At 46.0% G+C, this 72,089-nt stretch overlaps 1 protein-coding gene across 1 annotated transcript; it reads left to right on the top strand.

The window, feature by feature from the left end:
* Positions 1-15,275: 15,275 nt before the first annotated feature.
* On the top strand, positions 15,276-41,255 carry TRIB2 (tribbles pseudokinase 2). The gene is made up of 3 exons (XM_030844509.2): positions 15,276-16,850; positions 21,710-22,002; positions 38,825-41,255. The coding sequence occupies exons 1-3, from the start codon at positions 16,581-16,583 to the stop codon at positions 39,291-39,293; spliced, it is 1,032 nt and encodes a 343-aa protein (XP_030700369.1). The 5' UTR covers positions 15,276-16,580; the 3' UTR covers positions 39,294-41,255.
* Positions 41,256-72,089: the final 30,834 nt, after the last annotated feature.

The raw sequence follows: 72,089 nt of genomic DNA, 5'->3' as shown, positions 1-72,089 counted from the left end.
CCCAGGAAGATTTTCTCAAGGTCATGATGCTGGAGCAAGGTTCCTAAGGCCAACAGAAGTCAACCACTGGAATAAAGAATAGGTACAGATCGAATAAGTACATACTGAATTGACTGAATAAATAATGAATGATTGATTGAATGGATCAATAAGTAAGGGGATGGAAGAATCAAAAATGTGTAACGTGATTCTGACCTCTAGGCTTTTAATTAGCCACTGGAGAAAAGAGATGGGAACACAGGGACTCAGTTATTTTCCCAGAACAAATCTAAAGAGAGCTACTCTGTTCGAATGCTTTCGGCTGCATGTAAGAGAGTACATGACAAAACAAGGCATAAACAGTGTTTTGTACAAATGCTTGTAAGAGAATCTCTAAGGATGCAAATGCTTAAGACAGGAATTTGGTTATTTCACAGCTCAATTTCACAGGCCTCTGGGCAATGTCTCCAGTTCTCTTGTATAAAAACAACATTCCAGGTGTATGTTTCCTTCACTCTCACACTACTCCACTACAACACTACTCACTTCCAATGTGTGGTTTGGAAAACCCACACATCAAACAATTCTGTGACACCTGGATGTCATATTATTTAACTTAATTCTGACACTTTCTACCTGGAGATACTGGAGATAGTGTCAGACCCCACAGGTTAAGGGCTCCATCCCACAAGACTACACCCCTCACACACACACACACACACACACACTTCAGACGCCAATTGCAAGTCCAGGTTGTTACCTGTGCTTCTGACCAATAGTCTATAAACTAGAGGCTCCCACCACCCCCTCTTAGGGTTTGATTAATTTGTTAGTGACTCACAGAACTCAGGAAACCAGTCTACTTACTAGATTACCATTTTATTACAAATGATACTGAAGGATACTAATAAACAAATAAACAGCCAGGTGAAGAGATACGTAGGGTGGGGTCCAAAAAGGTCCTGAGCACATGAGCTTCTGTCCTCGTAAAGTTCAGGGTACTTCAATTTCCAGGTACACGGGTGCCTCCTGGTTCAACCTGGAAGCTCTCTGAAACCGTCCTTTTGGGGTTTTATGGTGGCTTCATTACATAGACATGACTGATGCAATCACTGGCCATTGGTGATTGAAATCAATCTCCAGCCCCTCTCCCCTCCCTGGAGGTTAGGGGGTGAGGCTGGAATTTCCAATCCTCTAATCAAGGTTGGTTCCCTTGGCAACCAGCCCCCATCCTTAGGGACTTTCCAAAAGTCACCTCATGATCATAAACTCAGGTGTAATTGAAAGAGGCTGGTTACACCACACAAAAGACATCCATTTCACATGTATTACTCAGTTTCAGGAACTGAGGACCAAAAGAAATATTCTAACAAAAAACGCCCTTCGTTCCATTTGTCATGATTTTATCACATGACCCTGCTTAGATACAAAGAAGGCTTAAGAGAAAAAGCATCTTCCATTTCAGGCTCTTTAAAAGGAATTGGATTTGACCATCATAGAAGTGCGGGAGAGCAGTATCAACACACGAGCTAGGTGAATACTAAAGAGAAGACCTGCCAACACGTACCTGGGATGACCCTCTATATCCTAAGATGACACATGTGAACACCAGTTCCTAAATACGAACAGTAAGGGATCGTCATTTAGATGTGTTCTGTAACTTGTAATATGTCTTATGCTTCTCTTATGCATAGGACTGTCCCCATAATAAAAGAAGTGACTTTCTGTTAAAGATGATTTAGATAGCAATGCAGAAAACATCTCTTCTCATTGCTGGTCTTACACCTTATGTCAACTCTAAGGAAATCAATGCCTCCACTAGAAAGATGGAGCTGAGAGCAAGGGAACATCGATTCCATGCCCGGCTTTCTACCAGGAACTTGACACCCATCCTCTCATTCAGTTTTTACACTGATCCTAAGAGGCAGCGTTAAACCGGAACTGAGGTTCGCTGGGTCAAGTTTTTGTCTCAAGTCAGAGAGCTGAGTAATGGTAGAGCTGGGTGTCCATCCATGGCTCGTTAAAGAGCATCCCTCTGTTAGAACATGTACATGTCAGGAGGTGATGCCACGTGTATTGAAATACGATAAACATTCTACTTTTGTAGATTCTCCTGCTGGGAATCTTAGCACTGAGGAAAGCAGGAGATGTCTCTTTGAAGCCCCTCTTGCTTATTCATTTAATATATCATTGGGTCTCACAACGTAGGGTCCATTTTCCTAGTCCAGGACGTTTATACAGCTTGTGCAATGAGAACCATCAATCACATTCGAAACAGCTACGGGAATGCCAGTGGTTTGGACTCTTTGCTTTCACTTCTGAGGGCCAGAGTTCAATCCCTGGTCGGGGAACTAAGATCGCACAAGCCACACAGCGTGGCCGGAAAAAAAAAAAGGAAACAACTACAAGAACAAAAATACCAAGGGTTTGCCTGAGCTCTGCAGAACCTATTATCCGAAAGATTATGTAATTTGTTTTGAACCCACACATTCATTATTCATTCAACAGATATTAACAGACCATCATGCCTTGGACACCTGTAGATGCTTATAAACGTGGATTTGCGGTCAGCCTTTAATTCACCAAATATTTCCTGATTATCTCCTCGGTGCCAGGCATTGTGATAGATCCTGATGGGTTAAAGAAATCAGCAAAACCTGGTCCCTGCCCTCAGGGACTCTGTTCCTTGAGAATTATTCTTCAATCTCTCCAGAAAAAAAAAAAAGATGTGTTCTGCCCTTTTCCCTAATGTAGGCGCATAATCACATGTATAAAGTCGTAGATTATGTGCCGGCTTTTGTGTTCTCGCCCACTCTAGATGCATTCTCTAGCCTTCTCCACACTGTTCCAGTCCCTGTGGCCTGCTTCACCTGGCTTCCCTTGCTTCATGACATCCAGTTGGGTTTGCCAATGAGAGGCACCAGTGGGAAACTGGAGGGGGGAGGGGATAAGATGCAGTTTATTTCTTTTCTGCTCCCTCTTTGTGTCATCATGGTGTGTGTGGGAGGGACTATGTCCCCCCGGGGACTCTGGCTCCCACTGGGTGCCCTCCTCCAGAGTCCTGGGTGGGTTTCTCCAGAGTTCCAACTCTCACTGGGCTTCAATAACACTGTTTTCCTTTCATTCTTTTGGCCGTGGGAGTGACAATGGCTTGTTGCCTTTACTGGTCTCTGGGTGCCTTACTCTCTCTTATTTGTTCTCTTAACCTGGCACAGACATCTATAAAAAGTCCCTGTGTTAAAATCTCCTCATTTGAACCATCTGGGGCAAATGCTGTTTCTTAACTGGGACTCTAGCTAATCAGAATATCGAAGTTGACAACATTGGAAAAAATCATCAGATCTCTCCTTTTCGTTTTACAGGGACAGAAATCAGGTCCAGAGAGCACGGCACTTGAATGAGGTTGCTTCATCCACGGGAAGAAGAAATACCAGCTCGCCTGCTTCTCCAGCCCCTGCTCCTGGGACACGCACCCCAGACCACCTCCCAGCCTGAGACATGTTTCCTTTGTGGGGTCTGATCTTCCAAGCTTTGGACAATGTCCGCTTCTGCCAGCGTTTAAGCCTGCAAGCTAAGGACATGAATGAACTGAGTCATCCCCACAGAGCTTCATTAATTTCAAGGCAATTTAAGATTTCTGAGTCATAGGTTTCAGCCACTTAGACTTTCCCAGCTGGTACTGCACTTGCCCACACACATTTTTCTTTCAAGATTGCATCTGGGTCTAGCTGCGTGGCTTGCCCACTCTTCATCAGTTTGGGAAGAGAAATTGACCTCCTAGAGTGATCCGTGCCGGGCTATGCTTTTTCCATTTGCTGTGTGCATTGGAGTCTTTGCATGAGGACTTAATGGAATTAGCTGTCTGCAGCTCGATCCAGACTCAAACCACAGGAGACACGCACATTTCCACATTCTATATCCAACACGATATTTCACCCAGTCTCCCAAGGAAACTCAGTTATACCATATGGTGACTCCACTCTCTGAATAATATTTAGCAACTTGATGAACAAAGACTGAATCACATCTTAACTATCTTGGCCAAATATTGTTTTATATAGCCACCGTATTAGTAATATATATGTTTTATTTTTTACAGTAGTACTTCCTGCGAAGCCCACTGGAAATGAAGAGCTAGACCTCACTGGAAGGAGCCTGCACGGTCAAGGCATTCTTGCTTATTAGCGATCTTCTATTCAATATTGCATTGTATGCATGATACATTCAGAACCTCTGCTTTTTCTTTTCCTCCAGAACAGCTGCTGGATTGAGCAACAGTCTCCCTGAGTAACACAGCAGGGAATCCTGGGGCATTTCCCAGACGCAGAAAACAAAAGATGTGTATCCATGGGGAGGATAGGGCTGGAGCTGTCGCCCTCCCACCAGGGAGAAGTCCTATAGTCTCAGGATGTGGGGAGGAATCTTAGCAAGCCTCTGTGGTGGGTCCCTGTGGTTAGGTGATCTTAAGGAAGTCACTTTCCTTTCTTAGCCACAATTATACAAGGATAATAATGAACACCTTTGATAAACTGGTAGACAGTAGGCAAGGCCTACGTCAGTCACTTATAATGTGCAGGCACTGTTGAAGCCTTCTATGTGCTAAAATAGATAACCAACAGGGACCTACTGTATAGCACAGAGAACTATATTCAATATTTTGTAATAACCTATAAGGGAAAAGAATAAGAAAAAGAATATATATATGTATATATATGTGTGTGTGTGTGTGTGTGTGTATATATATATATATATATATAACTGAATCACTTTGCTGTACACCTGAAACTAACACAACATTGTAAATCAACTATACTCCAATAAAAACATGTAATCAGAAAGAGCAGCAAAAAGAATGTCTTATATGTACAACCACAGGTAAGATGCAATCTATACTTTCAATGAACTAACCAGTTGAAAATAGGAATATGCAGGGATCATTTCAGTGAAATATGGCTTGGCTAAGATAGAGCTTTGCACAGTGGAGACTCTTAGCTCAACCTGAGAATTCCTGAAAAAGCTGGTGCTCAATGTGGATCTTGTCAAAATTTATGGAAGTGAGAAAGGTATTCCAGACAGTCAAGAGCCTGAATCGCAATTACTGGAGAATATGATGCATTGCACAGAGTGGTGGGAATAAGGCCACATTCATAGTTATTAAGAAATATTTTTTATAATTATTAGAGCATTGGTGGTTTTTGAAAATCAAGAAAGGGATTTCCGGGGGAGTCCTCAAGGTATGATAATACTCTCCCCATATCCATGGCAACTCTTGGGCCCATCTTCATGGGAAATTGTTTGCTCTAAAGTGCTGACCTTCTGAGAATTAGGAGACAGGAAGCAGCCTAATCCATTGCTTTCTGAATGGAATCGCATTTTCTCAGCATGCATATGTACCCAGCACTGTGACAAGTACAGAACAGAGGAGAAGGGAGAAGATGTGGCCCTTTCCCTCGGGGAGCTCCCGATCTATTGAGACAGCCATGTTCACGTCATATAATTATAGCAGATTAATCAGAATTCAGTATATAGTCATTGCCCAATGATGCCATGCCCATCAGGAAAGAGGATATTCTCTAAACCAGACGCATCAGAAGAAGGAGGGCTTGGGAGTCATTCAACCTGTGTTTATTAAGTATCATCTTACAATAGGAATTCTTTTTGTTCCTCTGGGTAAGACTTCATAGAGGAACTGCCTAGCAGACCCAGAAGGATGACTATACTACCTTGTTCCAGTTTTCTATTACTGAGTGAAAAACTGACCTGATACTTAATGGTGGCAAACAACCACCATGGTATTATACAGTGATTTGGGGCAGCAGGTATTTGGGCAGCTGGCAACTCGGTGGTGTTCTGTTGGGGGCTGGTCTGGTCTGGGAGGATCGAGATGGCTTTCATTCTCCTGCCTGGAGCTTTGTCAAGGTTTGGCCAGAAGGCTTGGCTCCCCTGGGCCCCTCTCCCTCTCCATGTCATCTTTTGGGCCTTTCTGTGAGGTTTCTCCAGGAGGGTAGTTGATTGGATTTATTTGGAGTCTCAGGCCTCCAAGAGACTAAGGAAGAAGCTTCCAGTCTTCTCGAAGGCAAGACCTAGAACTGGCCATGCATCATATCCACCATTTTTTATTGGTCCAAACAATCTCACACGAGTTTATATTCAAGGTCAGGGCATGGGACTCCGCCTCTTAATGGGAGGAGTGTCAAAACTCTGTGGCCATCTTTAACCTGGTACATTTATCCCTCGACTTTGGTCACTTCACGCGTGTAAGACAATCTTGGGGAGTTATGGCTCAAGAAAAAATGTGATAGGAAAAGGGAAAAAAAAAGAAAAAAATCTCAGATGAGGAAATAGGGTAGTGCACGAGAGGCGTCTTTCATGATACGGTGAGTTCCCATACGGTCCACTGTGCTCTGTCCAGAACCTAGCATGGGGCTTGACACACAGAAAGTGATCCGTCCACAGAACTGAGCTGACAGGCATTTATTACTATATTTCTAGTTGTGTGAGTGAATTTCTCACACTAAATCTCCCAGGAAATGTGCCAGGGGAATCTTATTGCAAAACTAGCAGTTTATTGGGTTGACAAAGAGAACATTCAATTAAGGAGATTTTCAGAACACAATGGAATCGTTTCAGTTGTGAAATGTGGACTTAAAAAGTAATCATTTAGAAACCTCCAAGAAGCATTTGAAGACTGGATGAAAAGATGCAGCCCCTTTTCATTCAAGCACAGACTGAGGGTCCTGGGTGGGCACGGAAGGGCAGAGGCCCAGGCAGATGTGGGTCAATCCCAGGTCTCTCTGCTGCACTCCCACATCCAGGCTCATTCTACAACACCAGGCTTCTAAGAAATTGATTTACCCAGAAAACAGTGATAACAACCACCATGAATCCATCACCGTCCTAGCACTGTGGGTACAGAGGGAAATGAAAACATGGCGCTAGGTCTCCAGGGCCTCCAAGTCTCTAGATTGGGGCATTCTCTGCCCATTCCTAGATTCCAGGGAAATGCTTGGGCATCTCAAGGTGGCAGGGGGTTGGGCTTCCCTGGTGGCGCAGCGGTTGAGAGTCCGCCTGCCGATGCAGGGGACGCGGGTTCGAGCCCCGGTCCGGGAAGATCCCACATGCCGCGGAGCGGCTGGGCCCGTGAGCCATGGCCACTGAGCCTGTGCGTCCGGAGCCTGTGCTCCGCAACAGAAGAGGCCACAGCAGTGAGAGGCCCGTGTACCGCAAAAAAAAAAAAAAAAAAAAAAAGATGGCAGGGGGTAGAGAGGCTGAGATAGCCCATTGCCCAGCCACAGAGCCACCATGCCAGAGGGAAGAATTCTTGAAGAATATCAGAAGTGTACAAATTCCCTCAGTGTAGGCCGGCAGCTGTTAGCTTCCACCCCTTCCTGTTAAACATAATCATCTTCACCCCAAGATTCTGACATACCACCCGAGAGAATGCCGAGGCAGGCAACTTCCGAAAAGGCTCCTCATGGCCCCTGGTATTCACACCTTGTGTGATCCTCTCCTGTTGTGTGTGCAATGGCCTTGGTGGCTTGCTTCTGACAAGCAGACTATGGCAAAATGATGTAGGATGTCACTTCTGGGATTAGGCTATAAAAGACTTTGACTTCTCTCTGGCTCTTCTGGGGTATTTGCTCTAATCAAGCAAGATACCATGCTGTCAGCTGACATTTGGAGAGGCTCATGTGACTCACAACTGAGGGTGGTTTCCAGCCAACAGCCAGGGAGGAAATGAGACCCTCAGTCCAACAACGTTCAAGGACTTGAAACCTGCCAATACCTAAATGAGTGACCTTGGAAGCTGAAGCTTTGGGGGGCAATTTGTTATGCAGCAACAGATAACTAATACAAGCACATAAAAGACGAAGAAAATTTAACTAACTCAGCTCTTGGTCTAGTGCCTCTTTCTACTACACCATGTGATTTCTGGCTAATAAGGATCTTTCATCTGGAGGACAGGGAACATCTGGTCAGTGGCTTGAAGTCCTAGTATTTTAACTCAGCAGTCATATTCCCCCATGGTCTGACAGTGACCTTGTCTCCCAGTTGTCCTCAGTATCCATAGGAGATTGGTTCCAGGACCCCTCCCCCACTCCCCCTCAGAAACCAAAATCCACAGATGCTCGTGTCCCTTATATAAATTTTTAAAATTTGCATATAACCTATGCACATCTTCCTGTATACTCTAAATCGTCTCTTGATTACTTATAATACCTAACACAACGTAAATGCTATGGAAATAGTTGCTGATGCAGGCAAATTCAAGTTTTGCTTATTGGAACTTTCTGGAATTATTTTTCTCAAACATTTTTGATCCGCAGTTGACTGAATCCATGGATGTGGAACCCGCAGTTAAGGAGGGCTGACTGTACTTTGTACAGGAGCCCTGTAGTCAGGGCTAACCCACACTACTTCCAGGCCCTAAACAGAGCTTCACCCACCTGTCCACAGTCCTCATGACACCCTGCAAGGTCTGTGCTATGATGGTGCCATTTTAAAGAAGCAGAAACTAAGGTTTAGGGATATTCTGTAATTGACATAAGGTCAGAGAGCTACTGAACTTCAGAACAAGTGCTCAGTAACAGCTTCCTGATCTCTTGAATGACAATTGGTTGACTTTTGTATCTAACTCTTTTCTAGATGCGTTGCAGAGTCTGTCAGGGGTCAAGCGCTGTGGTCACTGAGCAACTGTGTGATTTAGAAAGAGAATTACTTCCCTGTAGCAAAATACCTTAAAAGTCAGAGTTGTTAGCAAGCTCTCTTATTGGGCAAATGAAGATAATGAAGCCTGAGGCTTGAGGCACACCCCATATTTAGAACAAAGGACACTATTTCTTCAACCTTCCTCCAGCTTACACCCCCAGGATCATACACCATCCCCCAGGTCCACACATACAGGACACATTTTCTAAAGTGCTGGCTTCATTGCTAGGAGCTATCCATCCAGGGAAGGACAAGCCTCAACCTTTCTGAGTTCTGGGACACAAATTGAATAATATAAAATTTCATGTTGTCCCAAGGGATAGCAATTATACCTAGATATATTTTTTAATTGCCTAAATGGGGAACAATACTATGAAATTAGTTGTTTGCTTACAGTTTTATGTTTTATTAACCCCCAAAGTACTCACGCATATTTGGATGTGAATCGCACAGATATGGGTGAGACATACCATTCATTCCTTCTATGGTCTACTGAGTAGATTGCCCGCTATAGCGCTGAGTCTCCGTGCTGCACACGCTCTACTCTAAGCCCACCTGGGGATCCAGGGCTCACAAGGTGGAAACCACTATTCTATAGATATTGCCTTTTTGTTTAGATACGCTTTCCTGATTTGCAACTATCCAATGAAACCATCAAATGATATTCTATGCAAGGAGCCCCAGTGTAGGACCTCAAAATTGTTTTAAATTTAAAACAAAATTTTGACACAGAAGGAAAGAGAAGAGAGAGAGGAGAAAGAGGAGGCAAGGACAAGGCAGAGGGAGAAGGCAGTGGCAGGAAGGAGAGCTGTGCCGTAAAATGAACGCAGGATTTGCTCTCAGAAGTGCTGGGTTTGTGCTCACAAGCTAGTGACTTAAATTCCTTGAGACACAGTTTCTCCTACCAAGGCCAGTAATGAACCTCCTTTACGGAGCTATCGTGAAGATTAAATGGCACAAAATTCATAAGAGTGCTTTGTAAACTGTCGAGGCTGTGGCACGTATTAATTCTTAATAGACCTTAATCTGAGCAGTCAGGGCCATCCAAGGCCATGTTGCTAATTGGCCAAGTTGGGGCCCAGATCAACTCAATGTGTCCTTGTTCAGACACTGGTCTACTGGTGACCAGCTTGTTTTTCCCGAACTGAAGGTTGGCTTTTAAAAGCTGAAGAGGGACGTAAATGATCATTTGATTCAGCCTCTTCCCTTGGTAAGGAAATTATCGTTACCGCCACTCCACGATGGGCAGGGGATTGAAGTGCCACTCAGAGCCCCAAAGCTCCTGAAACAGAGGTGGGCGCGCATCTCCCTCGAGGTCTGTCTGTGTGCCAGGTGTGGAAACACGTAACTAGATTTTCCAGAACACCCTTCAGACTGAATCTCTTTTTACAGTAACCTAACACTCTAGATAAATGTAAATTTGCAACACTTCCTGGACTAGCTGGCTGTTTTCACTTTTGTTTATTAGCTGCTCAGCAATACATAACAGGATGGTAGACAATTTGCGATATCCAGAAAATTCCCATATGCTGGGTTTCCCGGCATCCTCTAATTTAAAAGCAACAACAACAACAAAAATTTCTCCTAGGGCCTGGGGAAAAAAACGGTTCCAAAATGGCAATTCCTTCTGTATTTATACACTGGACTTTTCCTCGTGGACCATTTATCCAAAGAGAAAAACAGACCCCTTACCTAGCCATGGTAAAACAAACCATCACAAAGTCACCTTTTAATAGGTACGGCTAGGATTCACCTTGGACATAAGCAGCTATTTTTCAAACACAAGCTGTTTGGAAAAAATTGAGAAAAGAAATCCCTATTATGGAAGGATTATAAGTGGGCCATTTAAGCCAAAGGTTTAGACATCTAAAAAAGCATGACGACAGGCAACGTGATGTAGTAAACCTTATTCATTCCCCTGCCCCTTTCTTCCCCAGCACACACACACATACACACACACACACACACACACACATGTGACCAGCATAGCCACTGAGTAACGGGCAACCATGGAAAAAGTTAAAGAGTTTCTCTGGGTCCTGCTTTCTTCATCTGTAAAGTGGGGGTAATAATATCTATTCTGATGGGTTGTATAAGAACCAGAGAGAAGGTGGCTAGTCTAGCACTCAAAAGGCATAATTAAAGTATAATTATTATTAAAGTTAGTAATAGAGAAGACTCTCACAGTAATGGGGCAATTTATGTCATGAAGCTTGGGAGCATGCCACAGGCCTCATCACCACTGGAAATTATCTCTCCATCATGACTGTATCCAAACCCCAGGGTCATAGTGAACTTGGCCAAATGCATCTCTGACAGCTGCAGCAGGGAGGCCGTGCACCCTCTTCCCTGGATCTCTCCCTTCCTCCTTACACAAAGGAATGACAGAAACTCTTCCTAGAGTTAACATGGAGGAATAATTAGGGGCACTTATCTTCTTGGCGACTTTTACTGATTCTGATACTAAGAGATCTGTAGATTCTATCATCAGGAATATCTAGATTGCAACTCATGCATTAACACCACCAACCTCCTCGTTATTGACCAAGCACACCCACGCCTCCCTGATCCTGAACATACCATTTAAAACCTGAGGCAGCCATACAGCCAAATAAGAGAACTAGGGAACATGATCAGAGCAACGTAGAGGGAACACCTTGGAAAGGAGTAATTCCAGGGAAACACAGAGGCACCAACCATCAAGTAGGGTATGACTCAAGTCATAGGCATAGAGGTGGGAAACTGGAGTCCACAAAATGGTGCGAGTGGCCAGTGGGCATGTAGCCAAGAGGAGTGGGAGATGAAGTTGTTGGGAAGTTCTTGAGCGCCAGCCCCGTGTCTATACCCAAGTTTCCAGGTATGGTCAAGAAGATTGTGTTTTGCACAACCCCAGGGGTGCCATTCACAAAGACTTCAGTGGGGAATGGAATGTTCTGGACTTCCAGTGTAACGAATGGAATGTTCAGTCCACAGCCTGCACGTCAGCACATGGTAGCATTCTCTACAGTTCGTCGGGGAAGTTTGTCACAGATTTTTGAGCCTAGGTACGGCCTGCTGTGAGAGTTGTTTAAGAAACATGAATGTCATCACCCGTGGTATACGTCAGCCTTCAAGTGACGTAGTAGTCTTAGGAGTTGTTCTCAGAAACCATTTGATCAACGAACACAGTACTTAGGGCTTCATACTTAGCAGGAAACTACTGTACGTTTGCTAAATAAATGAACTAATGAGTGATGAAGTGAATTAAGGAGCGGTTAAGTACATTTCAAGACAGAGAATGTCTGGAAAGCATGCAGAACAGATGAGTGACCTAGGGCAACTGGATCTGACTGGTCTACAGAGTGGACTGCTTAATATTTCCCTGTAATTATATGATCCTTATTTTAATTGGCACATCACCTTTTATCATAGCTACATAATTGTATTTAACCACACCTACAACTGTATATTTAACAACTCCTATACACTTTATCAATATTTTAAGCATTTTGTCTATTATTATTAAAAGTTGGATTGCTTTCTGTGGACATAGTTCAATAATAATAATATTTATTTATGTTACGTACATTATGTTATGTTACATGCAAGACCTTGTGCTAGTTGCCTTATATACATCTTCCATAATTTTCACGTTAGGTAAAATTCAGATCATAGTTCTATTTTATAATTAATTCATCTAATTAATTAATTATAATTAATTCATCTAATTAATTAATTATAATTAATTCATCTAAATTCATCTAAGGTCATATAGCTAAAAAGTGAATGAATGAAGAGTCCCACACAGATCTTCCTACTACATGTTTTTTTTTTTTCCAATCTGAGAAGAATTACTATCAATCCAGGTAAAAAGGTTTAAGGCACTTGCTATAAATTATGTAATTTATCCTGCACTACAGTCGTTTCCAAAGGTCATGAATTTGGCCTTCAAGAACGGGCAGGACTGTGGCCACTGTATAATTTCATCAGAAGTAATGAATGTATCAATACTAACAATCGTTTACAGCATCGGTTACCCATCACTATCAGTTATTTTCTGTCTCCCCAGGTGACAGTGCTTTCTCTTTCCTTGCAAGTGCACTGATATTTACTCCATGTGACCTCCAGCGTGATCTTTCTAGAACCCCAGTCAACCATGCTACTCGCCCCATTTAATGGTAGCCTGGACTCTGCATCTCTTCTATTCTGGCTGTTCTATCAGCCCCTCCCCATTCTAATCCCAACTCACTTTGCCCGCCACATGCCTGGCCACTGCCACCAAGCTGCCAATACCAGAGCCATGGGGAGTTACTAGAAATTTCAGAACATCCCACTCCTTTGCTTCGGCACATTCTTTCTCTCTGCCTGAAATGCCAATGACAATCTCTTATTTATGTTATTGCATGACTCATAGAACCTTTTCAAGATCCATGAGCACAGGAAAGTACAATTTTTAAATCCTTGTATCTCTTTTCTCAGTGTCTGGTGCACAGTAGGTTTCAATAAATACTTGCTCTGGATTAATTCAAGGTGAAAAAAATCACATTGTCTGGAAAATTCCCTGAAGCCCGGGAAAAGTGGTTCCTTCCTCTACACTTCTTGGATGCCTTGATATCTAATTGCCACATTGTTACACAATGAAATGATGTATTTCCATATGTCTGTCTGAAGCCGGACTAGGAGCTCCTGGGCGTCAGAGACCAAATCTTACTCATACTTGGATTCTTAACACCCAGTGCAGGCCCAGCTTATGGTAAACCTTCATAGATTTCCTGGAACTGAAAAACATCATTCTACAGCAATCACATGAGCTGAGCAGGGTGGGTGTTAGGCTTCTCATTTTACAGTTGAAAAAAGGGGACCCAGGGAGGAAAAACAAAAATGTCTTGACTCAATTTTCATTCAAAAATCAGAGGCCCAGACAGGGCTGGAACAGGGTCTCCTAAACCCCTAGTTATAAAGCGCTGCTGGCGGCCACCGAACAGAGGAGGCTGGCGCCTTTCTTTCTGACCCCTCAGCAGAGAAACAGAGGTCTGTTCCTGAGACAGGGACCAGCCCAGGTGTCTTCATGGGACCAGACTGGGTGAAAGGATACTGCTCACCACTCATGGTGATGGCCTGGGGGAACAGATGAGTCCCCCTAGGGTCAGGGACTGGGTCCTGGTTTGTGAGGAGTAGGTTGGGGAGACCTGCCAGGAGGCATGGGACCACTCCGTGACCTTTTCAAACCCTGAGGCCCTGTGGTGGCCTGTCGTACAGTCTATGTCCTCTCTGGCCAAGCTCCCAGGAACTGCTTATCACCAGAGTAACTTGTTTGTGCATAATTATAAATTATAAATATGCTCCAGGGGGCATAATTATACAGAGCTCCCTTTTTTGCTCAAGTGTCCTACTGTGGGCAATACATGATATAGTCCCCTTTTCCTCCCCCACTAGAAAATGTGCACACATGCACGGAAAAGCTCCAAGAGTCTTGTAAACGCCCCTTTCCCAGCCCCTTGGCTTTTATTGATTTATATATATATTTAAGTTTGTTCCCCCGACCAGATTGCTTGATTTACCAGGACACGTTAGGTTAAGGCCTGGAGGTCCCAGTCTCTGCCTGAGTTCAAGCCCCTTTCCTGACGTGTGTCTGCCTAAGTCAGAGGACTGGCACCTCCTGCAGAAGTTGAGAATAACTGGAGTGAAAAGGCAGCCCTCACCTGATTCTCAGTGTTGAACGCCTTTTTGGTCCACGTGTGCGTCGGGGTAGGGGGCGCCACTCTGGCTAGCGGCCTGGAGCCTCGCAGGAGGTGTGCGTAGGGCATTGAGGGCATTGTTTCACTGGGCCAAGGCCCTCTGGGCACTGTCTTGGGAGAGGAAGAATTAGTGATTACCTTTGGTATGAGTTAAAAGGTGTCTTCAAGCTGGTCTTCTGCAGAAAATACTCAGAGCCTTGGTGGGGGGCGGGGTTTGGAGGGTGACACCAACTAAAAGTAAGCAATCGATTTCTTTTTAAATGGGGAGAAGAGTGTTGGAAAAAGATAACGAAACTAATTTTTGAAACTCCGTGCGGCACCACTGATGCAAGCACATTCTCCACGGAGAAAAGCTACACGTGAGCAGCGGTGTCCTGATGCTCGGAGGATGCCTGGCTTTCTGGGGAAGACGCACGGGTTAGAAAGTCCACTAGCCACAGCTGGAGCTGCTTGGGTACTTGTGACCGGGCGACTCCTGCCCAGCCGCGCGCGCAGTCAGCCTGTGGAGGCGCCGGGACCCTCCCTCCCCGGTCCGGTGCTCTACCTCCCCAGCCCCGGGCCGCGGTTGGATAAACACTTTGTTTACCTCGCCCGGGCCGAGTCATCCAACTGGGAGGCAAGCGCCCGCGCCCGGGGCCGGGAGCTGCAATGGCAGTGGCAGCCGGCCGCGGGCGCGGGAAGCCGCCCCGGGACTGGCAGAGGCGAGGCTGATTGATGGGCACCCGGCTCAATGAGGGCGGCCCGGGCGGGGAAGGGGCGGGGCCTGCTCTGGGCTGAGCCAGTCGCCGGTGCCGCTGGGGGGGGCGGAGGCGCCGTAGAAATGTGTCGGTGACATTGAATGGGGAGACTGAGCGCGAGCGAGGCGCGCGCGCGCACACACGCGCACACACGGCCCCGCTCGCTCCGAGATCCCCGGCCACGTAAGTAACTATTAATACCGCCTCGCAGAGAGATGCGGGCGTGCTGAGCTCGGGGATTGGCCTCGGGCACCGTCGGCCGTCCCCTTCAATTTTAAGTACACATTCCTCTTACCTCCGGTTGGGGGAAGAACAAAATAAAAGAAGAAGAAAAGCCGTCAATTTTCTCCAAAACAAACCCCGCCAGGCAATTTGGGTTGAGGGTAAGGGGAGACGGAGTGGTTGCAAATTATTCCAAGGCGAGATCCAGTTACCGAACGAGAAAGGAACAGCGCGGGTTGACTGGGCTGGGGGTGCATCCCCTTCCAGGGCCGGGAGGACCCCCGGAAGCTCGGAGACCATTGATCTACCCTTGTCCCTGCCCGCACTTCTCGCTTTATTCGGAGGACGATCTGGAGCGCGAGGGAGCGGCGACAGCATGAGCCGGTGCTGACCTCTGCCCGGCGGGCCAAGCCCTGGGCTTTGCCGTGGTACCTGTGCCCGGACCACAACTCTGTGCCCAGCTTTTGCAATCTTTTGTTGGCAGCGCTGACCGCTCTAAGTTAAATGCTCCCTTGCTATTTTTTTGTCTGTTTGTTTAAATTCTGGAGAGCTCTTGCGGTCTTGGAAAAGCCTCAGACGCCATCTACAGTTAAAACGTAGGTAACTACCCTCTCCGGCACCCCCCCTTCCACGCCCCCCACCCTTTCCACCAAAAAAGGGGGTGCAGCGCGGATTCTGTCTGCGGTGCGGCGCGAGCCGGTACCCGTGCTTATTTCCTTTTTCTTTTTGTTTGGTTTCTAACGCGCTGAGACCAAGCAGCGGCCGTGCGCTCCCCGAAGATTGCACAAACTACAGCCGGGCTCCTCCGCCCCGTCTGCGGTTCGGAAGCCTGCGTGGGGATCGCTTCGGGAGACCCGGCGCTGCAGCTCCCCACCTTAGCAACCTGGTTACTCGTCTAGATCCACGCTGGAAGAAGAGAAAGAGAGAGAGAAACTAAAAGTGCGAAGATTCTGCAAATCGCTGGCGGCTTTGGGGTAACAAAAGGACCCGAGTTGCTGCCGACCGAGGACCCCCGCGAGCCGGGCTCGGAGCAGACAAGGTGCCCGGCGGCGCCCATTTGGGGGCTTCTAACTCTTTCTCCACGTAGCCCCCTTCCCGTCCCCTCCCCTCTCGTTCCCTTTTAAAATCCGTGGCACCGAGGCGCCTGCAGACGCACTCGCCAGCGACTCGTCTCTCCAGCGGGTTTTTTTGTTTGTCGAGTGCGATCCCCACACTCATGAACATACACAGGTCTACCCCCATCACAATAGCAAGATATGGGAGATCGCGGAACAAAACCCAGGATTTCGAAGAGTTGTCGTCTATAAGGTCCGCCGAACCCAGCCAGAGTTTCAGCCCGAACCTTGGCTCCCCGAGCCCGCCTGAGACTCCGAACTTGTCGCATTGCGTTTCTTGCATCGGGAAATACTTATTGTTGGAACCTCTGGAGGGAGACCACGTTTTTCGTGCCGTGCATCTGCACAGTGGAGAGGAGCTGGTGTGCAAGGTAAAGAGCCCGGGGTTTGCTTTTGCTTTTTTTTTGTCTTTTAAGAAGATCCCCCCGGCCTTTTGGAGGGGGCCGGAGGGGGCAGAAGGTTGCCGAGCCCTGCAGTCCGGGGGGGGGGGGGAGGGAGATTCGCGGGATAATTACCCGTGGTCTCGTTAAATGGGGTTATGTATTTATTTGTTCCTGTTCGACTAGTTGCGAAGTTTTTAGAGCGTTGCGGGCAATGCGGCGGGCTGCGGCGGGGGCGTTTTGGGGAGAGCCCGCGGCGGGGAGGGCGGCGGGACTGCGCGGGGGCCACGGCCACGCGTGCTCCCAAGGGCTCGTGGAGCTCCTCCGCGCGACGCCGGGTCCCGCTGCCCGGGGATTGCTCCCTGGGTCCAGCCACCTCCCCTTTCCAACACCGAGGAGGGAATCCCCCACTAATTTTAAGGCGCTGATGACTTGGTTCCTTTCGCAGCCATTGTTCTCAGCAGCGTGCAGGTGTTGAACCTTTGTTCCATAGGTGCCCCTTCAAAGAGACACACAAAGGTGTCCCCTCTGGCTGAGCCCAGGGGCCCAGCGCGGGGAAGGAGTTCACAAAGAGCTTGCTTCTGCCAGGAGCCTTGAAAGGAGGGTTGGGGGTGGAAATCAAAGCCGCCAGCGCACCTTTGGGTGCAGGAAATTGTGAATCCTTTGGGTCTTTTCCTCTTGTCTCCGTTCCTTCTCGTCTCCAGCTCTCCGAGCCGGAGCCCCCTCGACCCTGCTACTCCACCCCTCAGCACACACCGTTGCCTGTATGGTTTAGAGGCCAGCATTTGGAGCCTCGGGGATTCACAGTGCTAATGCAGAGATGGGCACTTTCCTTTCCTTTTCGTCTTTGACCCTGAACTGGTTGGCGTCTGTGTTGAGTGTGTCTGCGTGTCTTTGTGTGCGCCCACAGGGCTCCAGACAAGGGGATGAGCAGGAGACTAGTTGCAAAAAAAACAAACAAAAAATGAAGACGGTAGAGCAGGCTACCCAGGAATTGGACATAGATCAAGAATTCACTGTTGCTTAATTTTAGATTTGCTCACTGTTGTTTTTTGGGGGGAGGGAGGTAGTAAGGAGTGGGGACCCCTGATGTCTTTGAAATGGGCACTCGGCACAGCTGTGCTGCAAATAATGCATCACACTTTTACCATCAACCACAGGCTGCTTTGTGGACTTGCTTTCTTTCATAGGGGACTGGAGTATTTCATTGTGAAACATGGGTTTTGTGAAGGGTCTCCAGTCTGTTTTGCAATTGCTCAGTTCAGACCGCTGGGGAAAATCAGAGACTCTTTAAATATTTCTCTCTGCTTGTACTGAGCATTTGGTATTTTGCACCTTCTCCAAGCTATTGAGACTCAGAGCAGCTATTCCCAGTTAACCAAAATTCAGTAGGCTATTCAGAGCTGGATTGAATTCTCAGAAGACCTACAACGTTGTACAATGGGGTAGTCATCCTTTGAAATGAATGAATTCCACAGAGCTGCCACTCTCATATGAAATATGCACAATCACCCAGCAGTGAGTGTTTTCACTCCTTTTGCTAAACTTCGGTAGAGCATTTTAATATTTTTCAAAGGCTGGAGACGCGTTTAAGTCAAGGGACTCTGCCGCCAAATTCTGCAGAAGCATCTTGCCCGCTATTTCTTTGTTTAAAGGCAGAGGTGACTCTGGCTCCTGCTGTTTCTTTCTCCCTTCAGATTTTTCAAGACATATTTCACTTTGGGCTGACCTTATAGTGTCATTCGTAGACTTGCTCTCTGGCCTGAAACTGTACTTAATCGGCTGGTTCAGTTCTTGCAAAGATTGAATCAGCCCCTCACCAATTACCATGCGGCTGCAAGTGGATTTAAGTGCAGTATCATTGTTCTGCTTGACAGAGGTCATCCCTTTAAGACACAGCAGCTTCTGTTTGCCTGCCTTTTTACCAGAGGTGATGTGGGTGACTTCTTATGCAAGCACAGTTGTACATAACCTAGGAAGCTCCAAGTGGTTTTATAAGGCTGCTTCTATGAACTACCCTCACGTAGGCACCGTGGACTTACTGCAAGGCTCAGTGAAATCTACACACTGAATTCCAGTTCCTTTTGACATCTTAGAATATAGAGTTCGTGTCTCCTAGCTCTGTGTTGACCCAAGAGAAAAAGTCTTTGCAAAAACAGATCCAATGTAAAATGCCACTTACAGAGAACTCTGTAGAATTCTGTAGGACATAATTTGGGAGAGAGAGACTGGAGGGTCATTTAACCAAAATAATCATGCCTGTTTATTGTCTCCCTGTGCCTACTTTAAGCTAGGCAGATGAAGGAAGGGGACTTTAGGGGGTTCTTAGCTTACTGTTTTCATGGAAATGCTTGTAGCTACTGTGCAGACTGACATAATTACTATCTTGACAAAATGGGCACTTATTTTTTTTGCAAAGGCTGTGAATGATGGCCTAATCTCTGCCTTATCTGAACTGTCACATTATATAACGAAGGCTCCAAATTAAACATTTAAAAGAAGCTGGCAACCAGGCTTATGGCTTGATTTTACACTTGAAGGTGATGGTTTAAATACCAATCCAAGCCCATAAATGCCTGTTATAGCTACTAATAAAAGTTTGGTTCCTACCCATTTGGGAAAACATAAGTACTTGCTTTATTTTTCATACTCTGTCCACCATCTTGGAATTTAATTTAGTCTCTTCTACAAAGGGTATGGCTGCATTTTGAAGCTGCCATGAATTGTTTGATTTTTTTTTTTTTAATTTTAATGTCCCTCCAGTTTTTCAGCAGCAGGACAGGATAATAGACTAAAGGTACTGAGCAAAAAAAAAAAAAAAAAAAAACTCCTTTTATTTTTTAAAAATGCAGCTCGAAGCAGGAAGTATGTTATAAATAATCATAACTCCACGAGTACTGGCGACACAGCCTGAAGCCTGGCTCTTCAGATCCCAGCATCCTCCTTGTATAACACAGTGTTTACATTAGCCACTGCAAAGCCTTTATTGCTCTCTGGGAGATTTTTGAGGCTTTCCTGGGTTTCTGCTGCCTGCAGTCTGGGTGTTAAAGTTGACTCAAGCATTTCAGATTCCTAATTGAACGGACCTCTGAGGTCACCGCTCGCAGGTCATCATTTGACAGTATCAGGGTGTGATTTGTGGTCTCTGGGGACACTGAAGTATTCATTCTTAAATTCTAGGTTATAGTGGCAGCAGCTGTGCCACTTTCCTGAGATGCCTTATTATGGTTCATTCACAACGTTACTTTGCTTCCTCGCCGGGGTTCGCACCAGCCCTCCCGAGGTTCTTAGGAGGCCGGTTTGACTCACAGATTTTTGGGGTTTGTTTTTTGCAGCTAAGAGAGACTTAACTCATGGATTCTTAAGGAGCAGCCTGTGTCCCTGGCTGGGTTTTGGAAAGCCCGTGAATCCCCTTAAGACAAATCCAGTATTATACATGCTTTTGAGTGGTCATTGTCAGCTAAGAGGGGACAGAGCTTTTATCAGATTCTCAGGTGGGATCTGGACCCAAAAAAGGTCAACCATGTTCTAAATCAATGTCTTCAGTTTCTGAAGAGGAGGGAGGCCCAGTGATTCTGAGGGCTTTATCCCCTCGTGCGGGTTATTGGTGGCCAAGCCAGGATTAGATTCTCAGATTTGATTATTCTAGGCCAGCGTTTCCCACACACACTGCAAAGTGATGATCAAGGAGAGTATGTTCTAACTAATGAAAAAGAAATTTAAGAAGCTAAGCGATGGTGAACCGATAACATTCAGTGTATTGTAAGAGCAATCCTGGCCTCCCATGCTTCCCAGCAAGGAACCGTCGAGCCTGCACCTCACTTCTGCTGCACCAGATAGACTCATCATACTCACATTCCCAGGCGGGTAGGAAAGCCACATTCCAAACCCAGAGATTTGTATCCCTGATTTAGTGGAGCTCTTGAAATGAATGAAGGCGTTTTCTTGTAACCTCAGAAAAATCTCGGTGGTGTTAATTCCTCTTAGATCTGTCTCCAAAAGGTACTGAGGATGGATTTTCTTTCTAAATAACCCCACAATGAGGTGGCATTTCACAGGCTTATTCTGATTCATAGAAAATCATTGCATAACTGATTCATTGAGCTAGATATCTGTGGAGGGAAGAGAGAAAGGAGCGTGTCTGCTTTCTTAATAAGAAGGACTGTGTCCTTTCCTGGCTCTGCCACTGGGGGCTTGATTTGACTTGTTATCTGAGCCTCAGTTTCCACATCTGCGAAATGAAGGTATTGAATTAGGTAACCTTCAGTTTACGCATTTAACCTATTAATTGCTGTTATGTTGTATACTGCTATACAACCCAATTATGCAGCACAAAACATGTTGTCTACAGTTGCTGTAGCTGTGTAGTGTTGGTGTACTTTTTTTTTTTAAGGTAAATAAGGTGTTATCTGTGCAGCTTGGGATGGGTCACTTTCAGATTTTGCCTTAATTTTTCTATAAACACAGGGGATTAGGATAGAGAGAAAAAAATCATAAACTTATTTGTGATTCGTTTTGTGTCATTGTATATACAGTTTGTGTAATACCATACACAACTTGTGATACGCAACTTGTGTATTGTATTACATCTGGCTGAGCATTCTGACCTTCGTTTTCTCCTATAATCCTCCTGACACGGTGAGTCAATCACTTGCCCTTTTGCACACGAGGACTCAGAGGCTCAGGGAGGTCAAGCGAGCTATTCAATGCCACACAGCTGGTAAGAGGCAAGGCCAGTGTGGTCTGGGTCCAAGTTTGGCCCACGTTTCTGGGAGGCATCCACATTCTGTGACTCGGTTGTACAGGATTTGGTTGTACTCTGACTCTTGGTCTTGTTCATCCTGCCCTAGGTGTTTGATATCAGCTGCTACCAGGAGTCCCTGGCCCCCTGCTTTTGCCTGTCTGCCCACAGCAACATCAACCAAATCACCGAAATCATCCTGGGGGAGACGAAAGCTTATGTGTTCTTTGAGCGCAGCTATGGGGACATGCATTCCTTCGTTCGCACCTGCAAGAAGCTGAAGGAGGAGGAAGCGGCCAGGCTGTTCTACCAGATCGCCTCAGCGGTGGCCCACTGCCACGATGGCGGGCTGGTGCTGCGGGACCTCAAGCTGCGGAAATTTATCTTTAAGGACGAAGAAAGGTGAGTCTCGTTCCTGTCCAGGCCCGTGTACTATAGCAGGCTGCTTAGAGAGGTTGGAGTGGACGTTGTGTTTTGCTGTTGTGTTTTGCTGCCTGCCGTCCAGGAGAGGAGGAGGGAGCGTGGAAAGACAAAGGGAGGTGGGTGTCGCAGTGTTTGAAGTGCCCTTAGAAAGCAAATAGCCGCTCCTCTAAGAGATGTTATCAGATGCTCACAAGTGCCAGATTATTCCGTGACCCAGTAGTTATTTTTGTCTTGGTGTCTTGAACTCTGAAGGTGGCTGCCAGCCTGTGTGGCATTTTCAGTGTGAATAAGGCAAGATTTTGAAAAGCTCGCCTTCAGAAAGCTCCACGCCTGGGATCAGTTGTTTGTCATTCATTCGTCACTCATTCAACAGATATTTCCTAAGTCTGTTCCTCAGTATGAATTACAAGTCTCAGTACCGTGACTATCAAGTTTCATTAGCTAGTCAATGACCTATAAAGGAAATGTTACAGACCCTACATACACTTATGTACTGGGTCAGATGGGAACTGAGGGCTGGGATGTCAGTTCTGACTAGGAATTGGAGAGTCAAGAAAGTTTTTATAGGAGAGGTGATTTTGGAGCCAAGACTTGAAAGATGAATGTGTTGTAGGCAATGTGGGAAGGACCGATGTTGCAGGTGAGGAACCTGCCTGTGCACATGCCTGGCAATGTGAAAGTCTCGGTTATTTTAGGAGTCGACCGGACAGGATGCTAGGCATCTGGGCTTCATTCATGGTTCTTCCATTAACTCATTACATTCTATTTAGCAGGTCCCACTGGGGACCTGCTTTCTCCTCCAGCTGACTTTGATTGTAAAAACTCTTTCAAGTTCCTTTTTTTCTTTTTAATAATGTGCTTTTTTAGAGGAGTGGAAGCAGCTGATTTATGTCCATTGCTGACTATTCCAAGGATTGTTCCAGGGGCTCTGCATACATGATGTCATGGAATTCTCCGGACTGCCTTGGGCATCCTCAGCTCCCGTTAGCAAAGTGTTTAGTGAAGTGAAGGTTCCATTGTCACAAAGCTATTAAGGACCATCTGAATACAAGGCTAGTGCACATCATTCATTCATTCACTCAGTGAACATTTCGGGGCTACCTTTTATCCGTCTGGAATAGATTTACTATCAGACCTTTCCATCTTCCATTTAGTTGGCCATCGATCCCAGTGGCCTGTGGTGTATTTAGACGATTGCTTGTAGAAGTCTCATGGCATCCAAATGAGTGAGGCCACGTGGTGTGTGCTTTGGTTTTTCCATCTTCATGGTTTGAGCTAATCGGGCAGTAAATGTCTGGGAAGCATTTGGGGATTAGCACAGGTCAAAGGGCCTGTGGTTACTTAACCCAAATGGAATAATTTCATGAACTTTTATAATCCAGCTGAGTATACAAAGTGCAGAGAGCCCCTGGATTTCCTGGACCCACAGAAGTTGATTATTGTTCCATATTTTTACCCATAAAGGAGTATCATAGGAATCCGTGGTGGCCAATATCCCGGTCTCTGACAGTGGATGGCATTTACCTTTATTAACAAACTAAAGAAGGTCAGGGGCGCTATTTGAAAATCTAGAGTGTGGGGCGATGGTTACTTTTCTTTCAGCTCAGGTGTGTCTGCCCTTGGAGCCTGGAGACCCAGGTTCTTATCCTGTTTTTGCCTTTACTCCACTCTGTGACCTTATATTGGTCCCTTCCCCTTGGCCTCAAGTTCCTTATCCTTTTAGTGTCCTGGCTCAGTTCTACTGGCTCTAAGGTCTTCCCGAGTTCCAACACTCAGGCATGTGCTGCTTTGAATATTCTCATATGGAAAGATATATACATCTGACCCCAGCAGAATACTGACAGAGAGGTATCCTCTTTGTCCTTCAGTGTTTCACCATCCTTGAAGATCTAATAACTCTAACTACAAAAATAAGAGGTAATATTTGGTGACCTCTATAAGCTCCTACCATAAGGTTATCATTTAACACACTTAATTCTCTCTGCAAATTGGAGAGGTGAGTATTAGCATGTCCATTGGGTAGATGAGGGCTCCGAAGTGTAGCATGGCGAAGTCTCAAAGTTACAGACATGAAAGAGCAGAAATAAGGACATATTACCTCTGTTAAGTCAGCTCTCAAGAAATTCATTTGGCCGCCACCAGGAGTCAGGACAATCAATGCTCTCTCTCGTGGGGATCTGCATTTTTAAACATCATCTTTGATTTTTGTCTCTTTAGAGAGGAATTTCAGGCATCAGCAAGGACATGGGGTGGGTGACCCATCCAGGCTTAGCACAGCCGTGGTAGACACAGATTTGTGAAGTGAGTCAGAGTAGGCTGGATGTTCCCAGGTCACAGGACATGGGAGCAGAAGCAGACGCTAGAGGTTCCATGCTTCAGCCCTTTTGTTTTGCCACCAAGAAGCAGAGCCCCAGAGGTGAGGGTGCTCACCCCAGAGCCCACAGCCGTCTGGAAGCAGATAAGGGCTGAGTCCGATCTCACATTTGCTGGTGCAGGGATTCTCCCCCAGGCCTGCTTGTCCTTTACAGGAAGACGTGTAAGACTGCTGATCAGTGCACTGTGGCAAAGCCAGAGTCTTTGATGTCGCAGGGGCTGGAGAAGAAATACCCACGCGTGAGACGCTTCCAACACGAGAACTGTGGGGCTCTGATGCTCAGTCTGGACTTATGTTTGACTTATGCAGAAGAGCAGACCCTTTCTAGAAAGAACTAGAAAGAGGCATCTCATGTGAATGTGAAACCAGGACACCACTGGAGCAGGCGTGTCAAAGCTCAATCCTTTTTAACTCCAAAGAGCATTTTCCTTCTGAAAAAGACAACCCAAGTGACAGGCAGGAAGCTGGTCTTCATCTGTTTGCAGCATGTCTGAGCACCTGAGCCCGAGCAGCCCGGCCTCCCGAAGGACCATCGGGGGGAAGGAGAACTCCCCATGCCACAGGCGAGGCACCTGGGCCACACAGGAGCTAGGTGACCTTGCTCAAGGTCTCACAACCAGTCCGATGATGGAGCTAGCCTAGAAATCCTATCATTTCCTTCCAGAGCTCTTTTTCTGCCCCGAACCATGCTGAGGTACCAACGAACTTGCTGTGCTGAACACGACGTGTATCTCTGTCCGGGCAGCTCCGAGAAGGTTGCTGTTTCCTTTTCAAGGACATTCTAAATGTTTTCATCAGTAGCTGACAGGACCTTTTTAATTTTCACCCAAACATCAACTTTTCGTAAAAGATGAATAATGCTTAGTGGCCTTCTTTCATCTTGTTTGGTTTTTAACCTCTCGACTTGGGACTGTGAGACGGGTTTTGTCACTCAGCATATTCTAGTTCCCAGGGGCCACCGAGTTTCATGGTAGAGTCTCTTTGTTGGTCTGCACGGTGGCTGTGTGGCAACCTTGCTTGTATTTCCTGAGAAGAACAGGACTTGGGGGCCATGCTGCTGGCAGCCTTCACTTTTGGTCCTAATCAATAGGACCTAATCCATAGGTATTTCAATAGGACTAAAGCTTCTTCCTCTCTTGACAGCAACGAAGCGTTAGAAACAATGGGTTGAATTTGAAAGCTTTTGAAAAGTTAGGCGACGACGGCGTCTGTGTCTGTTCTCTGATCCTTAATGCATTGGTCCTATGATGGGGGGGCGGGTCATAGAAGAGACTTAGGAAGCACTGCTTTATTAAACTTCAAATCACCAGACACTTCTTTTGCACTCTATTTTTTTTAATTAATTAATTTATTTTTGGCTGCGTTGGGTCTTCGTTGCTGCATGCGGGCTTTCTCTAGTTGCGGTGAGCGGGGGCTACTCTTCGTTGCGGTGCGCGGGCTTCTCATTACTGTGGCTTCTCTTGGTGCAGAGCACAGGCTCTAGGCACACAGGCTTCAGCAGTGTGGCACGCGGGCTCAGTAGTTGTGGCTTGCAGGCTCAGTAGTTGTGGCTCGAGGGCTCTAGAGCTCAGGCTCAGGCTCAGTAGTTGTGGCGCACAGGCTTAGTTGCTCCACGGCATGTGGGATCTTCCTGGACCAGGGCTCGAACCCATGTCCCCTGCATTGGCAGGCGGATTCTTAACCACTGCGCCACCAGGGAAGCCCCTCTTTTGCATCTGTCTTCTCTCAAGGATGTGCTTCTTGTTCCTTGATGATCTTGAAAGTGATAGAAGGTGAAAGCATTACGTAGTGATATTGACTGTGCCCCACGTGGTTCAGAAAGAGACCTGCCTCCGGGCTGACTTCTTATGCACAGATTTTCCATTCTGGACCATCTGTAACTCTTGAGTCCATGGCCATCCATGGGAACATTCTTAATGGCACTGTCATCACCGCAAGTCCAGTTTCCCACAAGTGGCTTTGCAGACATCATATACAAATGACACCCAATGTTCTATTAACCCTGATGCTAGGGTGCCTTCTGCTTCTGTGTTGAATCAGCAGCACCTCAGATTCTTCTGCTCCTGTTTTATTTATTTTTATTTTATTTATTGTTTTATTTGAGCTAGATTCAAATTCTGGCTCTACCGCTTATTAGCTACCTGATTAAGTCATTTCATGCTTCTGAGCTGCACTTTCTTTCCTCAAAGCAGAAATAATAATTGCATCTCTGTAGGGTGGTTGTGAGAGTTCAGTGAGATGATTCTGTGACTCACAGGGCAGGGCAGGCACTTACTAATCAACAGCTGCTCCTAGAGTCATTGATAAAATGGTACCGTTACGGGGGAGCAGTTCCCAGAGAATGGAGAATGCAGTAACCATTTCCATGAAGGTGGAGCCCTTGTGATGGAAGGGTTCAGATTTAAGCCACTTCCTCCTCTTTCTTTTCTTTAATTATAATCACTGGATCCGTATTATGAGGGCGCCTGACAGGTCAAGTACATGTGGTGTGGAACCTGATGCTCAGAAGGGCTAGAAGGTTGACGCGATGTACCAAAGGCAAGGTGGACAGAAACACAGGCAGGGAGTGAGGGATCCTGCCCCAACAGGCCTGGACCGGCCACTGTGCTTCTGCCCCTGTGCTGCTGCCTCTCCTCCCTGCCGAGATGCTTCTGCAGGGCAGAGCCTCAGTCATTTTGTTTGTGTTTTGAGGAAGTTAAACCCCTATCTTGGTTGAACTCGCCCTGGACACACCCTTTGCATCCCCAGTTCCTGTCGTAAAATCTGAGATGGTCTGTGTGCATAGGAGGGGCCCCCTGTTGGTTGGGGCCCTGAACCTGAGGAAGAGCAGTGCTCAAATTCCCAGAGGGTGTGCCTGCGTCCTCCAGCCCCTCTCGCCCTGCTCTGGGATTAGAGGGGTCTGCTTGGTCAGTCTGCTTCTTGAGGCCCATGGTTCAATCCCAGCCTCTAAGGGACAAGGCCAGTTATGCCCGTGGAAAGTGAGTTGCTGTCTGGATTCCAATCTCTCCTCTTGCACTTACTCATCAACTTAACTTTGACCAGTTACTTCACCTCTTCTGCCCCGTTGCCTCGTCATAACGAGAGGACTTTGCTCCTGAAATTAAGTGAATTAACGGCAGTGAACCTGATGCTGGGTGCGCAGCTGGCCGTCAGCACGAGATCCCGCTGCTGTCCTTGGCCTCTTCTGCACGTGCTGTCTGGCCCTCTGGGTGACACGGGGCCAGTCTGCTGACTCAGGACGTAAAGAGCCCTTTAAGCTGGTGTATCCTGGGGCTGCAGCGGGGCCACCTGAAGAAAGCGCCAGGGGCAGGGCTTGTGCCTACAGCAGTCCCTGTTTGCCAGCTGGATTTCTCCTCTCCCTTGCCACCCCTCACCCCAGCTCCCTGCCGCCAACCACAGTTCAGTGTTGACATTTCTTTGCCCAGAAATACCCCTTGTGAAGGAGAAGACGGTTCTGTATATGTTTCTTCTTTGGTTTGGAGATCATTATCTCTTGACATCACGGGTCTCATTTCCTCTGCTTTGTGGAAGCCGATCAGTGCTGCGTCTGCCACAGGGGACTCTTCGGAGGAACCCAGCGGCCTGGGGTTTTCGGTAGAACAAAAGCCCTCTGCCCAGGCGCCAGAGGACCTGCACCTCCCTGCGGGGTGAAGGCCTCTTCCCTCCCACACCGACCGAGGTCAGTGCTCTCTTTCCCAGGTGTTAGTATCTATAGGAGTCCTCCCTTTAGATCTTCCAGGTTTTTCTCACCTCTCTTGGGGCTCAGTATCTAACAAAGTACAGAGGGCAGGCACTGGATCCCTGGAGACCAGACTCTGCCTTCTGTCATTAATAGTGATTTACGTTAAGTTGTAGGCTCACTGGATTTTAGGGAAACACCTTGCCTTTTTGCTTTGAAGGAGCCAGAACTCCTGGAATTCTCTTCTTCATGTTGACCACTTTGATGTACACGGGGCCCATCCTTAGGGAAAGCTCCTCTCCCCAGATCCTTCTTCTCAGGATGTGTCGGTGACACCCTCCGGTAGCACCCACACTTGCCTCCGTCATAGCGTGTCTCCCGCTCTGCTGTTATTGTCTGTGGGCATCTCCAGACTGTCCTCATCTCCTGCTGGCCTGGGAGCTCCTCGGGGTCAGAGGCTGTCTCATGCGCACGTGGTGGGCACTGAATGACTGAAAATGCCTTTTACTGAGTAGGAGCCGCTCAGATTGGATTCTAATGACAGAGTGAGGGGGGCAGGGAATGTATTGATCTAATGGTCGTCTCGGTCATGGCCCAGATGGGAGCCCAGAATGACTAAAACTTAGGATCTCCCACGTAGACACCGTTTTTCAAGAGAACTGTTTACAGAGCTCCACATCAAGTAACAAATCATTCCCATTTTGATTTAATGATTTATGCAAAAGTGACATTTATCTAAGATACCATTATCCATGTCTGCGGTGGGTGTCATTTTATTTAAGAAGGGCTTCAGGTCACAGTTAGAGGGGAGGGCTTCCTCAAGGTTCTGTGCTTAGAAATACACTAAATAGTGGAAATCCCAGTAGGATTTCTGGCTGGGCTCTTTACTATTGGGGCTTAATAAATTAGCTCATGGGCTCGACTGGGACCCCTCAGGCAAATGGAGCAGGGCACAGCAGTGAGATTTTTGATTCCTGCACTTGACCATTTGACCTTGGCCTGCCTTCTCTGACATGGGTTGGAGATGATAAACTTAGGGTATCCAGCACAGAGCCTGGTGCACTGCAGGGACTTAAAAAGGTACCTGTCAAGAATTCAATCCCAAATCTGTTACACTGAAGTTTAAGCTAATACTTGAGATTAATAAAAACAGCACTAAATTAAAAAAGAAAAAAGATACCTGTCGTGACTGCTGTCCGTCATCCTCTATGGCTGTGAGCCTCATACCCTAGCAACCTGTAGATTCATTTATTTGTTCAACAGATATTTATGGAGCACGCGGTATGTGCCTGGCACTATTCTAGGTGCTGGAGATACTGCAATGCCGAATGAGACAGAAGGCCCGCTCTCACGGGACTTACATGTTAGTGAAATAATATCTAGGGTCCACCATGTACCAGGCCCTGTTCTAACTACAACACTTAAATGAATTTCATCTGAATTAATTACTATATTTAAGTGAAGCCATTTAAACCCAATAAGTGAGTTCTGCTATGGTTATCACCATTTTACAGATGAGGAAATTGAGGCTCAGGGTCATTCAGCCAGTCAGCACAGAACTGGGGGTTGTACCCAGGAGACCTGGCTCCCAAGGTTAGGTCCTCAAATGCCACGTTAGCTGCAGAAATAGATGCCACGTAAAATACACCCTTGTGCTCAACCCGTAGAAGGAATTTTCGTATGCAATTAGGCGACAAGTGAACAGCACGAGGACCTGGCCGGCTGGAGTCGAAGTAAAGCTCAGGACTCGGTCTTCTCTGAGCAGTCTTGGCAGACACAGACTCGGCCACCAGTTAACCAACCCCACGGGCAGTCCTAATACGTCCTGTTGTTCCACTTTGCGGAGTGGGTTTGGTTTCCTCTGCAGAACTATAAGCTGTGGTCCATTTATTATTTGGACCCTCATGCCTAGCACAGGACTTAGCATTATAAGTGCCGGTGAATGTATGACATTTGACTCAATGGGGGGATGAATAGCCCCATATACCCTGGAGGCATAAATATTATAAGAAAAAATCCCCTAAATATACTGCTGGAGGAAGACAGTGGATGGAAACGCATTTTAAACGTCCTTTATCCAGCCCTCGTGGGAATTTCTCTAAACCATGCACAGAATCCAGTCTATTGGAAATTTCTTTGGATTCTAGACATTGCAGTTCTTGAGCAGTCATGCCAAGACGCCCTGAGCTCTAGACAGCAGGTTAGAGCTGGGGGCATCTCACAGACACGAGAATCACACTATCTTGCAAACGTTTATGAAGCACCTGTTATGCGCTACTTGCTGTGCTAGGTATTGGGGATACAAGACTCAATACCAGAGTCCTCCCCTAATGGAAGACACAGTGCAACGGTTATTTTTAACACCATGTCAGAGAGGAAGGGTGTGCGTTAGAGAGCTGTCTGCGAGCAGGAAGAGGATATTCCAACAATGGAGTGGGGTGTAGAGAAGGATTATGTCAGGGAGGAGATGGGCTTCTTCACAGGGCTGTTCCGAGTGATGGAGGAGGGAAGGGGAGGGGTCCCGAAAGTGCCAGGAGTAGGTGGGGAGGGACTGCTGGGGAAGGGTACTCTGGGGCGGGGTGGGGGCAGAGATGAGGCTGAAGAGGTCTAGGGCCTTGGCTTCATGCCTGGGACCTTGAACTTGATCTGAAATTCAGGAGGAGCCATTGAAGTTGTTTTCTAGTCAGGGCTGGGCGGGGTCACGTTGTGATTCCAGAAGCGTGTGTGGAGGATGGACTGGATGGGTATCCCCTTCAGGATGCTGAACCAGGACTCAGGCAGTGGGGCGGGGGGGGGGAGAGGGGGATTTAAATCCAGCCCTTTTATCTTTGCAGCTAAAGAAATCAGGAGGGGAAGGTCCTTCCCCAAAGTCCTATAACGTGTTAGTGACACGACCAAGAGCAGAACCCAGTTTTCTGACTCCCTGAACTTGTTCCATCTCTGCTCAGGCCACCTGGGGAAGCCCCAGTTTAGGACCCTGCCCAGGGAAGCATCCCCGTCCGGCCCAGTGTGTGGACCAGCCACTCACAGCGCTGCTGGGGGTGGCGGGGCTGAAGGGACTGGCCTGAGCCCTGCCCTCACCCCACCAGTGGGGCATGGATAGGAATGTTCTGGGCCCCAAATCATCCGAAACAGCACCTCAGGATGTGCCTGCCTCTTGGAAGAAACTGGGCTGGTGGCCCCTTGGGGCAGCGCTGTCCAGCGTGGAGCAGGGATGATTGCCTGGGAAGCTTTCCTGAGAGGCTCAGTCGACTGATCTGGGGTCGGGGGAGCCTCGGGGACCCAGGTCTCAATGCAGGGGAGCGAGCGCTGGATGGAGTATCATGAGGAGTCTGAGCTGCGTCTCCTCCCTTGGACGTCCTGGCTGTTCCTATGACGACGGCAGGCAGGCTGCATGGGGGGCGGGGGCGGGGTATGGCTTCCCCAATCCCACCACGGCCCTGATGAGTCGGACGCGAATGTGCATCTGCACGCCAGCTACACAGGCTTTTACATCCTGGCTGGGCGGCCGGTGCCGTGGAAACACCTGGGTGCTTGAGTCCGCTTGGGTTTCTCCTCCCAACTGTGCTGTTTCCCAGCAAGTGACTTCATCTTTCCAAGCTGCAGATTTCTCTGAATCAAAGCGGTGCGGGAACCACCACGTCCCAGATTGTGGGGTGGTGTCGTAGGGCAGTCAGAGGATATACTGCCTTCTAGAACTTACCAGCCCTCCCTAGGTCCCCCTCCCCTTAGACTTCTCCCCCCCACCCCCACCCCCGAGTGGTTCCCTTACTGGCTTACCTGCTGCTCTCTTGCTAATTTGTGAGCAGCTTGATCTAAGTGCTAGGTCTGTTCACTGAATCTCCGGGAGCTGGCGCATCGGTGGCTCTCAGAGGTGACTGCTGGAAAGATCTATACACACAAGAAACAGAGGCTCAAGGGAGTAGTGATTTATTGGGCAGTTTAGCGACCTGGGGAGTCCCAGTGGTGGCTGCCAGGCTAGCAAAATGCAGCCCATGGTGCTCAGAGGTCTTCCTTGAGTCCCCCCAGCAGTAGCCCCAGCTGGGACCCTTGCTTGACAACTGGACCGGCAGCCAAGGGTGGCTTTGCAGTAGCGGCTGTGGCGGACTGCGGCCGACCTTTCTCCCTCGACCCTTTGCCTGCTTGGACCCACCCCACGGAACGGCCTTCAGTGACTTCCGGACTTCCTGCCCAGGCCAAGCCCACTTGGTCTGGCTGAACTCCCAGCCTGGCCCCTCCCTGGCTGACCCTGTCCTGATCTCTTCCTGCTGAGAGCCCAGGGTGGGTTTTGAGGTTTAAAAGCAAAGGATGATTTGCTTGCGTGTATACCTTTTTTCTATTTTGGATAGAAGCACTGAACATGGAAATCCAGGCTCTGTCACTCACTTTCCAGGTGGCCTTGGACAAGTCACATCTGCTTTCTGTACCCCAGTTTCTTCATCTAGTAAACGGGCAGGTCCAGCTACCACCATCCCCCTCATAAACTATAGCACTTAGATCATGTATGTGATGGTTTTGTAGGTGCTCTGGTGCTGAATAAACCCGGGGCCATATTTGTCTCCATAAACCCAGGGTCTCCCTTAAGAAGTTTCTCTGTCTTGGACACCAAGGAAATCTGTGATGTTGTGCCAGCGTGTCTTTGCAGAGGACGCTGGCATTAGAATCCTCCTGACGTGGATTAGAGCTCCGTTTTTTCAGCTACTCTATGTATGACCTAAAACATTTCATTCTCTGTGCCTCACTTTCCGTATTTTTTAGGAAGTGGCACATATAATATTTGCCTTTCAGTTTTGTCATGAGAAATAAGATAATGTAGACTGAAAAAAATCCCAGCATTTTATAGATGTTTAATTCGTGGTTTCCTGTTGTTGTTACTACAATTATTATATCAATATCAGGATGGTATAGAGGAAGGGTTGCAGTCCCTATAGCTTCAGAGTTAAAGGAAAGGTAAAATCGGGAAATCTGAAGCTAGAAGAGCTCTTTTCAGGCCATGTACCATTGGTTCTCATTTTACAGAAGGGAAACTGAGGCTGAGGTCGATTTCGTGCCCCACAGGGAGCCACTCAAGCCTCTGCTGAGAGTGGGCAGGACGTCAGGTCGGGGCTTTCAAGGCGGGTGCGCATGCTCTGTGCGGGTGGGGAGTGGAACTGCATCCTGCTGGTTCTGGCTTCCGCACCTGGCTCGGGATCCGAGAACAGGAGGCCTGGCACTGGGCTGGGCCTGCACCTGGGACACAGGCGGCCCCCGTGTAAGCCTTGTTCATTCAGAGGTTGAAAGCAGAGCAGGCTGTTCCCCGCCTGTGCCAGGGACAGGTTGCAGAATGCACGCAGGGATGCAGCTTGCAGGCCAAATCAACCCTGCCATGGCTCAGGGCTCAGGGCTCTCTCCTCCAAGAAGCTGCAGGAGATAACCACTGTCATTTACAGCTCTTTGGCCACACAAATCTCCACCATCCTCCCTTGTCACTTTCAGGAGTCTCTATTCTTCACGTACCATCTCTGGTCTCATCACCTCCATGCAGCCCATCCTGATTACCTTAGTCAGTACTGAATAATGTGAGCAGGAGTGAGCTGGGCACATATTTGGGGGAAGAACATTCTAAGCAAGGGGAAAAAAAAAAAAAAAACCAAGTGCAAATGGCCCAGGAAGGTACCGGGGCACAGAATTCATGTCCATTTCAATCTTCCTGAGGCTCGTACATCTGTCTTCCCCTCTAGGCTTTGGGGCTGAAGGTAGGTTCCTTATCGTAATAAGAAGGTTAGTTAGTTTCCACCACTTTTTGCCGACTTACTATGCTACGCTCCTTGATAGATGCTGTACTTGGATTGTTTCATTTAATCTTCACAAAAACCGAGATGATGGGTGTGACTCGTCCTGTCTGTGTCTCCCGTGACTAGTTTATTTGAATGACTAGGGCCATCTGATGCTCCCGTTGATTTTTATGAAAATCGATTTCTCTGCCTGGAAATTCCTAATCCCCAGACTGATCAGGAGCCCTCAGAAGCTGGAAGACTGTTCATTCATTTCCTCCCACTCTGGCGGGCGCGGGCGCTCCGCCGGGCACTCCCTGCAACACTCCTGAGAGGAGAGGGCGAGCCCCCCCCCACCATCCCCGGGGGTAAGCTGAGCCCCAGAGACCTTCTGAAGGGCCCTGCAGTTGTGTGGCACATCTGTGGGGACCGGAACTGGAACTCCAGCCGGGCTCGGGCCCGCGACCTATGGGCACCCCGGAAGGTCCTTGTTTAAAGACGTAATCCAGGCTTTTTGCCTCGACCCTTGCCTGGGAGTGATGTAAACAAGTTCAGGATGTTCCCAGAGAGGCAAGGTCAGAAGCATGCCTGGGGCGCCGCATTTCCTCCCCGTCCTTTTCTAGGCTTCTCTCAGCCCACCCCGGGGGGACGCCTGCACGCCTGCGCAGAAGAAGCCGGCTCCCTGACCCTGGGGCGCATGCGTGCTGTGCCTCGTGAGGGGGCGGCTTTGCAGCCCGGCCAGCCTGAGTTGCGTTCCTCCGCCCGGAGCTGCGGCGGCGCGGGTCTGGCATCCGTTCCCCGCCCGGAGAAAGGCGAGCGCTCAGCCGCTAACTAGTCTTCCCCACAAATGAGCTGACCTATCCTCTCTATTAGACTCGGTGTCCCCGTAAAGGAATAATAATTCTTGCCTTGGAAGTTGATTTTATACATCTTAAAAAAGAAAATATATGCAGATACCTCCTCATGCTTAAATGCAGAGACGGTGTTTGATATCTGGCACTTATTAATTGTCAGAGGCAGCATTTGAACCCGGGCCTCTGACCTCAAGACTTGGAACTGGCCTGGCTTCTGTGTGGCTGTGTCGCTACCGGCCGCACCGAACGCCGAACGCCGAACGCCGTGTGACCACAGATCCGGATGCTCCCAGCCGGAGGCTCGGCCTCTGAAGGGAGGAGGAGGCAGGGGCCGACGGATCAGCTTAGGGGCAGTGGAGGTCAGCGGCGCATGGAGTGCTTTTTGATTAATTAATTTTTTTACCGCCCTCAGAATCCTTAGGTATTTGCATAGCTCCTGAGTCCTCGTCTTGAGTTTGGGGAGGAGAGAGGTGATCTCGGGGAGGGGGTTAATTGACAAGAGGGAGACCCTAACCGTTTTCGAAGGCCCTTGTCCATGATCTGGAGGGGGGTTCCGGAAGAGCAGTGAGGATGAAAGTGGGGTCCCTGCTGCCCATGGGAGGGAGGGGGTGGGGTTAACGGGGTGAAGGAGAAAGTCGGAATCTAGGGGTGTGACCCGGAAGGAGATAAGGATGTAAAAAGGGCTTTAGAATCGGCTTACAGCGAAGAGCTTTAGGTGGGGAAGCCCGTCCCCTGAAAGGTCCTGGACGCCACATCTCCCTCCTGCCCTCACCCTGCCAGGCACCTGAGGTGTTGTAATTTACAAAGCCCGCCCCCGGTAGAGCCTTCACCTGGCCTCCACTTAGTCCTGGGAAGGTGTAACTCCTTAACCCGGAGCAGGGGCCGTTGTTCCTTTCAAGGTGAGCTCCCGGGCGCTCCCGGGGCTCAGCAGCGTGACTGTCCCTTTTACTCTTCAATCGAGGGATTGAGTGTCTACTGTGTGCCGGCTACTAGTCTAGGGGCCGGAGATACCGCAGGGAACACAGGTGGTTTTCTCCACGTTCAAAGTGACCTTAGCCACCTGCCCGGGAGCCCCTGGAGGTGGGGAATGAGGTGAGGACCCTGAAGCGACCACTGGCATCATAATACAGAGTATCAATGCAGAACCGTGGACGTGTAAGTGCGTAGTATTCCCGGCGGTGATGACGGGATGCGGGATTCTGGGATGGGGCGCTACTTTGTATAGAAGGGTCAGGCAAGGTCTCTTTAATCAAGTGCATTTATTTGACCAGAGACCTGAAAACACTGAGCGGTGCATCTATCTGGAAGAAGAGCATTCCGGGCAGGAGCCTGGGTGGGGTGGGGAGGACCGTGTGCAGAGGCCCCAGGAAGGACTGGGCTTGGTCGGCGTATGTGAGGACCGGTGCAGGGTCTGGAAGGGGGTGGGGGGCGTGTGGGTGAAGATGGTCGTCCCCGCTTGGACGAGCTGAGACAGCGGCGGAGGGTTTCGGCGGACACACCTGGCTCCAAACACGAACCTTCTGGTTCCAAGTCTCATTCCACCGGACGATAGCCCCTCGTCACACAGATGCGACGGCTTATTATTGTTATTTGCCCTGCAATAATTCTTCCCATAGCTGCTCTGCTGCCAACACGGTGAACCTGGAGGTGAGGGAGCCTGGCTGGTCCCAAAGTTGGGCAGGAGCTGCTGCTGGTGAGGGGGGGCGGGGAAGCTGCAGAGAGAACCCACTGCGGCCTGTGGTTTGCGGCCCTTCCCCTCTGCCCTGTGGGTTTCACTGACTCACCTCCAATTTCTGAACATCTGGTGAGGCTGGTGTGAGTCAGCTCCACCTGCCACCTTAGATTAGAAAAAGGAAAAGGAAGAAGAGATTTGTTTCTAATCCGCTTAATTCCAGATTAGCACATCTAGACCCTTCCTATTTTTACAGATCATCACTAAAGGGGGAGGAGAAGGGCATGTGCACTCCAGATTATAATAGAATATGGGTGAGCAGATAAAGAAGATGTGTTGCTATATATGACAGAAGCCCAGAATGTTAAAACTGGCAGAGACTTTAAGACTGTCTTGTCCAGATGGTTGCACAACTGTGTGCATGTACTTAATGCTACTGAACCGTACACTTAAAAATGGTTAAAATGGTAAATTGTATCTTATGTATATTGTACCACAATAAAAAAAATAAAATTAAAAAAAAAAAGAAGACTGCCTTGTTCGGTACTCTGCTTTAAGGCTGAGAACAGAGAGGTTTAATGACTCACCCACAGCCACACAGCAGATAAGAGACGTAGTATGGCCTGGAATCTGCTCTCCTACCTCCTAGCCCAGCACCTTTTCCAGTGACCACAACTATTTCTTGCTCATTGATGGAAATTAGGACCGGGAAGTAGTCACCCTTTGGTCTTGGAAACTCCTGTAATCCAAATATAGGATCTTAGAGTCAGCCCAGGGTTTCATCAGACCTTTTGCTCTAGAGAGCTCCGAGCAGTTCTCCTTGGAATAACTTGAGCCTCGCCTGCCTTCAGTGGCTCTTAGGGGAGCTGTGGTGACTGCCTGGAAAGGCTAAGACCTGCAGTTGGAGAAAGAAAGAGAAGTAGCAGTGGATGGACCTGAGTCACGGGCTCTGATTTGGGAATAAAGCCATATTGTGCTTTCTCCGAGCAGTTTCCTATTCTCGGCTCATCTGAGCCTCCTGACACCTCAGGGCAGCAGGGTAGATGCTTTGATGGGCCCTTTTGAGTTGAAGGAACCAACTGATAGGAATGATACTGACCTTGTAGGACCTCGTTGGCACTATCCATGCGGTCCCAACCCCTAACTCTAGCCCCTTTTCCCCGTCCCATGTCCCCTTCGTGGCAGACCATCATCAGTGTGAGGGAATAGGATTAACTGAGTTTACAGGGACTTGGCAGTGGAGGTGTTCTGGCCAGGAGAGTGAGAGGAGGGTGTCAGTTTTAAGCACTGAAAGGTTAATAATGCCTAACTTTCCACTCAGAGAACAGCAGGGCAGGGACACAGGAATTCTTGGGAGGCCCCTGGGCTAAGGAAGGGATGCTAGGCTAGGAGCTTGGGGGCACTGAACACATACTTATTTTGTACTTGGTGATGATATCAAGTCCTTCTGCATAAAGGTGAGAGGTCGGTTCCAGGGACTCAGAGTTTAATGCAGGCTTTCTCCACCTCCGTTCTTCCCCATCGTACCCAGGAGAGTCCTGCATCCATCAGCGAGCTCAGTGGTCCTTAACTGGTGGGGGAAAGATTCACACACGCACCCATGTACCCATGTGAGACAGAATCACATATGTGCTGGCGCAAGTGGACTATCTAGTTAACCTGAGTCACATATGTACCAAGTCAAGGACCAGATCCTAGGAGTGTGATGGGCAGGACAGGAGGCAACTTCAACAGGAAATCTTGGAAAGAAGATGAGGATGTTGGCTTTGGAAGGACTAGGTAATGGGATGCACTCCTGATTGAATGTTCCCTGGCTCTGCCTGTGTCCTAAGAGAGGCAGCTTGGTGCAGTGGAAGGAGCATTCAGGTTGACTTAGGAATATGTGAGGTCAAGTTTTCTCTTATTTCCCAACTAGAAGGCTCTGGGCAAGTTACTCAGACTCTCTGAGCTTCCATGTTCTTTTCTGTAAAATGGGGTAATAAAATCCTTTACGTCCGAGTAAAGGGCTGTTGTGAAGCCAAAATGCCGTTGAGTGAAAAGTCCTGCTCCTATGTTGCATCGTGTTCGCCACAAGTTTGCCAGAAGCTGTGGACAGAGCTTCTGTGAGCTTCCCAGCTGGTTGGATCTGAGTTCAAATCTTGTGTCTCCCCATCATGACCCAGGTGTGACTTTGAGAGTATGACTTAATCTTTTTCTTCCTCGTCACTAAGATGGGGCGATAATAGTGCTGTTTTTGGTTTGTTTACTTGCTGAAGGTTGCAGTCCCCCGGTAGATCATAAGTTTCATGCAGAGTCTTTGCCTCCTGGGTCCCCAGCCCTGGAATAGGGTCTGGCACGTAGAAGGTGCTCAGTAGGTAACGTTTGGCTGGGCCAGTGAATGAATGGTCATCGGAAACATGAGATGTAATGATGGGATTCGTGGGTCTCAGAGCACCCTTATGAGCTCACGTTTTCCTTCCTTTCTTGCAGGACTCGGGTCAAGCTGGAAAGCCTGGAAGATGCCTACATTCTGCGGGGAGATGACGACTCCCTCTCCGACAAGCACGGCTGCCCAGCGTACGTCAGCCCAGAGATCTTGAACACCAATGGCAGCTACTCGGGCAAAGCAGCTGATGTGTGGAGCCTGGGGGTGATGCTCTACACCATGTTGGTTGGGCGGTACCCTTTCCATGACATTGAGCCCAGTTCCCTCTTCAGCAAGATCCGGCGTGGCCAGTTCAACATTCCAGAGACTCTGTCGCCCAAGGCCAAGTGCCTCATCCGAAGCATCCTGCGGCGGGAGCCCTCAGAGCGGCTGACCTCGCAGGAAATTCTGGACCATCCTTGGTTTTCTACAGATTTTAGTGTCTGGAATTCAGGATATGGTGCTAAGGAAGTGTCTGATCAGCTGGTGCCGGATGTCAACATGGAAGAGAACTTGGACCCTTTCTTTAACTGAGCTCACGCCCCACAGTGACTTAGCAGGTACCAGGAGCAAGAGAGGGCAGTGGAGAGGACTTCTTCCAGGGAACACGTATCGCCTGGTTTGGTAGCAAGAAAGACACTGACACTCACAGGCTTCTTGGTTCAAAGAAGGAAAACCGTCAAGGAGCTGACTGAACATGTAGCATGGGGACCAGAGATGCGGGATGGGGGCGGCCTCCGGGGTCCTGTCGGATGGGCGGGAGCCCCCTGGAGCTTCTCTTGCCTAATGGAGCCCCCCCGGAGACTACCCCTGTCAGTTAGGCTGCTTCCGCCTACCCCACTTTCCATTTTGTTCCAAAATAATTGCAGATCCTGATAGAATCAAAACTCTCTGCCTCAAACATACATCTTGGCATCGCACTGTTAGCATTTAACTTCTTGTCATGATTCAGGGAAGGTACCATTGGCCAAGGGTTTTTTTTTTGTTTTTTTTTTTTTTCATTTTTAAACAAGCCAACCACCTATCTGATAATTCACGGGGTTCGTTTAAAAAAAATTCGGTGCACACAGACTGACATGAAACCTGGGTGCTAAAACTAAAAGAAAATAAAAATCCATTTTGTGTCATTTAATTGCGTTCTTCAACTCATTTCTTCTAAATAAACATTGACTATCCTGATCAGGAAATGACATGTTAATACTTTGGCTCCCTGAAGTGGGAAAAAAAAATCTCTCCTTTAACCCACTATTCTGTTTTGTGTCCATTGGTTTATGGCAGGAAGCTATTAGAAGTCAAACTTCCAGATGCATTACGGCTATCATAGTTTAAAGAAAGAAAAAAGAAAGGAAGACGAAAGGAAAAGAGAAATTCAACTCCTTTTTTTTTTTTTTTGGTGAACGATGAGGGCTGCGTTACAGGCATGCCTCTTTCCTGAGACGATAGTGTTAGTGTGAGATCCTGGATGCTCTCGGAGTCTGAAGCTTTTGTAACACTCTGATCTCAACGAAATATTTTGTCTTTGTTTTATTGGCAACTCGTGAAACGAAGCAGGTTGTCCCACACGTATAAAATACAGGGCAGCTATTGAGTTTTCTTTACGGAGTATGATCTTTTTTGGCTTGGAAGCCCCTCTGGTTAGGACAAAAAAACCTCAGTCGAGACAAGCGGGAAGGAAAATAAGCTGAAAGCTGGGATGATATAAATAAAACAAGCTCTCTATCCCCATACGCACCTTTGTATTTTCAAGAACTCTTCTATTTATTAAGGAAAATGTCACATTGTGATGTATTAAGCCAGTACTTCAATTACGGGTTAACTTGGGTAACATGTTACATGCTGTAGTTAACATTTATATATATTTTTTTCTCTGAGTATTTCTGTCCCTGAAATAACCTTTTATTTGGCTTTTCTAGCTAGCTTTATTTGATTTCGAGTGGCAAAATTTTTTTTTTATGGCTTTTCTATTGCTGTATGATACAGAACTCTTTTGGCATCAATATTTGTGTTTCCAGTACCTCAGTTATTTGGATTTTACTGCCTGTATACGTTTTGTGAAATGGTCATGTTTTTGGGTAGGTGACACGTGGACTCTAGTATGTAAATGTTACTTGAATCTGTGCTTCATTATAGTACGTGGCATGTATGTTCAGACCTTGGATGCTTTATTCCTACTTAGCAGGATCCCGGCCTCACGTTCCCAGGAGGGCGGCTTATCCGTTCATTGTTGGGAGACAAGGAGGCCATGGATTTGCTCTTGATTCTATTTTGGTAATGGAAGATGAAAAGGAGAGAGGGTTTTTTACATTCTGAAGATGGGGCTGAGTCAAGAAGGACCTATTTTTCTTCCCTCTCCCTTATTTTTTAAGTCCCCTGTAGGAGGAAAGATTGGTGACATGCATGGTGGGAATCTATGGCCTCTGGTGCTTTGTCCTGTATTTGGTTTCATGTTTTTGTCCTAATCTCTTCAATCAATAAACTTGTGCGTATTTAACTAAACCCCTGGGGTCTGGCAAATGATGATTTTCCGCTATTTGGGGTTTGAGACCACCTCACAACAGCCAGGAACTCATCTGTTCTCTTAGGTTGCCACTTTTTTATGAGGGAACCACTATTATTATTTATACAAAGCAAAACTACCTTTCTGTCGTGTTTGGGCATATGCTGGCCAAATTAGATGTAATATCTCACTGAATTCACACTTTCAGAGGTGTAAATTATGTTCCTATTACAGATTAGGAAATCAGCCCAGAAAGTTGTATAACTTGCCTGATGTGAAACCACCTTTAGGTGAGTGAAGAATGAACCCATGGCCATTGAATCCCAAGCTGGTTACTCTTTCTAAGATTTTAAAGCCCAGAGTTTCTCAGGGCGAGTGTAATGATAGCTCTGGAGTAGCAAGGCTTACCTGGGACTCAGTGCAGTATCCCACATGATTCCCCAGAGAAAGCATCTGCTGCAAACCTGACAGGAAATCTCCAAGGTGGAGACCACCCAGCTCCCAGAAACAAATGTCCGCCCAGCATCCCTTCTCTCAGTCAGAGATCCAGGGAGTATCAGAGCTAGGTGGGCTCTGTCAGCAGTCCTATCTACCGTACACCTCATTTAAGAGACGTACCTCCAGCCCAGAGAGGGTCAATTCAATCCTGAAACGTTCAGTACGTGCCTCCTCTGTCATTTCAATGCAGGTTGGGGAAACAGACATGGAAACAGACAAAGACAGTGGTGGGTAAACACAGGTTCATGGCAGCCCATAGATGAGTGCCCCACCCGTCTAAATCGGTCAGGTGGTATCTTGGAAGGGGTGGCCGCTGAATCAGTCCAGAAAGAAAAGGCTTTGGGTAATAAAGGAAGAGAAACAGCAGTCCTCTAAGCTGAGGGGACTGTGAGAGAAAAGAATCTAAGACTTGCCCAAGTAAATGTCCCTCAGTGCCAAGCCGTGGACGGTGCTCATCAAAGTCCTTGCAAAGCAGTGGGTTTGTGGCATTTGGGAGGACATGGCTGAAGCGGAGGATTTCTAATCAACTGCACCCATCTTCTAAATTCACAGAATGCTTATCATCCAGAGACATCACCTCTGTATCCCCAGCAGCACCTGACCCCATGCCTGGCTCATGGGGGGCATTCAGTAAACAACTGTTCGTTGATGTTTAATCTGTGCTGGGGGCTCTATGTACCGCTAAATTTCCTTCCAACCCTTCTAAGGGGTGCATCATTAGAAAACAGCCTTTGCAAGGACGGAAGCCCGCCAGTAGTGACTTCTGCTAGGGCACAGATAGGCTGATCCAATTCCTTTGCTCTTTCACTGCCTGTGATTAAGCAGAAGTGGGCCTGCTGCCTAATGAGTGCCTGTTTGAATTGTGTTCTGTCAAACCTTCCCATGTGTGGTTACTGCGGGGAGGGAGTTGCTGACACACACTTCCAGCTTCTATATGAAAGCTTGCACCTTGGTGGGGAACCAGAACCAGCAAGCTCCCTTTTTCTTAACGTCTCAAGGCTTAGCCAGAAGAAATCTTTGATTCAATCATGCCTTTGGGGATAGGTACTTCACCCCATTGCTCCTTAATCCGGTCCTGGAGCAGGGCCAGGGGCCTGGGCCACTGGGAGCGAAGGCGGGGGCTGGGAAGGTAGAGGACTCGTGCTCTGAATCCTCACACTCATATTAGCCGTGACCAGGCAAATCATCACATTTTTATTAGGACCAAGGGTGTTGTGAGGATGAACTGAGATGAGGTAGGGCGTGTCAAAGGCTTAGTCGTGAGCCGGGCTGACGTGGTGAGTGTTGGTAACAGCAGCTGAGGGCATAATAGGGCAGAGCTCTTACAACTGGGCAATGGCCCTGGAGTTGAGAACTTATCAAGTGCCGTCAAGGAGAGTGCCACCGAGGCCTGTCCCCCGCCACAGCCGAAGCAGCTCCACTCTTACACGTGTGTAGTTCAAATGTAGACATAGAAGGAGGAAGACGAAGGTTCGGCCGCTAGGTATGCTTGAAAATGATTGATCAAGTCTAACTCCTGATTAAGAGTTGACAAAGCAGCTTTGATAAAGCAACCAAGGTCCAGAGAAGTCAAGGGCATTAGCAGAGGCCACCCCAAGACTAAGTAATGGATCCTGACCTGGAGGACGAAGGTGTGCACGAGCTCTGTCGGTGGGCTGTGCCTTACAGACCTCAGGGGATTTGTTATTCACCCATCTCCTCTCACTTTGATCTTAGGTCCTTCCCAGTGGCCTTTTTCCCTGACTCAGTCCGTTCTCCTCTGCGACTAACCCAGTGAACAATATTTAATGGGTATCAGATGATCATCAGAAATAAGTATGGATTATATATATATCAACATATCAAATGTCTAAGCCAAAGTTTTCGTATTCATTATCTGTGCCTTTAGATGATCCCATTTATACAAGTCAGATAATTGTGCAGTGTTGTAACAACAGATAAAGGCCAGGTAACTCAACTTTGGAGATGAAGTCCCTTGCTGAGCCCATGGACAATCCCTGTTGTGTCTGTGTTATTTCTGTGCATTTGAGTCCCTGGGTGTGTGTATACTACAGGAAACCAAACTCTGAAATGAGAGATGAGGGGAGGGAGGAAATAGGAACCCACACCTCCTATTCAGTCTATCGAGAAGCCTTTCAAGGTAGGCAAGAAGTTTTACAAATGAGTAAAGTGAGCCTCTAAGATATTAATTGAAGGATGTCATCCAGCTAATGTCGAATCTTCTGTTTGAACCGTGGCTTTCACAATCTCCAAAGCCACCCAATGCTGTCAGAGGAAACCCTGATGCCTTTCAGCTCAGAGACCTGAATATTAAAATTTGGGAGCTGTGACCAATGTCCCCTCTCCCCTGTTCCACCCATTCGAGAACGTTTTCTTGCAGCTCCCAGAGGTAAGGGACTAGAGAGGAGTTGAGAGTACCACTGAGGCTAAATGAAGTTTTCACCTTTTCCTGAACTTAATCACAATTCAACTGGATGTGGACAGAAGCCTTGGGAAGGAATATCTTTCCTTCCTCAAAGAGAAACTTTGGAGGGGGTGGGAAGGGATAAAGTAAGAGGTTGGATTAACAGATACACACTACTATGCATAAAATAGACAAACAACAAGGACCTACTGCATAGCAGAGGGAACTATATTCAATATCTTGTAATACCCTGTAATGGAAAAGAATCTGAGAAAGAATATATATATATATATATCTATCTCCAAGATCCTCCAAGACATAATCATAGCCTTTCTTCACTCATCCTGTGATGAATTGTCAACACCTTACCTCTACATAGAGACCTAGTAGACATTGTGCTTTCTTTTCCTAAGTACTGTATGAATGATGCAGCCACTGATATTTTACTTTGAAGATGATGTTCCTGACCATTGGACCTTTGAGAACTTTGGTGATGTGGCAGCGCCCTGAATCTTCATAAGGTTTATCTCCCGCTCTTTACAATTACAGTCATCTTAATAGGCTAGCCTTCCTGATCAGCATATTGTTATCCAGGCAATGGGTGAATGTGATGCTCTGTGGGGGTGTCCAGATGGTCCAGCTGTCTTCAGGCTATGTTGTGAAAGAGAGCAGTAGCATTAATATGGCTCTGGGCCAACTGTGAATACTTTTTGTTGTCCGTTTCATGTCAGTGCCATGATTTGGATAAAAAAGAATGCATTTATCAAAGCAATGGCCACATAGTATGTACCTGAGGCCATTTGAATCGCTCTCACAGTGATACCACATCTGGTAAAGCATCTTTGACAGAGGCTAATGATTGGTTGAGCTTGTGGTGGTCCATAGACGTTCTCCAGTGTCCCTCTGGTCCTGTAAGAAGTAAACTTCCATATTATGGAAATGTGAGAGGAACAAACCATCACTCCTTCATTCTTTAGACTCTTTTGGGTAGCACTAATTACCACCATCTGCCTGAGGATGTTTTTGTTATTTACTTTCCAGACTTGCATGGGGTAGGTGGGTAACCAGTTTCAGAAGACTCATTTGAGGGCTTCCCTGGTGGCGCAGTGGTTGAGAGTCCGCCTGCTGATGCAGGGGACACGGGTTTGTGCCCCGGTCCGGGAAGATCCCACATGCCGCGGAGCAGCAGGGCCCGTGAGCCATGGCCACTGAGCCTGCGAGTCCGGAGCCTGTGCTCTGCAATGGGAGAGGCCACAACAGTGACAGGCCCGTGTACCACAAAAAAAAAAAAAAAAAAGACTCATTTGGGCTTCCTCACTATGCTGGCTCTTAACCCATAAGTCAAGACCCAATGTGAGAGGGCAGACAGCAGAAGCAAAAAGAACTACAGTTCTGCAGCCTGTGGAACGAAAACCTCATTCACAGAAAGATAAACAAAATGAAAAGGTAGAAGGTTATATACCAGATGAAGGAACAAGATAAAACCCCAGAAAAACAATTAAATAAAGTGGACATAGGCAACCTTCCAGAAAAAGAATTCAGAATAATGAGAGTGAAGATGATCCTGGGCCTCAGAAAAAGAATGGAGGCAAATATCCAGAAGATGCAAGAAATGTTTAACAAAGACCAGAAGAATTAATGAACAAACACCTAGAAGAATTAAAGAACAAACAAACAGAGATGAACAATACAATAACTGAAATGAAAAATACACTAGAAGGAATCAATAGCAGAATAACTGAGGCAGAAGAACGGATAAGTGACCTGGAAGACAGAATGGTGGAATTCACTGCTACAGAACAGAATAAAGAAAAAATAATGAAAAGAAATGAAGACAGCCTAAGAGACCTCTGGGACAACATTAAATGCACCAACATTCACATTATAGGGGTCCCAGAAGGAGAAGAGAGAGAGAAAGGACCCAAGAAAATATTTGAACAGATTATAGTCAAAAACTTCTCTAACGTGGGGAATGAAATAGCCACCCAAGTGCAGGAGGTGCAGAGAGTCCCAAGCAGGATAAACCCAAGGAGAAACACGCCGAGACACATAGTAATCAAAGTGACAAAAATAAAAGACAAAGGAAAATTATTGAAAGCAACAAGGGAAAAATGACAAATAACATACAAGGGAACTCCCATAAGGTTAACAGCTGATATCTCAGCAGAAATTCTACAAGCCAGAAGGGAATGGCATGATATATTTAAAGGATGAAAGGGAGGAACCTACAACCAAGATTACACTACCCAGCAAGGATCTCATTCAGATTCTACAGAGAAATCAAAACCTTTACAGACAAGTACAAGCTAAGAGAATTCAGCACCACAAAACCAGTTCTACAACAAATGTTAAAGGAACTTCTCTAAGTGGGAAACACAAGAGAAGAAAAGGACCTACAAAAACAAACCCCAAACAATTAAGAAAATGGTAATAGGAACATACATATCAATAATTATCATAAATGTGAATGGATTAAACACTCCAACCAAAGGACACAGGCTCGCTGAATGGATACATAAAGAAGACCCATATATATGCTGTCTACAAGAGACCCACTTCAGACCTAGGGACACATACCAACTGAAAGTGAGGGGATGGAAAAAGATATTCCAAGCAAATGGAAATCAAAAGAAAGCTGGAGTAGTAATACTCCCATCAAATAAAATAGGCTTTAAAACAAAGAATGTTACAAGAGACAAGGAAGGACACGACACAATGATCAAGGGATCAATCCAAGAAGAAGATATAACAATTTTAAATATATATGCACCCAACATAGGAACACCTCAATACATAAGGCAAATGCTAACAGCTATAAAAGAGGAAACCGACAGTAATACAATAATAGTGGGGGACTTTAACACCTCACTTGCACCAATGGACAGATCATCCAGACAGATAATTAATAAGGAAACACAAGCTTTAAATGACACAAATAGACCAAATAGATTTAACTGATGTTTATAGTACATTCCATCTGAAAACAGCAGATTACACTTTCTTCTCAAGGGCACACAGAACATTCTCAAGGGTAGATAACATCTTGGGTCACAAATCAAGCCACAGTAAACTTAAGAAAATTGAAATCACATCAAGCATCTTTTCCGACCACAGTGCTATGAGATTAGAAATCAATTACAGGGAACGAAACATAAAAAACACAAACACATGGAGGCTAAACAATACGTTACTAAACAACCAAGAGATCACTGAAGAAATCAAAGAGGAAATCAAAAAATACCTAGAGACAAATGACAACAGAAACACGATGATCCAAAACCTATGGGATGCAGCAAAAGCAGTTCGAAGATGGAAGTTTATAGCAATACAATCATACCTCAAGAAACAAGAAAAATCTCAGATAAACAATCTAACTGACACCTAAAGGAACTAGAGAAAGAAGAACAAACAAAACCCAAAGTTAGTAGAAGGAAAGAAATCATAAAGGTCAGAGCAGAAATAAATGAAATAGAAACAAAGAAAACAATAACAAAGATCAATAAAACTAAAAGCTGGTTCTTTGAGAAGATAAACAAAATTGATAAACCTTTAGGCAGACTCATCAAGAAAAAGGGGGAGAGGACTCAAATCAATAATATTAGAAATGAAAATGGAGAAGTTACAACAGACACTGCAGAAGTACAAAGCATCCTAAGAGACTACTACAAGCAATTGTATGCCAATAAAATGGACAACCTGGAAGAAATGGACAAATTCTTAGAAAGATATAACCTTCCAAGACTGAACCAGGAAGAAATAAAAAATATGAACAGACCAATCACAAGAAATGAAATTGAAACTCTCATTAAAAATCTTCCAGTAAACAGAAGTCCAGGACCAAAACAGCTTCACAGGTGAATTCTACCAAACATTTAGAGAAGGGATAACACCCATCCTTCTCAAACTCTGCCAAAAAACTGCAGAGGAAGGAACACTCCCACACTCATTCTACAAGGCCACCATCACCCCGACACCAAAACCAGACAAAGATGCTACACACACAAAAAAATTACAGACCAATATCACTCATGAATATAGATGCAAAAATCCTCAACAAAATACTAGCAAACAGACTTCAACAACACATTAAAAGGATCATACACCATGATCAAGTGGGATTTATCCCAGGAATGCAAGGATTCTTCAATATACGCAAATCAATCAATGTGATACACCATATTAACAAACTGAGGAATAAAAACCATATGATCATCTCAATAGATGCAGAAAGAGCTTTTGACAAAATTCAACACCGATTTATGATAAAAACTTTCCAGAAAGTGGACATAAAGGGAACCTACCTCAACATAATAAAGGCCATATATGACAAACCCACAGCAAACATCATTCTCAATGGTGAAAAACTGAAAGCATTTCCTCTATGATCAGTAACAAGACAAGGATGTCCACTTTCGCCACTATTATTCAGCGTAGTTTTGGAAGTCCTAGCCATGGCAATCAGAGAAGAAAAATAAATAAAAGGAATACAAATTGGAAAAGAAGAAGTAAAACTGTTTGCAGATGCCATGATACTATACATAGAGAATCCTAAAGATGCCACCAGAAAACTACTAGAGCTAATCAATGAATCTGGTAAAGTTGCAGGATACAAAATTAATGCACAGAAATCTCGCATTCCTATACAATAATGGCGAAAAATGTGAAAGAGAAATTAAGGAAACACTCCCATTTATCTTTGCAACAAAAGGAATAAGATACCTAGGAATAAACCTAACTAGGGAGACAAAAGATCTGTATGCAAAAACTATAAGACACTGATGAAATAATTGAAAGATGATACAAACAGATAGAGAGATATACTATATTCTTGGATTGGAAGAATCAATATTGTGAAAATGACTATACTACCCAAAACAATCTACAGATTCAATACCATCACTATCAAATTACCAATGGTATTTTTTACAGAACTAGAACAAAAAAATCTTAAAATTTGTATGGAGACACAAAAGACCCCAAATAGCCAATGCAGTCTTGAGAGAAAAAAATGGAACTGGAAGAATCAGACTCCCTGACTTCAGACTATACTACAAAGCTATAGTAATCAAGCCAATATGGTACTGGCACAAAAACAGAAATATGGATCAATGGAACAGGATAGAAAGCCCAGAGGTAAACCCACACGCCTATGGTCAACTAATCTATGACAAAGGAGGCAAGGCTACACAATGGAGAAAAGGCAGTCTCTTCAATAAGTGCTGGGAAAACTGGACAACCACATGTAAAAGAATGAAATTAGAATACTCCCTAACACCATACACAAAAATAAATTCAAAATGGATTAAAGACCTAACTATAAGACCAGACACTATAAAACTCTTAGAAGAAAACATAGGAAGAACACTTTTTGACATTTTTCACAGCAAGATCTTTTTTGACCCACCTCCTAGAGTACTGGAAATAAAAACAAAAATAAACAATTGAGACCTAATGAAACTTAAAAGCTTTTGCACAGCTAAAGAAACCATTAACAAGACGAAAAGACAACCCTCAGAACGGGAGAAAATATTTGCAAATGAATCAATGGACAAAGGATTAATCTCCAAAATATATAAACAGTGCATGCAGCTCAATATTAAAAAAACAAAAAGTCCAATCAACAAATGGGCAGAAGACCTATATAGACATTTCTCCAAAGAAGACATACAGATGGCCAAGAAGCACATGAAAAGCTGCTCAACATCACTAACTATTAGAGAAATGCAAATCAAAACTATGAGGTATCACCTCACACCAGTTAGAATGGGCATCATCAGAAAATCTATTAACAACAAATGCTCGAGAGGGTGTGGAGAAAAGGGAACCCTCCTGCACTGTTGGTGGGAATGCAAAATGATACAACCACTATGGAGAACAGTATGGAGGTTCCTTAAAAAACTAAAAATAGAATTACCATATGACCTAGCAATCTCACTACTGGGCATATACCTAGAGAAAATTATCTCATAGTTCTGTGGGTAAGATGTCAAACACAGGTCTCACTAGATTAAAACCAAGGTGCCAGCAGTGCTCCTTTCTTCTCTGGAGTCTGGGGAGAATCCATTTCCTTGCCTTTTCCAGCATTTAGAGCCCAACTGCTCTCCTCAGCTAGAAGCTCCCCTCGGCCAGCATCACATGGTTTCTCTGCTTCCAACATCACAGCCCTTTTTCTGACCCTTTCTTGCCTCCCCCTTCTACTTTTAAGAACCTCCGTAATTACACTGAACCCACTTGGATAATCCACGATAATCACCATATTTCAAGGTCGCCTGATTAACCATTCTAATTCCATCTGCAGCCTTAATTCCCTTTTGCCATGTAAACTGACATATTGACAAATTCTAGGGGTCAGGACTTGGACATCTTGGGCTTGGGGGTCACTATTCTGCCAACAACAGATAGTAAACCTTATACCCAAGGAGAGTGTCCCCAGGTCAATATGGTCTCCCGATGTACTTTTAGGTTCTAATCCCCTTGACCAAGAATCTTTAAAATCCAGGACTGCAAACACGCATTCCCACCAATACCTGCTGGCTGATTATTGGAGCTACCTTGGAATGTAGTACCCTTTCTCCCTTACCGGATGCTATGCGGAGCCATGATGACACTTTGGGTTTCTGGATTTCTCTGTGAATCCTACCATGTGACCAAAGGTCCTTGAAATGTCTAGGAAATCATTATAGTACATACTTATATGGGTTGTGTAGCTGGGTCCTGCAGCTACTGAACACAAATTATTGACATGGTATCTGAAAGGGGACTCTTGTCGTGCAGTGTCTCCCACAGAGGAGGGGTGCTGGCTTTTAATAGGAGAGCTTGCTCTCAGACTGTGAGACATCAGGATTCTGGCAAGCCAAAATCTTTGGGGGAATCCACTAAGATATAACAGGGATCCAGATTTTCCCAAGCAGGGCCTTGACCTTGGTATAACAGAGCTGTCTTGGCTGCATGTTCAATTGCCTTTGAAGCTCTACACTAAGGATTACACCCTGAGTTTGAGCATTTTCTGTTCTCCCACGAAACCAAATAAGACCTTCTTTGTAAGCTACCAAAGAGGCCCTCTGGTCTTCACACTCAGTTTTAAATGGTTTGTCAACTGTCCTCAACTTTCCGTTGTCCCTTTGAACTGCAGTGCAATGCCACTGTCCTTCCTGGGCAAGGATGTTAATCAGTGTCCCAAAGCTGGCCTCATAGAGCAAAGCTCTTCATCTCCCGCCTCTGCTTCCCAGGGCACCACGGGAGCAGTAGTGCGGGGGGTGAGAAGATGAGTATCCGCGATACTCATGAGGTGGGTGGATCTCCTCTGGCACCCTTTCAAGGCACCCCCAGCCACCCCAGGAAATCCTCCCAGGCCACCTTTCTAGATTCCTCTAGAGCCCCAAGCCTCTGCCTCCAAAGCCAGGGTGGAAGGGGATCTGGAGCTTCAGAACCTGCCAGGCCCCATAGATCTCCACTTCCTTCCCAGAGGAGGAAACCTGGCCTAAAGAGGTAACCCATTGTTTCTCCTTCCTATGGGTGGGATGTTCCAGGGAGGATGTGTGCTGCACTCTGAAGTCAGAATTTATTTCTTCTTAATGACCAGAGAACTGGGAATCCCACTGGCTCTGAAAATGTAATGCCTTAAAGGCATGTTTAAAATATAAGCTCCTTATTAATTGTAAAAATGAACCCTCATCTGAAGTCTTTTACATACCTTCCAGCGTTCTATCTTTACATATTGCTACTTGGTTGGCAAAGAAACAAGAATCATCTAGTTTGGTTCCGCACTTCTATGGGTGAGGAAGGACACTGAAGGCCAGGGAGGGATAGAAGCATCATAGCTGTTCTCACAACATCATCCTTCAAGACACAGCTCTGGGGTCACCTCTTCCAGAAAGCTGCGTGTGCTTGAGCAACCACCCTTCCCATGGGCCCTGCTCCACTTCTGGACTGTGGTCTCCTTGAGGGCAGGGTTCTGTCTAATGTGTCTCTATATTCCCAGTGGCCCACATGGGTCCAAGCACAGAGTCAATATTCATCAAATGTGTGTTGAATGAATGAAGATGGCCCAGAGATGTCCTCAGGGCCAAACCAGAGAGACGTGTCTCACATGGTGATTCAGAGCACAGGAGTCTGGTGTGAATCTCACAGCCAAGATGATTATATCAAGGCAGGGAGGATAGTAAGGGAGGAGGACAGGAAGAAACAACTGGTGAGCTCGAGAAAGCATCCTTTCTACAAATTACCAACCATTTTCTTTATTGCATAAGAAGCTTCGTAGTTTTTTAATATATTGCATCCAGCTGGCAGCTGGGGTGGTGGGCAAAGTCCTACCGACACTATCTGATTGAATGTTTAAACTCTTTATGCCATTTAAGGGACTGAAATCTAGAATACAGGTCTCCTGAGCAGGTACTGCTTTTATTACATATTGTTACATGCTATTAAATATTACACAATATTATTAAACACTTCTTTATTACAGGTATTCTTGAACCTTCATATAGAATCTGGGAAGTGACTGGCCATCAACGAATATTTGCAGAAAGAATGAATAAGAGGTTTAACAGACTGCTGGATCTTCAAAAAGGTGATGCAGCTTGGTATCATTTTGCCAGGGGTGGTATTCTGAAGAGTAAATTAGAAGCCATCTCAATGTGAGTTCAATTCTTTTCTATTATTTTGACAATGTTCACCAGTTTCAGTATGAAATCTATGAAGATGCTTAGAGAAATGGCCTCGGGAAGTTCAATGTACATATGAGGCTGCTCCTGGTAGATAAACCTTTGAAAGGATGGTCCGTGCTTTTTGGGGTAAGTTTGGCAATTTCTGCACCCCATCCATGGAGCTGGATTTTCCGATATTTTCCCCAAGTGTTTATCTTCATCTTATTCTCATGATGAGGAAGCTGATTTTGTCAAACTTTATTTTCTGTTGTAAGTATATTTTTTAGAATGCACATCTCTCATTTTCTAAATATAAATTTGCTATGTTATTAAATGTGCTTTTTTTTTAAGCCACACGTATATCATCCAGTCCAAATGTGATTCTGACATTCCCCGGGGGAGACTTCACTGACCAGATCACGAGGGCAGACCACTGGACTCAATGACCCCTACCATTGACTCCCATAAAGTTTTCAGTGGCCCTGGGCAATTAAAAGGCAGTGTGATGAATGATAAAGGAGAAAATCATGGCTCAAATTCCAACGCTGGGGCTCAGGGCATAATGGGGTAGCTGACAAGACTGGGCCCTTGCAATGCCCCGTGAGCACCTCTGGGATAGAGGTAAACTTGAGGAGTTGTAAGGCCACTTAATCCAGCCTCGGCGGGGGGGGGGGTAAAGAAGGACTCACTGAGGAAAAATATGGCCAGTCTGAGTCCTGAAGGAGGAGTAGGAATATGTGAGGCAAAAAAGGTAGCGTCATCAGAAGGCCCATAAGTATACACTATAATATATGCATATATTGGGACTTCCCTGGTGGCGCAGTGGTTAAGAATCCACCTGCCAATGCAGGGGACATGGGTTTGAGCCCTGGTCCGGGAAGATCCCACATGCCATGAGCATCTAAGCTTGCGAGCCACAACTACTGAGCCTGCGCTCTAGAGCCCATGAGCCACAACTACTGAGCCCACATGCCACAACTACTGAAGCCCGTGTGCCTAGAGCCCGTGCTCCACAACAAGAGAAGCCAACACAATGAGAAGCCTGCGCACCACAATGAAGAGCAGCCCCTGCTCACCTCAACTAGAGAAAGCCCGCGCACAGCAACGGAGGCCCAACACAGCCAAAAAAAAAAAAATATATATATATATATGCATATATATATATACTGTATATAGACATATATAGAAATATACTCTGATATATTTCTGACTGCTACTGTCCAAAGCTAAGCACAATTGGTTATGAAATGCAACATGTCTGAGTAAATAAAATGTATTAATTAACAAAAACACACTTTTCCTGCCATCAAACTCTGAAAGCATTTTTTCGCACATGTTAGAGAGAGCATACAGTGACGTAAGCAATGTTTTCTTGATCAATTTTGTCACAGACATAGATACAGACTTTGCCTAGTTATGTTTCCATTCCCTAAAAGTCCCAAGGAGTGTGTGCTGGACATTGAAATGGTGGCACAACCTACAGATATAATAAAAGGAGAGAGTTCCGTGGGGACTGAGGCCATCTAGGAAGACTGGGGCAAGAAGCCTCTAGATGCTAGCTTTGACTGATGTCCTAGGATTAAAATTTCTGCCAGAGGGGGTTATGAATGACTCTTGCCACTGGCTTTGCTGAAAGCCGGGCCTCCGCCTCTAGTTTTGCGATGCTCATGTTGTTGAAGAGCCCAGGAGGACAGCCCAGATTAGGCTGAATCAATGCAGGAGTGTTTACAGCAATCCCATCCCAGGCCATCTGCTCAGAGAGTTAAACAGAACTTCAGGCACTTGGGCCTTTTTCCTTCTGGATCCCAGGTCTCACCCAATAAATGACCTGCCTTCACCAATACTCAGTTTACACTGTCAATACTGTACCAGTTGGAGAAAACAATTTCATCCTGTTTTTAAAAAAGCTTATTTTCTCGCATTTACTAGAGGAAAACATAGCTTCATAGGCCTATAGACATAGTAGGGGTTGAAACACAGAAATGGAGAAAGAAATTCTGGTTCCACCTCTTTGAAGCAGAGTAATATTAGGCAAGTTTCTTAACTTTCCTGTGTTTCAGTTTCTTCATCTGTTATTTGGGGATGATATTACCTACTTCATACGTCTACCGTGATAGTCACAGGGATAGTACATGTGGAAGATGCAATAATGCCTTCTTATTATCAGACGGCCACTTTCAGTCTTTCTTAATTTGCTTCCTGTGAAGCCAAGAACCTCGGGGATCAACATTTGCTTAGAGGAGAGAGAAAGGAAATATGATAACCAACTGGCAGTGAACGAGTCCACCCATGGGCTCCCTGGGACACCTTTGGAAGGGAGCCCATGTGTTCCTCTCTGCAGCTCAGTGCAAAGGGTGTGCTGGTCTGGGTGGGGCAGGGTCAGGGCTGGAGGTGACCTCAGGTGTCCTGAGGCATGGCAGCTAAATCACTCGGTAGCCATCCTATGGAAACAGGGGTGGGAATGCCAGGAGGTGTTGCAATATTATTTTAGAGGATTCATCTGCTTAGTATTATAGTTCCCCTCATTTAACCCTCAGAGGTTTTGGACTCTGTCTGGTGTGAAAATTTTTTTCTGTTTAGAAAGAGTTCCGCACATTGCTCATTACTTTAGCAGACTGCACATCGTGAGAGCTTGTTTATTCTGCTAAGTGAGTCATCAATATCCTCCTCTACACTCAGCCGTGGAATGGGAGACTTGGAAGAGAGTTGAGGGCTCAGCTAGCTCAGCCCTCTCAATTGACTGATGGGGAAATGAAGGCCCCAATGGGAGAAGGGTTTGCGTGAAATCACATCGTAATGGGCCTAAACTACGGGGCTCCTGATTCCAAGTCTGGCATGTATTCTACTCAATGCAACAGACTTTTAAAGAGTTTTGGAGGGAATCGGTGGAAGAAGAATCATGTTAAATACTCTACCTATTGTGTTCCAATTAAACCTCTCAGCAGCTCTGGAAGAAAGTCATATTTAGGAAGGGGATTATATAAATCTCCCATGTGAAAGGTACCCTCCCTGCATTAAGAAGTAGAGAAACATCCTCATGGCCAGAGGTAGGGAATTCAGGGTCAAGAAGTCTCTACAACAAACTGCTTAGATTCTCAATTGTCATAAATGCCTTGTTTCTTTGTCTAAAAGGTATGAAAGCTGCCTGCTTTGGTCACTGCTTAGGTCTCATATCTATGAGACCTCCATAAATATGAAATTAAAACTTGTTTTTTTCTTCTGTTAAAAAAAGAGAAGAGGATTATAGCAGTTAGTTAAGGAGACACAAATAGAAAAAAAATTACATCATTCATTCTACATAAAAAATATCCTACATGGAAAATACTTGTGTACTTACTCCCCATTCATTGTGCTAAACGCGGAGATGTGGAAGAGAGTAATACAGATCCCATCCCCGTCGTCACTGACTTTATAATCTAGCGAGTTCTGGAGTCTGTACTACACAGGTAGTTTTAAAAATTGGTTACTTGGAGCACTCAGGTGCCACAGAGATGGCTCAAGGTTTAATTGCGGCTGCACAGAGGATCACGCTGGGGGCCACACCTCTCCTCCTCTCCCCATCCCCGCGTCAACTGTAGAGATGCCATTCTGTCTCTTTCTACACTGGGACTTCGTGTAAGATTTTACTTGAAGACAGGATTCCTCCACTAAGCTGATTCATGCTGCCTCCTTCTCTTATTCAGAAAATCTTCAGCTGCCAGTGCAAAAACTCAACTCAGAGTATCTCGAGAACAGAAACAATGGAATGTACTGGAAATCCTTGGATACATCAAATTTGAGGTTCAGCCAGGTCGGGAAGCTTAAACATTGGAAGGGGTAGCCCCACCCCCTCTTGTTTGGCTTCAGATCAGTTCAGATCTAAGAACTTGAATAAGAACATCAGATTTTGCTCTCTCTTCCTTTCTTTCCTTATCTTTCCACTTAGCTTATCTCTGCTTGACTTTATTAGTCATAAGTTACCTCCAAATAGCAGATGATATGGCTGTTGGAAGCCCCCGATCTGTAACCTTCCAGCAGAAGGAAACATTTCCTCTCTTTATATCCACATAGTCATCTCAAGGAAGAATATTATTGGTCCTGTTTGGGTCCAGCAAATCTGTGGAGCCAAGGGCATAAGGATACTCTTGCTGCTCAACACATGCTCAGGTGCCAACCCTGGAGGAGAGGGTTGGGAACTATGATTGACAGTTCCACCACCATCAAAGAGAATGATGATTAATTTATAGAAAGAACGGTTGAGAAGGTGCAGGTGGGAAGACCAATGCTAAGGTAGCATAGTCTATTTTATCCTTCCTTCCTTAAGTTGATACAGATATATTCTTTGATAACCTATTGCTTTATTCTACTTATTGTATTTTCTTTAATATTGACTAATTGCAAAGATGATTCTAGGCAACTGAAATTAAAGTATGTACAAGAAAGATGAAACTCAAACTCTTGAGCTCAAGGTAAAAGGTGAAAGGGGGTGATCGTAACACTACTTCCAGATGCACTAGACATACACGTTAAGAAGAAATCTTAGCTTTGAGTGTCCAGTTTCCTTCCAAAAAAAAAGGAAGAGTGGGTTCATAATTCTCATTGTCTAATATTAGAATCTAGTTGCCAGGGGCTAACAAACTTTTTCCTGCCACTGAGATCTGAGTTTAGTTTGTCACAGACACTTTTGTCTATAAGATATTCATGTAGTTTTTTTTTTAATTTAAAATTTTTTTTCAAGCCAGCAAATAAGCCTTCTACCCAGTCTCTACAATCCTGGATGGTTCTTTTTTAAGCCTTTTGTGAAAAATACATACAGCCAGCATCTTTTGAAGATGTCATTCAAATGAGAGCACCATGCTACTAAGAGAGCTGGAGAGTGTTGAGGAAGAACGGCCCCGCTCAGGACCAAATGATCCATTTAGAGCTATAGTCATCACTTCAGAGGGAATTATTTCCTTTCTGTCTCAATAAGAAGATGGGAACCATGAGAATCATTGGAAATCAGCACAGTTTCCTTGAGAAAGGCACTGCAAAGGAGTCACACTTCTAGAACATTTTGACGTCGACAGTGGTAATGCCGGGTGCATTAATACTGCATTATTGTTATATGGACGAGCGATGAAAATAAAGAGAAATCTATTTTCCAGGTAGGAGAATGCATGCAAAGTCTACAAAAAGGCAAAAAGAGCTTGGTGCACATAAAGATTAATGATCCTGAGAGCCAGGAGATATAGATTCTGTTTCTGGCTCTGTCCTTATTTGCTGTGTGGTTCTGTGAAAATCCCTTCTTATTTAGACTTCATTTTCAAAATATGCAAAATACAAGAATAGGTTTATGTGATTACTAAGATTTCTTCTGGCTCTAAATGTCCATATCTAGATCATATTTTTAATAATACAGATTCTAGAAAACTATGCCTGTTTGATTATTAAGTGACAATATTGTTTTCCACATGTAGCTTTTGGAAACTGGTCCTGTTAATTGGCAGAAAACTCTCATATTGCCAAAACACTCTTGTGTTTCTGAACAACACTTATATTTTGCTGAGAAAGATTTTGAATATTTCTTGCTCTTAATAGTTTTCTTATAGAGCTGCAGATGTAGAGAGCAAACGTATGGACACCAAGGGGGGAAAGCGGCGGGGAGGGGTAGGATGAACGGGGAGATTGGAATTGACAATATATACACTAGTATGCATAAAATAGGTAACTAATAAGAACATTTTGTATAGCACAGGGAACTCCACTTTGCTGAACAGTAGAAACTAACACAACACTGTCAAAAAACTATACCCCAATTAAAAGAAAATAACAGTGATTAAAAAAAAAAGTGAAGGAGAAATAAAGACTTTCTCAGACAAAAAACAAACAAAAAATAGTTTTCACTTTGTGAGCAACCCTCCTCCACAATATACAGAAAACAATGAAAAATTCAAAGTTTCCTTGAAGCTCTTTATCTCTGTTGCTTCTCTTTATGACATACACTAGCCTCTGTCAGTTACCAGAGAATTGTTCCACCGACCCTGCCTTGTAAGAGGGCATCCCAAAGTCAAGGTTAGCTTTTCCTGCCTCCAGAGAAAGGGCTGGAGATTCCTATTATAAGAGAGAGAATTAACATTGGAAAATTAGTTCTTCTACCTAGAGGAGGGTGTGTAGGAATGAAAATAGAAATGGAAGATTCCATCTAAGAAAACTGAGACTGAGATTCTTCCAGTTCTGCCAATAAACTAAATATATAAGAATTGCTAATACTGATATACCGTTTTGCAGTTTACAATATACTTTCATACGTATTATTTCACATGATTCTCACAAATACTCCTGCACATAATCGATACTCATTGTGTTTCCTAGATGAGGCAATGGAGACCCCTATGGTTTAACTGAAGTGACAAGACAGCTAGTGGAGAAGGAGGGGACCAGGGCCCGCATTCAGCTCTCATCAACCCAGTGCAAGAGCCTGGGCTACTGCTTTGCAGCCCTGGGACTCAGTCTCTCGGCTGGTAAACCAGGAGTCATAACCCCAGTCTACCTAATTCACAGGTCTGCGTGTGTTCTGAGGAAACACAAATGCCATTCATTTCTTACTGACTGAACTCCAAGTCTATTTCCATAGCTCAGAAACATGGTCAAATATCAAAGACCTGAATTTAGCAACTTCTAAAGTCAAAACAAACCAAACACCACACAAACTCTGCCTTCTCCTCGTAACAAGGGAGTAGTATTAAGCCCAGAGCTGACCTGGGATTCTCTCCAGTGGGACCCGAGAGGGGAGAAACAAACCTTACATTTGCAATTTTGGTGTGGTTTGAGACTCCATTTGCAAAAAGAAGTTACTTACGAAGGAGGAGAAACATTTTTGTGGATGCAAAAACTGGAGACAAGACAGGAAAAAAAAAATCATAGATTTGAAAATCTTACAAAAATAACAAATGAATAATTTACAGCTTTCCCTTCATTTATTGAAAAACATTGGAACGTGTTCTTACTCAATGCAGCTCTTGGGTTCTCTTCCTGCGGCTATTACTCAGTCAACTTCATTTCTTTTCTTTTTTTAAAAAAGACATTTATTTGGTGACTTGTTCCTGGCTTTTCATAAGATACCATCTGAGCACCATCTGTATGCTCTTTCCACCCAAGCCTTCAGAGACAGTGTCTATTTGCCTCTGCTATATCCCAGACACCCTGCCACCCATCACACACACAGTCTCTCAGAACCACCCTCCCGATGCTGTCTCTAGCCCCCCACGAGAACCTTGTGAGAATTCCTAGCCTCAGATCACCTTTCATTCACCTTTAATAGGAGCCTTTGAAAATTCCCGTGTCTTATTCCTCTGACCCAGAGAGCCTTACACCTTACATATGTTGGTCCCTGTAGTTTCCCTAGGGTTGCCAGATTTAGCAAATAAAAGTACAGGATACCCAGTTAAATTTGAATTTCAGATAAATAAAAAATTTTCAGTATAAACATGTCCTGTATACTACACTTGTGATGTCACACTTTTAGGAGAAGCGGAGCCGGAATCACTATTTCCATTTCTATGGAGAAGAAAACTGAGACCCACAAAGGTAAGAGAAATTGTCAGAGGTTGCACAGCCAGCAAGTGGTATCGCCGGAATTTGAATCAGGCTGGCTGACCTCAAAGCCCAGGCTTTCTCCATGGCAGCGGGCTGCCTCTGATAAATATAACAGTGTATCTATGGTACCTGACAGTTTTCAAAACACTTTCAGATGCACGATCTTAATGAATCTTCCCAGGAACCCTTTGAGATAGGTGCTACAATTCATTTTTTCTAAGACACTTTTTTTCCTTTTTAACACTTTAACATCTCTGATTGCAGAATGTATTTCATTGTCAGTAGTGTGTCAGTCTAATTGGCAGTATTTTTTTTTCTTTCTTAGAAGGGCTTACCTAGTGGCATCTTGGATTCAATTAAATGCAACATTATGTATTTCCTCAGGGAAGTCTGGTCTCTAGGCTAAGGTGGCAGACACCGTAATTAAGCCTGTCTTCCTGACCTACTACCCTCATGTTGAAAAGAAATTATACAGACTTTCTCCCCAAGACACACAATGGAACCAGGATGGGTTCAGTGAACTCCGCAGGTATCACACTTCTTGCAGGAGGGTGGAGGTGTGTGCTCCCTCTTTGCTAAATTTCCCTGTAAACTTAGAACTGAAAGACTAGGCAGGTGAGATGAAGAATCTGGCAAGGAATGGCTCCCCCCTCTTTTGTCTAAATCTTCCAGGGGAGCTACACAGAGAAAAAACACAGCTCCCTGCAATGTCACACAAGTGAAAAATTCAAGGAAACGGGAGACAGAAGCTGGCCTTGGTAAAGTCATCCCACAGCGGGCTCTGCCAGCTGGAGAGCACTGTCGACAACACGAGCTGCTTGCTCCAAGCCTGGGTCCCGGCCCAAGTGCTTAATGACTCAGGCAGCATCTCTACCACCGCTTCCCCTTGGAGCCTCGGTCTACAGTCTAGACTGAGCTGGAGGCGCTCATTCTTGACATTGGGCCCACATTTCCCAGCACGTATTCACAGAATCTCATTCCAAGTGTTGTATTCTTGGGCTCTGAACAGCTAATATCAGGAGGGAAACTTCATTAGAAGAGAGAAACACATTGTACAGGAAAAAGGAGGAGGAAGAGAAAAATGATACATTGATCGCAAGCGGACGGTCTGAGATTGAAGCGATTTACACTTTCAGAGTTTAAGGCACGATGAGCATCTGCCTGAAAGATGATCATTTCCGAAGAGAAGGCATTTGAATGGTCTTTTTTTTTTAAAGTAAAAGAGCTTATAACTGGAAGTTCGTATGGATGTAACGTACAGTGCGGGGATTATAGTTAACGATGCTGTATTGCGTACTTCAAAGTTGCAAAGACTTAAAATTTTTCACTACACACACATAAATGGTACCTGTGTGAGTGATGGATGTGTTAACTCACCTTATTGTGGTATAATCACTTTGCAATATATACGTATATCAAATCATCTCGTTGGACACCTTAAACTTATACCGTGTTACATGGCAATTATGTCTCAATAAAGTTGGGGGGAATCAATATAAAAAAGGAGCTAATTCTGTATCAGAAGCCTATCTGCAGATTGCCCTCCATGTTGAGAACAGTCAAATGCATTTCCCTTCCCTAGGCTCTCAGGAATAAATCACATCACTTAAGCTTCCATCAAGGCTGTAGGGTCAATGTCAATGTTCTCATTTTAGAGACAAAGAAACAGAGGCTCAACGGCCTCAGTGACCTTGCTGAAGTTCACAGACTATTCACGGCAGAGCTGGGAGCTGAGCCCAGATCCTGAGACTCCAAAGGCTGTGTTCTTTTTGCTCCCTGCACCCGTAGCTACTGGTACCTCAGTGAATAAGAGAAGAGATCAAGTTTGCTTGGGCGAACTTGGGAGAAAGTTGGGGAGGGTAGAGTGGAAAGAGAGTGATAGATTCTAAAAGGGGCTTAAGAATTTGCCTTGCGTCCTGGCAATACTGACCTGATGGAGTCGTTAGAACATATGAAGAGGAAAGAAGGGGTTAGCATCGGGAAACCCATCTCTGTAACAGAGCCTTCATGTCAGAAGAGAAATGTTTAGTCTGGGGAGGAGGTCCTAGAATAAAAGGCCTTTGATGGTGAATTAGAGGGCTTTGAAGATCATTACCTCCTTACTCCAAGAATCTTGATACAAGAAAAACAAAATTTTTAATGGCATCATCCTTTTCCAATGCAGCCAAAGTTGCTCAAAATGGTGTAACGAAAACAAAATGATCTTTGGAACCAAACACAATTGGGTTGAACCCAGGCTACACCACTTATTGATTTTTGACCTAAGGCAGGGCATTCAGCCTTCCTGAGTATCAGTTTCCCCATCTGTAGAATAAAGGTGAGATTACCTCTCTCAGAAGGCTGCCAGGAGATCCCTCATTTAACTCTGATTAGCTCACTCCCTTCGTGGGTTCCTTGAATCTGACACTTGCTCTGTTACAGCTCCACACACCATATTCTAATTTCTTTTTTTGCTGCTGTCTCCGCTTATACTCTCTTGGATCCCTGGAGGTTTCACCTAATTGTATCTCTGGCATCAGTGTCTGGCAAAGGAGCCGCTCTCAGAGTCTCCTCAAAGAAAACTCCTGGGAGAGTAGGAAGCAGGAAAGATGAGAAAGAAGGGATTTAGTCTAACAAGCTCCAAAAATTTAGAATGTGTTCCCCATTTACTCTGAGACCTTCAGCCTTCTCTCTTCTCCCAACCTCCCAAGCCCTTGTACCAGCCCCTGCCTCTTACACATAAGCAGGTGAAGTCTAAAAGGAACAGTTGTAGGGTAAAATAGAAAGTATCTTTTCACTGGGGGGTTAGTAAGTTTACAATAATTAGATGTTGGTTTACAGTGGACAGTGCTCTTTCATCTCCATTATCGCCTCTTTTGAGGCTGGCTATAACCCTCTATGGTAAGATGGGCTCACAGTATTAGAGATAGTCCCTGACTAACGATGGTTCAACTTATTATTTTTCAGGTTTACGTGGTGCAAAAGTGATACGCATTCAGTAGAAACTGTCCTTTGAATTTTGACCTTTCCCTGGCTAGCACTTTGCGGTACGACACCCTCTCATGATGCTGGGCAGCCGCTGTGAGCCTCAGCTCCCAGTCCCCACGCGATCACGAGGGTCAACAACCGATACACTTCCAACCATCTGGACCCAGACAACCATTCCGTTTTTCACTTTTAGTACAGTAGTCAATGAGGTACAGGAGATATTCAACGCTGCATTATAAAATAGACTTTGTGTTAGAGGCCTTTGCCCAACTGTTGGCAAATGTAAGTGCTTGAGCACACTTAAGGCAGGCTAGGCTAAGCTATGATATTCTTTGCTAGGTCAGGTGTATGAAACGTGTTTTTGACTTACAATAGTTTCAATTTATGATAGACTTATCAGGACAGGAAGTAACCCCATCATAAGTTGAGGAAGATCTGTGTTTCACTGTACCAGTGAGGAAACTGAGTCTCAGAGAGGTAAAAAGGAAGCGAGGTCACACAGTTGCCAGTGACAAAATCAGAACAAGGAGGCAAGATGACTCCCTCTTTCTGCGCCTCTCCGTGCTTTGTCTCTCAAAGATAATGCAAAGCTAATAAGGCTAAAAATAATGGCAGGAGAGAAGTTTCCCTGCCATCTCGGATGTGTGTAGGCTCTCCCAGAGCCTCGCGTGGGGGTGCAGCACGGCCTACATTTCCTGCTCACTCATCAGACAGGCCGTCCAGCCCTCAGAGCAGAGTGGATCCTGCAGAACTGGAGCAGGAGCTGAATCACCGTGAGCCTGACTGTTGGATGGGAAGTGATGGCGTGGGTGGTCGCATCCCAGACAGAAGACGCTCTGCCAGATGGAGACGCGCCTGGAAGCTTGGATGGGGCTCCAGTTGTTGCCAGATCCCTGGCGCTGCTCTCTTTTGACTGAATAGGTGGCCGAGGAGGCAGCAGCCAGGGAGCTCCCCACCACTCATGGGGTCCCTGGACCCCCAGGTCGGGACATGTCCAAGGGTGATCAGGGGCCACACCAGCCAGAGGGAGAGGCGAGGGCACCAAGAAGTGCCGACACACCTAGTTCTTGGTAAGGAGATTTGGGCAGTAACGACCCTGTGGCCAGGATGCTACTTATACAACACCCATCTGGTGGGCGCTCTGGGCGCTTCCCTCCAGACACACAACCTGGAGACAGCAAGTATGCTGAAGCTAAGGGCTCACCCTGCCATTGCTGAGCTGCATGCAGGAGTATTCTATGGAGAGGACTCCCACGTAAGTGGAGGAGTATTTGAAACGGCCCTCCCTTTCTCCTCCATGGTGATCAGGACAATAATCAGGACAGCTACAATTAACTCTACACTCTGTGCTAATCACTTCTAGTCTTTATCACAATTCTGCCAAGTGGGTGTCATCATGCTCATTACATATGTGAGGAGATTCTCCAAGGTTAAGTAACTTACCCAAGGTCACCCGGCTGTGAGTAGTGGACCTGGGGCACTAAAGCCAGTTGACTAGAGTCACTCAGCTGACGGGTGACAGAGTCGGGTGGGAATCGGGTCTCTCTGACCTCAAGGCTCTGTGCTGCACACCGTACACCCCTCACTTGCCATCTCCTTCCTGCCCCCCGCCCCAAATCCCCAGAGGAAAAGAGCCCCTGAAAGTCACTTCCAGAGGGAGACAAGAAGACAGTTGCTCTCCTTGGCCCAGCACTGAGCTTTTATAGGGCTTCAAGTGCTCTGGAATTTGTAGGCAAATGTTACTCTCTTGTCTCTGGCAAATCCAACGGCACATTTTGTATTCACAAAGCCCTACTCAGACACACGGAGGATGGGGGGCCGCTCTTCCTACTACCCCCAGCTTCCCCGGCTCTTTCTCTGCCCGTCCTGTGCTTTCTCAGGAGCACGTCCAGGCAACGCCAGCCAGCAGCACGGGAGTCAGAGCAGGACCGCGAGTGCACTTGCCGTCACCATGCTCCTCCGGCCTGTGGCGGGGAGCCCTGGGGAGCCCGTCAGGATTGGAAGAAACTCTAGGAAGTTGTTTGTTTAGGTTCGCCCCCAACCCTGTCTGGGGTGGGAAGAAAAGGGCCAGAGAAAGGATCTCAGAACCCCTCTGAGTGCATTTTTAGACATAAATGAAAAGAGAAAATTATAGATCTATAAATCTAACCAAATTTGGAAAAAATGCCAGGAAAAGAAGCACTAAGTGCTTATAAATTACTTTAATCCGATGAGAAAGAAGGAAAGGAGGGAACAAGGGAGGGGGGAGGGGGAAAATGGATAAAGGAAACCAGTGTTTACTGAATACACTTATGTGTCTCCCACGATGGTGGGTGCTCTGAGACCAGAATGGAGGCGAGTTTTGTTTTTAGTTCAGATTCATCATTAAATGATGTGTGACTTTTGGCAAGTATTTTCCCTCTCTGGGCTTTGGTTTTCCATTTCATAAAGGGTTGAGGTAGAGGATCTCTAACTCCCATCCAGGCCTATACATCTAGAGATGTAGTCTTTATAGACCAATGCCTCCTCCTATATCACTGGGAGTTCTCAAAAGCAGTATCCAAGGTCTCACCATGTCATATGCGAGGGCAGCTGGAGTCCTGGAGTGCTTGCTCTGGAACTCAGTGCTGGTGCTGACAGGGAATGCCTCTTGTCTTTTTGTTCTAGCGTGGTATTCTTTCTTCTTCTCCAGGACAAGGATCTGGCCACTAGACCAGGAAGGCTACCGTATGTCACTGGTAGATCTGAGCTAGGATAAGGGGAGACTAAGTAAGTGAGTGGAGGTCAGGTAGAGATGGAGAAGAGGAGGAGACAGGATGTGTGAGGTGGCAGAGAAGGAGAGTTGCCAAGATGTGTCTTTATGGTAGGTCTGTGGCCAAATCTCCCAGCGAGACCAGCTGGCTTTCTTGTAGGGAGATAGCGGAGTGCAATGGTCTAAGATAGCAATTATCATCAAGGGACTTGGGTGCTAGTCCTAGTTCTGGACTAACTGGTGCACACTTTTCCTTTTCTCTGATTCTCTAAGGTGAGGGCTGTGCAGGGGCCTCCTCAGTGACACTCTTCCACAGGAATATCTTGGTCATGTACCATGCATGACACCCTACAGAAAACCAGGACCACTCAATGTGCACAGCTCACTTGACCTTGATGATTTTCATATCTCAGCTTTCCCTAGGGACCCAAGTCATTTTCAACAAAGGGTGTCCATCTTAGAGATGGCTGCTTTCAGGAGAGTCACCGCTCTTCCAGGATGACCTGGGCGCTGTGCTGAGCTGCCTGGCCCCTCACCTCCTCCACTCTTCTCTACCCGATCGGAGGTCCTGACCACTATTTGGAGAACGCCTGTTGAGTATGTTGCCCACGTGACTCCTGCATCCACTGAGAATTGAACTAGATGTTCTCTGAGCTTCCCCCTAATTCTGAGCTTGAGAGACCTGTATTTTTTCCAGAATTATGAGAGCAGGACATGGCTTCTAAGAAACCAAGATCTTCAGGATATTAAAAAAAGATATACATAATAAGGCCTTATTTTATTTTTTGTAAAACTATGTAATGTGCTGTGCTGAACACTCTAGTTGTAGGGCCTCAGAAGGCAAGGAAGCAAGCAAAAAAGTAGAAAAGGATGAAGGAAGGGAGGAAGGAAGGCATGAAGAGAGGGAGTGAGGGAGGGAAGGAGGGAGGAAGGAGGGAGAAAGAGAACTTGTAGAGAAGGATATAAGAAGGCTGTACGTAAAAGATGCCAAGAGGAGAAAGGGGGAAGAGAAAAGAGAAAAAGAACAGAAAAAAGAAGAAAGAAGAGAAGAGAGAGAGGAAAGGAGACCAGAGAGATGGACATGCTCCTTGAGGACACGTTTCCAGGCTGCAGTCCTGCTGCCCGCCGTGCACAGGGATCTGCCCCCTGCCCCCCACAACTTCCTCTGAGCAGGAACTTCTGTAGCTGCGGAGCAGATCAGGCTGCCCTGGCTGGTTTTCAGCACAGTCCCTGCTGTTTCTGAAGGATGCTGGAGGTGGAGTAATTAGCACTTGTTCCTGTGCCAGTGCTATGCCGAGGAATGGGCTGTCGGAGAGCACTGCTTGGCTGATGGAGAGCACTGCTTGGCTGATGGAGAGCACTGCTTGGCTGATGGAGAGCACTGCTTGGCTGATGGACAGCACTGCTTGGCTGATGGAGAGCACTGCTTGGCTGATGGACAGCACTGCTTGGCTGATGGATCGCTGGCCTCTTGTGCTGCCTGAGGGCTTGTCTGTGCATTTGAACTTCTCAGCAACCATGGAGGTAATGTGGGAGGAGGATGCTGGGACTGCGCCCTCCAGGCAGACTTCCCGTGGCTGTAAGGAGCCCGAAGAGACTAAACAAAGTAAAGGAATGGCGAAGTAGAGACAGTTTTGAGAAGGAAGGTAGCAGAGCCCGGAGCAAATTTCCTTCAGAATCATCTTTGTCAATTTTTAAAAAATGATTCAATCATCTTGTTTTGAAATAAATGAATCCTGAGCTCTGGCATCGTACAGCCCCGGATGTAAATTCCACTTCGTCCCTTCATCTTGAGCAACCAGCTTAACCTTTCAGAGCCTCAGTCTTCCCACCTGTATAATGGAGGTGCCACTTGTAGAACAAGGATTTGAGATGTTCTGGTTGCTTCCTGGTGTGTTACCTGGCATTCAGCAGGTGCTGGGCAATGTTTGCTCTCATGCCCTTCAAGCATCTAATTTCACTTCTTTCTTCATATTTCCAATCCATTAGGGACACCGAAGCACAGGCATTGCTAGAAACCAATCATTGATTTTAAAAAGCAAAAGAAGATTCTATGTGGCAAATATATTCAGGAGGAAATAGTGATAATGAGGAACCAAGGAGGCCTCATGATGTCTGTTCATTCTCTAACAGTGGTCCCTAACTTTTTTTGGCACCAGGGACCAGTTTCTTGGAAGACAATTTTTCCATGGACGTGGAGCGGGGGGATGGTTCAGGTGGTAACGCCAGCAGTGGGGAGTGATGGGGAACGATGGGGAGTGATCGGGGTAATGGGGAGTGGTGGGGAGTGATGGGGAGCGATGGGGAGCGATGGGGGCGATGGGGAGCGATGGGGAATGGTGGGGAGCAATGGGGAGTGATGGGGAGCAATGGGGGCAATGGGGAGGGATGGGGAGCAGTGGGGAGTGATGGGGAGAGATGGGGGCGATGGGGAGCAATGGGGAGTGGTGGGGAGCGATGGGGAGCGATGGGGGCGATGGGGAGCGATGGGGAATGGTGGGGAGCGATGGGGAGCGATGGGGAGCGATGGGGAACGGTGGGGAGCGATGGGGAGCGATGGGGAACGGTGGGGAGCGATGGGGAGCGATGGGGAGTGATGGGGAGCGGTGGGGAACGATGGGGAACGGTGAGGAGCGGTGGGGAGTGGCAGATGAAGCTTCACTCGCTCGCCTACTGCTCACCTCCTGCTGTGCAGCCTGGTTCCTAACAGGCCACCAGCCTGTGACCCGGGGGTTTGGGACCCCTGCTCTAAGAGGTTGAGGTACCTCAATAGCCAGTATTATCTGTAGTGCCAGCTTTTTTTGTTTTTCTGGCCACGCCACACAGCACGTGGAATCTTAGTTCCCTGACCAGGGTTTGAACCCGCAGCCCCTGCATTGGAAGTGCAGAGTCCTAACCACTGGACCACCAGGGAAGTCCCCCTAGAGTGTCAGCTTTTTGTGCATTTCCTTCACCTGCAGTTTTGCTTGTCACTCCCCCTGGTACCTCAGGCATTGTCCCTTATGCCTTCTCTGAATACTTTTCCCCATCAAGTTGAACTGCAATAATTTGTCTTCTTAATGCATAGTTTTTACTCTCTTCTGAGAGGATAATTTTGATTTCCTCTCCTGAAAGTTAGACATTTATTTTTGTATTCTTCTATTTCTTGCCTTTTCTTAACTATTTCTCTAAGGAGATTCAGCTGTTCATACCATCTGGCCACAGCCTCAAGAATTAGAAAAGCGTGTTCCATGATAAGAAAGTTCATCTTTACGTGCTTCAGGTATGCAGGCCGGAATGGAGATTCAGAGAACAAAACTCATGCATCATCCTGTTGTGTGAAGCTGTTGTTTCCTACAGGAGAGTTGTCTGAAGGTGGTATCACACAACTGTGCACACAGATGTAGACACACCACACGCACACGCAGAATATACAACAAACCAGGAACGAGGAGACCACACTTCTAATTCCACCTTTGCCACCATCTTGCACTGTGACCTTAGAATAACCACCTAATCCTCAAAGCAGATCATATTATTCCAATTTTACAGATGAGAATACTGAGGTACAAGGTTATTTTTTGCTCAATATCACATTTCTATTATAAAATCCAGCAAGTATTAAAATTTAGCTTTCTTGTTCCCCAAATCAAGAGCTCAGAGTTTAGATTTGAAAGGAGGACTGTTCATGTCTCTGTGTCCTTAATTCCATGTCTGCCCTGGTTTGACTCCTTTAGGCCATACTGCCCACTTCTCTTGGTATGTACCTAGCCTCCAGAATAGAAAGTCTGGCGTATCAATTCCACCCATGGCCTCCACTCCTGGGCTCTCATCTTACCTTTCCTACACTAGGGGGTTTACCTTCTGACACAGAAACACTTAACCTTCTAAGACTGCTGGGTCCCCTTTCTTCTCTGGAAACTTTTCTCTTTCTGAGCTCTTAGCTCCTTTTCCTCTCCCCTTCCTCCCTCCCTCCACCCAGCCCTTCTTCACTAAACTCTATTGTTTGAACTGATTGCTCAGAGCCAGGTGTGGGGTGGAAGCTCACTGACTAAAATAAATTTGTGCTCAAGCGTTGGTGAATGAAAGCCTCCCGTTTCGTAGTTTGTATTTTAAAAAGAAGCATAAGGAAGCCCAACTGACATTCTAATAAGTTATGGGTTCTTCAGATGATGTGAAATGTGTCATGAACAATCCTGGAATTAGTGGAGTGATGCTCAGTAATTCACCACCAGAGAACGGGTAGAATATCTGGCTTAAAATTACCACCAGGGACAACGCCGCCATTTCTAAGCCTGGTCCTGCTCATTTGAAAGCTGCTTCTAGAGTCTTTAATTATAAAATGTGAGTGTCTTTAACACTGGAAGAATCTCCCTCAATATGTATTTTATCAAGAACTATAGATGTTTTTTTTGCATTCTTGGTGGGTTGGTGGAGGGTCCAAAAGCAACGCTGGGAGGCTGAACATGACAAACAGGAGGATTCAATTAGGAGGAAAAACTCAGCATCACCCGCTGGGACCACACTGCCTCATTCCTGCACTAGATTCCATCTTTGAAATGTCTTCTGTACAGCACTCTCACCCCTGCCCCCCTCCTTGAAATTTCACAGCTGCAATACAGAGGGACTTTGAAGGGCGGAAAGACAAGAGGGATTTTTCCTTTCTCCATGGTCATATTTAACAGCCAGTTCCCAAATGGTATTAATAAACATTTCAACTTCAAAAACCGAACTTGACATTTCTACATCCTTTCCATTGTTGCTATGTTTTTGTCTTTGTCATTACACAAATGATGTGTATGGTACATGTGGGACTAAAACGGGTTCACATGTCTCTGGGTTCAGAAGTGTGTATATTTGTTGAAGTGTCTATAGGTCCCTGAGAAGTACTGGGGTAGTCATTGTTATCCTAGAGATAGAATAACATCTAGCGCTGTGAGTCCAAAGATTGGAAACTCCAAGATCAATATGTGGGGTACAGAAAGTGAAAGTGCAAATATTCTTTTGGCAAAAGGGCTGAATGGGATGGGACAGTGGTACAATGGGTGCCAGGGATCAACCTTGCATTTGAATCCCAGCTATACTACAGGCTATCTGAGTGATTTTTGAACAAGTAATTGAATCTTTCTGCCTCGGTTTTCACTTCTGTAAAATGAGGATAATAATGCTTTCTTGCAGGGTTCCTTGAGATTTAAATTAAATGATAATGTATTGAAATGACGCCCACATAGTGAAGTAATAAGAAATACCTTTGTATTGGTCTCTGCCCCAGGTTCCTGACACAGAGGTTCTAAAGCCCTTATAAGTAAGGATGCTAGAAGAATCTTTTGTGCTAACATTTTAGTCTTGGCTCCAGTTCCTGACACAGAGCTCCCGAGACCTTTGCGTTTTCCTGAATGATAGGAGACTCTGACCCAAAGCTCCTAAACGCCTTGGACTTTCCTGGGTTAATAGGAATGTCTTTTGTTCTAAAAAGGTGACTCTTAGGAGGCTCCTGGGTAAGGGGCTGAACACCAGAAAGACCAAGCCATGATTAGAAGCTTGGAACTTTTAGCCTCACCCCGCCCCCCCCCCCCCATTTTCTGGAGAATTGAGAGAGGCTGGAAATGGAGTGAATAATTGATCACACCTAGGCAATGAGGCCTCTACAAAAATCCCTATAGTGCAGAGTTTGGAGAGCTTCCAAAGTGTGCAGGTTGGTGACTATACCCATAAGCTGGGAGGGTGGTGGACCCCAATTCTACGAGAACGGATGCCCCTGTGCTCAGAATTCTTCCAGACCTTGCCTTACGGACCTCTTTATCTAGCTGTTCATCTGTATCCTTTATTATATAATAAACGAGTAAATGTAAGTCAGTTTTTCCCTGAGCTCTGTGAGCTGTTCTAACAAATGATCAAATTCAAGCAGGGGGTGTAAGAACCTCCAATTTGTAGCCAAGTCAGACAGAAGTTGAGGGTAACCTGAGGACCTACTACTTGGGGTTGGTGTCTGAAATGGGAGGCAGTCTTGTGGGATGGAACCCTTCTCCTTTGGCGTCTGCACTAGGTCCCA

The sequence above is a fragment of the Globicephala melas genome, chromosome 12 (assembly GCF_963455315.2).
Source record: "Globicephala melas chromosome 12, mGloMel1.2, whole genome shotgun sequence".
NCBI lineage: Eukaryota > Metazoa > Chordata > Mammalia > Artiodactyla > Delphinidae > Globicephala > Globicephala melas.
Note: the sequence above shows the minus strand (reverse complement) of the source record. Positions and strands in the feature narration are given on the sequence as shown.

Coding starts and splice junctions, on each gene's coding strand:
- TRIB2 (XM_030844509.2), top strand. CDS start 16,581: ATGAACATACACAGGTCTACCCCCATCACAATAGCAAGATATGGGAGA. Junction 16,851..21,709: donor GAGAGGAGCTGGTGTGCAAG/GTAAAGAGCCCG, acceptor ATCCTGCCCTAG/GTGTTTGATATCAGCTGCTA. Junction 22,003..38,824: donor ATCTTTAAGGACGAAGAAAG/GTGAGTCTCGTT, acceptor CCTTTCTTGCAG/GACTCGGGTCAAGCTGGAAA.